At 34.4% G+C, this 72,089-nt stretch overlaps 2 protein-coding genes across 2 annotated transcripts; both read right to left on the bottom strand.

Moving 5' to 3' along the window:
- Nucleotides 1-27,328: 27,328 nt before the first annotated feature.
- Nucleotides 27,329-28,482, bottom strand: LOC129759146 (calcium and integrin-binding family member 2-like). Its single transcript, XM_055756558.1, has 2 exons — nucleotides 28,131-28,482; nucleotides 27,329-27,546 (listed from the first exon to the last, which is right to left on the bottom strand). Exons 1-2 carry the CDS (start codon nucleotides 28,480-28,482, stop codon nucleotides 27,329-27,331), a joined length of 570 nt encoding a protein of 189 aa, XP_055612533.1.
- Nucleotides 28,483-40,319: 11,837 nt separating this feature from the next.
- Nucleotides 40,320-72,083, bottom strand: LOC129759147 (inositol-pentakisphosphate 2-kinase-like). Its single transcript, XM_055756559.1, has 9 exons — nucleotides 71,976-72,083; nucleotides 54,877-55,004; nucleotides 53,461-53,634; nucleotides 53,341-53,399; nucleotides 42,938-43,105; nucleotides 42,721-42,832; nucleotides 42,518-42,625; nucleotides 42,133-42,461; nucleotides 40,320-41,165 (listed from the first exon to the last, which is right to left on the bottom strand). The coding sequence occupies exons 1-9, from the start codon at nucleotides 72,079-72,081 to the stop codon at nucleotides 40,991-40,993; spliced, it is 1,359 nt and encodes a 452-aa protein (XP_055612534.1). The 5' UTR covers nucleotides 72,082-72,083; the 3' UTR covers nucleotides 40,320-40,990.
- Nucleotides 72,084-72,089: the final 6 nt, after the last annotated feature.

The following is a 72,089-nucleotide window of genomic DNA, read 5'->3' as shown; positions in this document are numbered from 1 at the left end:
TCAAATAAAGAGCGTAAAATTTTCTTTCTCCAAGAAAATTGCTCTTTGGGCTCCCAAGATACAGTAGGCGTGTTTGGTTTTGCTAGTTTGAATTTAGTCAAAGCAAAGATGGCGTCGAAACAGCACGTGCTTCGCGAACGCATTGTACGGTTCTACGAAACGCATTTCCAGCAAGGAAAAAAGTTCACGGTAGCACATTTTAAGGAAGAAAATGTACCTGTCAGTACGGTATATCGTATCCTGGGTTCCTTGAACGTAGAGCGGAAGGTCGGAAGTGGTCGTCCGGTGACGATAATGACGAAGCAGAGGAAGACATCGTTAAAGAAGCTGTTTGGCAACAAGGACGCAACCAGCCTGCGTGACGCCGGTCGGAAATATGGCTGCTCCCACGTATTGATCCATCGTACCCTCAAGATGGAAGGAATCGTCTGCAGGAAGAAGACGAGGTCGCCGGAGTACACGGAGGAGCAGATTGAGACGATTAAATCACAGTGTCGTTGGATGACCAAAAAAAGTTCATTTGTCATTCGTTCTGGCTGGCTGGCGTACCTTGAGGAGAAAAAGATACCGTTCATGCCGAAAGATCGTAACCCAACAAACTTGCCCCAGTGCCGCCCAATAGAGGATTTCTTTGGCTCACTCAGTGCCCTAGTGTATAAAAACAATTGTAGGGCCAAGGACACGAAGCAACTGACTACAAGAATCCGGAATTGTATCCGGAAAATGCACGTAAGTGCCGTACAACGTTCTTGTGAGAGCATCGCGACAAAGTTGCGTCGAACATCAGATCACGGCCCTTACTCAAACATTCACTGACATTTTTTTGAAGAAAATACGAATGACGTCCCGCGGTATTTTTTGGTCATCCACCGACACTGTGATATAACCGTCTCAATCTGCTCCTCCGTGTACTCCGGCGACCTCGTCTTCTTCCTGCAGACGATTCCTTCCATCTTGAGGGTAGGACGATGGATCAATACGTGGGAGCAGCCATATTTCCGACCGGCGTCACGCAGGCTGGTTGCGTCCTTGTTGCCAAACAGCTTCTTTAACGATGTCTTCCTCTGCTTCGTCATTATCGTCACCGGACGACCACTTCCGACCTTCCGCTCTACGTTCAAGGAACCCAGGATACGATATACCGTACTGACAGGTACATTTTCTTCCTTAAAATGTGCTACCGTGAACTTTTTTCCTTGCTGGAAATGCGTTTCGTAGAACCGTACAATGCGTTCGCGAAGCACGTGCTGTTTCGACGCCATCTTTGCTTTGACTAAATTCAAACTAGCAAAACCAAACACGCCTACTGTTTCTTGGGAGCCCAAAGAGCAATTTTCTTGGAGAAAGAAAATTTTACGCTCTTTATTTGAGTTACTGAAAGGTATTGAAAACATTCTCATTTTTTATTTAACACCCGTTATAATGTAAATAAATAGTCACATATTCTGTTAAAAAGTTTCTTTAACTAAAACGATTACTTCTATTCATAACTTTTTTTTTCGCCCGCGGTAGTCTTTTTTGTCCCATAACGATTTTTTTCATATATTTGACGTTTCGAACCGTATATTGCATATACGTGTTCACCAGAAAATCCATACATTATTTACCCATTCTCCTTTTCAAAAGTTGTCTCGACCATAATTGTAAAAATGGGTTGGATTCGGTAAGAAAAAAAAGATTGTTCTATCTTGATATATGGTTAAAATTTCAAATTTGTTTTCCCAAAAGAAATGTTAATACATTGATTTAAAAAAAAGCTTTGTTCGTTCAAAAACGTAGTATTAAAACCTAGTGAAAATCGAAAAATGATTCTAATAAAAACAATAAGAGGCGCATTGGAAGGGTCCGTTTTGCAATACTCATCGATATTCTATTTCCTCAGGAAATAAAGGTAATGTTCAGGGTAGAACTGTACAAAAAGCAGTTGTTTAAACTGTTTACAGCGCTACCAATAATGTTATAATCAAAAAGAACGTTTGATACGATTCAATAAACTTAATTTTGATAATATTTTTGGAAAAAAAAATTTAAACTGTTAGAAAACACACTATGGTGTTAATTGTCAAAATCATTGGACTGTACTGAAAAGGTTGTCAGAAATGGAACAATGATTGAAAAGAATATGATTGAAACATCAAATGGTTAATAACATTTTCATCGTATTTTTATAAACTTACCGTGCTTTAGCAAACATTAAATTTTAAATGTTTTGTATTTACCGAAATCGTTCTAAGTAAAATGCCTGAAGTTAAGCAATGTTTTTCATTTCATTGGCTGATTTCGCGGTAAATATGATGGAAGATGGTGATTTCGAATCGAATTTTGTTGTACCTTTTTGATTTGAACCAGGATGTAATTTGTTATAATTTTGCATTCTTATCATTATTAGGAAGCCAGCAGTTAAAAAGAATAATCTTTTGTTTTGATATTCGGGTTTTCTCAAAACTTAACTTTATTCAAAGTTTAAAAACACATGGTCTCGCTCGAATCCATCCGCAATTAGATAGGGGAGAATGAGGATACTTGATCCTTGGGGATACTTGATTCCTTAGCTATATCTCCAAACTGGAATGTCGTACAAAGATCAAATTTTCTAGAAAAATGTGCTATATGGAACAAAACAGCAATGGTTGAAGCTTAAAAAATTTTAGCAAAATAAGATTTTGGGTAATTGAACTTTGTTTGAAAAATTTCACAAAATGTGACTTGAAGATCTTTTTTCATCATGTTAAAATGTTCCTAACGTGGAAATATTATAACAAAAGTATTTATTCCAATACATCAATATTTCGAGTGTAAAATGAACTTCAAAATACAATATTTTCAAAGCGATGAAAAACTTCCAACTTTTTTCGAAAAGGTTTTCTAAAATGTTGATTTTGGATTTAATTGATCCCTAATATATGGGTACAAATGATCCCGGTTTATTCTTCTTCTCAATGGATCGTGGTCATTGCTGGTTACGAGATTACTAATATTTATCCAATAGCTAATATTCATCCGTCAATTATCTGAAGAAAAGGGCTAAAATAATTGATTTTCTCTTGTTTATAAAAAATTGCGCCCGTAAATATGCAATGTCATAAGGGTTTGGAATAAGCTATAGATTTTTTTTCTGACAATGATAGATTGTGAAATGAGAACAAACATGACCAAAATAGTCAACTAACATTCTATCTTGGGGTTTTGTTTGATTTCTTTCATGGGTTAGGGCTTCCTGAATAAAGGATCAAGTCTCCCCTAACTTCAAAAATATTGCAATTTTTTTACTCCCACGAAAATGCTTCTAGTTCATCTACGGGTTGAAGTATCGTTCTTATTTTAGGAGCGTAGAAACTTGAAGTTACACGCTGTCAGAAAATGTAAAAGAGTGCGAGTTGCTAAATTTTTCCAAAAAGATATGGTGAAAATAAGAAAAGGGGATCAAGTATCCCCACTCTCCCCTATTGATTGTTTTTAGGGCTTTATAGAAAATCATGAAATATGAATAATATTTTATAGCCATTGGAAAGTGCATACGTAGTAAGAAAACGAGAAGCTGCAGTTTCATCAGACTACGTTGAATGGTTTAGCATAAAACCTTATGTTTCGATGTTGTTAAGATACTTTGATTTACATAATTTGTGGATATTTCATAATTTAACAGGTTAAGTAAAAAGTTTAAAACTTTGTTAAATCTATGATAGTTTTGCAAACTTGTAATTTGTGCCACAAATTCTGTGAATAAAATTTACTAAAAATTTAGTGTGATCGAAAATATCCTTAAGATATTAAATACAGATACCTAAAAGTGTATCTTTTTTTCTTTTGTTAATTTGTTATAAGTTGAATAAAACGGTGGAACTTGAAAAACTACGACACGCAGTAAGAAAAAAAAAGTACAATCGTGCTGCCAACGATGAGTTTGGTGATTTAACGTTTCTATTCAAATTTGAGATTCGACTGAAGATGAATTGCGGTCCAAATAGTTGTGTTATTGATCAGTACTCAAAAACATGAAAGGACAGTTATGAGCAGAATCTCTTTTTCTTTTATCAGTACAGTTTGAAACGACTCCATAGAAACAGTGAATAAATCAGTCAATGTTTTTTGTTTTTTTTTTTCATGATATTTCGATAAGTTATTTTATTTATTTATTTGAACATTATGATAAACAATATTCATCCAATTCACTCTGCTTATGGCAACCTTTCTCCAATTTCTCGGGCACCCCACGTTCGCCAGATCACGCTCCACTTGGTCTAACCACATCGCTCCTTGCGCCACCGCTCGTCTTGTTCCTACCGGATTCATAGCGAACACCTGTTTACCAGGACAGTCGTCCGGCATTCTCGCAACATGTCCCGCCCAGCGTATCCGGCCAGCCTTCACCACCTTCTGGATACTGGGTTCGCCGTAGAGTCGCGCGAGCTCGTGGTTCATCCTTCGCCTCCACACTCCGTTCTAGTGTACGCCGCCAAAGATGTTTCTTATCACTCGTCGCTCGAATACTCCGAGTGTACGCAGGTCCTCCTCGAGCAATATCCATGTCTCGTGCCCGTAGAGAACAACCGGTCTAATGAGCGTCATATACAGGTTACACTTCGTGCGAGGGCTAAGTCTTCTCGACCGCAGTTGCTTGTGGAGTCCATATTAGGCACGACTTCCGTTGATAATTCGCCTCCAGATCTCACGACTGGTGTCATTGTCTGCGGTAACCAGTGAGCCGAGATAGACAAAGTCTTCGACTATCTCTAGCTCGTCAGCGTCAGCGTTCTCCCTCTTCAAAAGTGCCATTAAATGATATAATTTACCAATTTTAAAGTCAGTCAAATAAGTGTGACGGAACAATAATTGTTACAGTCACAGCTTTATAATATATAAAGTGGATATAAAGCTAACTAGGTCACTTTCATACCCAAGAACATAAATCTTCCTAACGCACCGGAATCAAGACCTATGGAAAAATACAGCAGTGTTTTGAAGCAGGTACCCAAGGTGTATCATAAAGATATCAATTCTGAGAAGAAAAAAAATGAATATAAAGTTGATTTTAGTACAAAAAGCTGCAGCCAGATGTGGTACAAAGTCGAGTGGAGTTGGACGCAACGTACGGTGGTAAGAATATGGCATTGAATTGTAAATGTGAATGCATCATAAGATCACTTATGGTTTAAAGTTTGTTGTCTGACAGTTTCAAAAAGGATCGGACATTTTTCCGGTGATGCAATTTGAAGATGAACACTTAAAAAGTTGTTCCACTGGAATTTTCATTATTTTACATTTGTACAAATAAATGTAATTCACAAAGGAAAGAGTAGCATTTTTTAGAATGTATCCCTTAAATAATATTCATGATAAATTGCTCGACCTTCATTGATTAAAAATATTCTGAAGGCTCCTGTTATGATCATTATTGTATGACGGCCGATTCAGTTTGATTCCATCCCCTGTACCAAAACTACAGAAAGCAACGGTTACCTGGCGTTTAAGTGTGGAATCTACATGGATTGCAATCGAAAGCCACACAGCAGTGAACGATTTGCTGTTTCGTCCCTTTAAAAATACAACCGGCATGTGGACCCAACGGACCTCTTCTCTCAATAATATCTCTTTCCCGGTACTGATCCTAAAGAACGAAGGTATGAAGAAGCCACATGGCACATTGCCATTCATTCCAACTTCAACCACCAACCCATAATTCCGAATGGATAGGAACAGATGGTTAAGGATCGGTTTTTGTTACAAAGAAAGCAACAGCACTAAAAAAAGAAAGAAAGGAGATAGAAGAAAACATTGGCTTTGGAACTGGCGCAGAAAAACGTAACCATACCTAGCTGTGTGCATAGCATTATTATCATTGGGACTCGGAATCCGAAGAATTCGAACTTTGTTTTCTTTTTTACCACATAGGTACTATCAGCATAAACCATAAGATAGTCTCTTTAATGTTTATGATACAACCGGTGCGTGTTCCAAATGGATCATCACTTATCGCCAGTCGCAGGGCATTTCAGCTAATATAATCTCATCGAGCTCGTCCAAATAGCTTGTCAGAAATACTAAATAGCATAAGGTTTAAGTAAAATTATTAAAACTATTCAAGTTGTTATCAAGGAAGAAATTTAAATTGTGAATTTAAAATGTAATATTTATTTACTAGAAAAGTGCTTCCACTTCACAAAACAGTGTATTCAATTTTCATTTCAATGGCGACCGTCATAAAACGTTTAACTCTCAGCCGCTCCTGACTCAGGAGTCCTGAGTGTCAATATGACTAAGTCCCTGAAAGGCCAGACAAAAAACTTCCTACTCAAGCCTTTGAGTGTTAATTTGACACTCCTCCCTTAAAATCACTATATCCCTCTGTTTTTCAACCGATTCGTATAGATTTTATAGTTTTGGAAATTTAGTAAAGTAACTCTTATATGTGTCTCGAACAATATACAGCTGAAACTATCCTTTTCTAAGTTATTCAACGACTTAGATAAAAAAAAATCGAAAAAAACTATGGAAAAATGACTGTAGCTCAGCAAATTTTCACTTTTTGTCTGACAAAGCTGAAAGTAGAAACTATAAATATATTGATCACAAGGATATACAGTTGCGTTCAAAAAAGAATGAAATCGTGTGAAGCTGCGCACCCACTTCTAACTTTGACAAGCTGTCATTTCTCTCTCGGTTTATATTTTTTCACGAAAATTTCACACAATCTAGTTCAACTATTCAACTAACAATTCACAAAATTTGAAGTCTTTTCAATGACGAGAAACAAAGATACAGCTTTTCCCGTAAAAAAGGGAAATTTGGAATTGCTTTACTAAATTTGCTGTATCTTTGACTATTTTCATCGAAAAATCTTGAAATTTGGTCCAAAGATGTAAAAATGTTTGATCTACTACCAGGCCAAGTTTCGTCAAAATCGATGGACGTGATCAAAAATGGTGCCGGATTTAAAATGACGTTCATTATCGCCCAGTAGACGATTTCATTCTTTTTTGGACGGATGTTTGTATGGAAAACATCGTAATCTATGAATTCTTGTTTTTTCTTCCACAAAACCAAAAGTTATCACGAAGAATGTTGTAAATTGCTAAAAAACTTCATTCATACTTTGTTTCGAAAGAGAAAATTTTTCAACAGGGTTCAAAATAAGAAAAACAGAGTTTTAGAAATAACCTGCTAATTATACCGATAAACAAATTGAAGCAATATTCTATTCGCTTTTTTGTTTCAATACCAGCTCTGTTGGAACAATTTCTATTTCTAAATAGAGCTAGGATGAAGTTCCTATCAATGTACAACATTCTTTGTAATAAATGTTTGTTTCGTGGAAGAAAAAACCAAGAATACATGGATTACGATGTTTTCCATACAAACATCCGTCCAAATAAGAATGAAATCGTCTTCTGGGCGATAATGAACGTTATTTTAAATCCGGCACCATTTTTGATCACGTCCATCGATTTTGACGAAACTTGGCCTAGTATTAGATCAAACATTTTTACATCTTTGGACCAAATTTCAAGATTTTTCGATGAAAATTGTCAAAGATACAGCAAATTTAGTAAAGCAATTCCAAATTTCCCTTTTTTACGGGAAAAGCTGTATCTTTGTTTCTCGTCATTGAAAAGACTTCAAATGTTGTGAATTGTTAGTTGGATAGTTGAACTAGATTGTGTGAAATTTTCGTGAAAAAATATAAACCGAGAGAGAAATGGCAGCTTGTCAAAGTTAGAAGTGGGTGCGCAGCTTCACGCGATTTCATTCTTTTTTGAACGCAACTGTACAGTTGCGTTCAAAAAAGAATGAAATCGCATGAAGCTGCGCACCCACTGCCAACTTTGACAAGCTGCCATTTCTCTCTCGGTTTATATTTTTCATGAAAATTTCACTCAATCTAGTTCAACTATCCAACTAACATTCCACAAAATTTGAAGTCTTTTCAATGATGGGTAACAAAGATACAGCTTTTCCCGTTAAAAGGGGAAATTTGGAATTGCTTCACTAAATTTTCTGTATCTTTGACAATTTTCATCTAAAAATCTTTAAATTTGGCCTAAAGATGTAAAAATATTTGATCTAATATCAGGCCAAGTTTCGTCAAGATCGATGAAGGTGATCAAAAATGGAGCCGGGTTGAAGATGAGGTTCATTATCGCCTAGTAGACGATATCATTCTTTTTTGGACGGATGTTTGTACGGAAAACATTGTCATCTATGTATTCTTGTTTTTTTTTCCACAAAACCAACATTTATTAAATAGAATGTTGTAAATTGAAAGGAACTTCATCCTTGCTTTGTTTAGAAATAGAAATTGTTCCAACAGAGCTGGTTTTGAAACTAAGGAGCGAATAGAATATTCGCTTTAATTGTGGATCAAATATTTATATCGGTATAATTAGCAGGTCATTTCTGAAACTCTGTTTTCTTATTTTGAACCCTGTTGAAACATTTTTTCTTTTAAAACAAAGTACGAATGAAGTTTTTATCAATTTACAATATTCTTTGTGATAACTTTTGGTTTTATGAAAGAAAAAACCAAGAATACATGGATTACAATGTTTTCCATACAAACATCCGTCCAAAAAAGAATGAAATCGTCTGTTGGGCGATAATGAACCTCATTTTCAATCCGGCACCATTTTTGATCACCTTCATCGATCTTGACGAAACTTGGCCTGATATTAGATCAAACATTTTTACATCTTTAGGCCAAATTTCAAGATTTTTCGATGAAAATTTTCAAAGATACAGCAAATTTAGTGAAGCAGTTCCAAATTTCCCATTTTTACGGGAAAAGCTGTATCTTTGTTATCCGTCATTGAAAAGACTTCAAATTTTGTGGAGTGTTCGTTGGATAGTTGAACTAAGTTGTGTGAAATTTTGATAGAAAAATACAAACCGAGAGAGAAATGGCAGCTTGTCAAAGTTGGAAGTGGGTGCGCAGTTTCATGCGATTTCATTCTTTTTTGAACGCAACTGTATTTTTGGAACTTTTTAAGATCATGACCACAAGAAATAAAAAAAGGGTTTAAAACCGTACTTTTCAATTCTTGAAAAGTCGAAATTGTTTCAGTCTCAGCAGAAAAATTTAGAAAAGTAGATTGAAAAGTTGTCATAATTGGAAACATTCCCGCATCGTTAAATTATCAGAGTACGAAACACAAATCTTATGAAGAATGTTGGTTTTACGAGATGTCGACTGTATGTTTGTTACGTATATTTATTTCCGGCAAATCAGTCCAATTCTGTTTAACAAACGAAATTTATTTTTAAACCGACGTTTCGATGTCGTATGACATCATCTTCAGGGGTTCTACAATTATTTATGTGTAATTATAAAATTTGTGTGTGATGTTCGCTTATTTTTAACTCTACTTACAAAAATTGTCGTTGTTATTGCTTTTGGAAAAAGCGTACTGTTTGAATCTGTCCGTCACTAGTTTCACTGTGAAAATTGATAAGACTAAGTAAAGGCGTCTAGAATTTGAATTTGAATTTGAAATCTCACCGGTTATTTATATAAAAAAGTTGGGTGAAATTATGCGGTAGAGTTTTGTATAACTGTTGTTTCAACTGTGTTCTTTCTATCTTTTTTGTGGTTGGTTTTCTTGTAGTTTGACTTGTGTAAAATGTCCAAGATTGAAGCAAATATTGTGTTCAAGTTTTTTACATCGGTTCTTTGGTTCACAGTGTGTGGTGTATTAAATATGTGGCACATTTCCAAAAAATTTAGAGTGTGTTTGTTAAAACTGGAATCTAGTATGCATGTCTTATCGAGATTGAATGTGTGGCCTGTAGCTATGATATGTTCTATTAGAGCTGTGTTATCTTTCTCTCTATTTTTTGTGTTACCTAAGTCGACGTTAGATGTTGTTTCTATTGTTTTTGTTTTGGTCGCTCCTTCTCCTCGTTTTTGGTTTAGCATTTTGATGTTACTCCGATGTCCCGATCAGACGGCGGCAACGCTATTCAAACCGTATGGAGCACATCTCTCAGATTTCCCCTCAGATTTCCCCTGTTTTGACAGATTTAAGCTATTTTCTTCAGATTTAGGCTTTCGTCTCCTATCTTCTCAAGGTAAAAAACGCTTAAATCTGAGGAAAAAAAGCTTAAAAACGAGAATCACGACCACTTATTTAAAAGATGTTGGTCACACGATACATAGACAAAACGTGTAACGTTGCCTCCCTCTGGTCCCGATATTCGTTGCTCTAGTGTGTTTCTCGTTAAACCGATGTAGACACTGGGGCAAGGTTCTTCGCAAGGGATCTTGTAAATGACGTTGGATTTTTCTCCGATACATTTACTATCTTTGACCTTGCTAAACAAATCGCCCACTGTCATATTCCTCCTGCTGGCAATTCGTATGGTCGGGTAGTCGGTAGATAAGCATCGTATCAGTCGTTCAGTGAGCATCGGCACGTAAGGTACTGATCGATACACAACCTCATGATCAGTTGGATGGATGGAGTTTTTAGGCGGCGATTGTAGCTGATCTGGATGGATGATTGTTATTGATGATCTCGACTGTGCTGTGTGGATTTGGCTGCGATGACATTCTGGCTGGTGTGGATATGAGATGCTGGTGGGTGGATTTTCCTGTTGATGCGGCTGTAATGTTGATAACCACAAAAAAGATAGAAAGAACACAGTTGAAACAACAGTTATACAAAGCTCTACCGCATAATTTCACCCAACTTTTTTATATAAATAACCGGTGAGATTTCGAATTCAAATTCAAATTCTAGACGCCTTTACTTAGTCTTATCAATTTTCACAGTGAAACTAGTGACGGACAGATTCAAACAGTACGCTTTTTCCAAAAGCAATAACAACGACAATTTTTGTAAGTAGAGTTAAAAATAAGCGAACATCACACACAAATTTTATAATTACACATAAATAATTGTAGATCCCCTGAAGATGATGTCATACGACATCGAAACGTCGGTTTAAAAATAAATTTCGTTTGTTAAACAGAATTGGACTGATTTGCCGGAAATAAATATACTTATGAAGAATTTTTTTAACGTAGCTGTTTTCCGAACTTTTTATCAATTTGCAATTTCTCAGAATATCCTACACCGATATTCAACTTTGCACTATATTTTGAGTAAATTTCAGTTTTGTTGAATATAATCTTTGAAGTCTTTTTACATAGATACTGGGCAACTATTGGATAAATACAGTGAGCGAAACAAGAATAGTACCACTATGTTTTTTGCTTGTTATAGTATGAATGATTGAAAATCATAAAAATTTCCTTCTACAATTTGTTTTAAATTGTTCAACGGATATGTCAAGTATAAGTTTACTTTTTTCGGATGAAGGATTTGAGAACTAAGCCTAAGAAAAAAATATGGAAAAAATCAGCTTACTTTAAAAAACTGCTTAATTTCTAGTCAATTCTGAACAAGGTTGGAATCCAAAAACTTTGATTTTTTTGTTTGTAAACTACACATTTTCCACGTTCAAGTCGTAGATGGTATTTAAAACCAAATTTGGTCTAAATATTGATTTTTCGGGATTCGTTTTCCAACACAGTTCTGTTGGAGTTCACGCTGAAGGAAGCTATTCTGGATTTGTAAGAACTCACCAGCACAAGTACAATACCACCGTCTAAGTTTCTGGTCATCTCAACTTCGTAGTCAATTGCAAATCATACCAATAATACTACCAGACTAGATGGCTTACAAGTTCCATCGGAAAGTTCAACACTAATCTGATTATCGGATAGGGTGGTCGGATTTACCGGTTTTTTTTCAAATCCGGTATTCCGGTATTTAAAAACGAACATACACATATAGGATCTCAGTGAAACTTCATGTTTAGTTTCTTTGAAGAGATATAGGGCCTTATTACATAAGACGAGTCACGAGTCATTTTACTCGAGTGAGCCATTTTGGTATTACAGTAGTCGAGTCGAGTCGAATTTCAGTCGAGTAGCTCGACTGAGTCGACTGCTTGAAGGTTCGTGACTCAGCTGTTTCACTCGATTACCGTAATACGCAGGGAGGTGGCAATCTACACGCTAACTTTTGGCTACCCCTTAAAGGCGTAATATTGACCCGTTATTGAGAACCTCCACGATCTGTCAAATAACGGGTCTTTTTATCGGATCAATATTACCCCTTATTTCTAAAAGCACGATTCCTTCCAAAAGGGGTAGTTTAAGATGCATTACATCTAAGTGATTGCTTTGGCAAAAGAGGTTGAGGCAAGTGTTTTGTTGATTATTTAAACTGTATTTTTTCCGAATTGATATAAATTCATATTATTTCAGTAATACAGCAAAGTTCCAGACGAGCCTGATAAAAACAAAGAGGATTGAACTCAGGGCCGTAGGAAGAACCGACTCATGGGGGGGGTTTTGGTGACTGATTTTTATCTATGATTTTTTGCCCAACAATGCACGAAAACAGAGAAAAAAAATGTTTTTATATATATGGTTATTCATTTTTAAGTACTTAAAAGTTTTCGTATTAAATTGTAACTTTAGAAAATAAGTCCTTAACGTAAAAGGTGAGCTAAATTCGCGTTCATCGATCGATTTTTTAGGAGAGCCTTTCATTCTTTAAAAAGACTTATTCTCTACTCAAATCAAACAAGCCCAATCTTCCAAACTATTTTTCAAATTCAAAGATTTTAACCTTTGATGAAAATAAATCAAATTTTCAAAAGAAATTATCAGATTTTCAGATCAAATTTTCTTGATGCAAAATTGAACCAAATCAATGATTTTTGAATTTTGGCTTTCAAAAACTGCTATACATTGCGGACCAAATACGAGAATTTTCGTTTTTTTTTCGCTTCCGCTTGTATGCTTATATAATTCAAATGTTATAAATCCAATAACGAAACCTCATTCTAAAAAAATGTAACACAACACAGTATTTTGTTCATTGGTTTCTGAAACATAAATATACAAATTTTGGTGTCCTTAATGTTGAATGTTGAATAATGTTGAACAATAAAATGGAAAATATAGAATTTTTTGAAGATTTTTTAGGTGACGATTTTTTTTACCAGTTAATATTTTTCATAAAGAATAATTTCCATAATGAAAATCCTGCAGATGATTTTTTTTAAATTTGGGTTTTTAGGATAACACAAAAATTTCAAATTGTACCTTTTTTGTGATTTTCAGCTGAATTGTGTTTACAAACTAGTTTTGTATAAATAATTGAAATCTGATAGTTGAAATGACAAGCAATCTTAACACATTAAGAACCGCAAAGAAATCTTTGAGGAGAAACACCAATATCCGAAATTCAATATCTCAGAAACCCCTGAACTAAGTTTTGCAATTTAAGCATTTTTTGTAACGGCAAACGTTGTGCTTAATTTTGTAAAATAAAGTTTAACACTTGAATTCAGTAAATTCGAGTTATACTTCGAAGTGAAGCACACTGTTGGCAAGTGAAAAAACGATATTTTTCTTTTAGTCCGCAATATGTTATGTTCATGATCTCTTGCATTGCTCAACAATTTATGTAGATTGTAAAATTCATTTACAAGCTAAACCTTTTTTTTGTATTTTGAATCTGCACTCTGCATCTGAATTCAACCTGAATTCAAAAATTGCACTTTGAATTTGTATCCGAATTTCCATACGATTTCTGAAATGTACAAAAAATACGATTTCCGAATCTTTTCCTAGATAAGAATTTAATGATCCAAGTTATTCATGAATCTATTATTTAAATTCTTTTGTTCAGGTTTAATCTAAATTCACTATTTATTTTTAATTTGGATTGTAAATCAGAATTTAAATATGATTTTACAAAGATCTGAATATTACTTTTAAATTTTCGATTGCCATTTTGAAGCTTTAGATTTTTTAATTCTGTGTAAAAACTATCTTCATAAATTTCGAGTTTGAATGTAAAAAAAAATCCCTTTTTTCATATTCGGAAAACAATTATCAAAATATTGAAAATGCATAACATCTCGAAAAACATGATTCAAATTTGATATGAAATGTAAAACCAAATTTGAACTAGGATTTTAAAGCAGCTTTTCATTTCTAATTTCTTATGATAATTCGAACTGAAAATCAACAATTCTGAACTGGATACAGATTCCAAAATTTGAAAAACTTAACGGTAAAAACACTTTTGGTTATGGGAATTATGGAATCAGAACCTCCGAAATGGGTTTGATTTAATTTGAAATTCAATATTCAGACCAGAATTTCGATGAAAAAATTGAGAAATTTTTTAAAAAGTGTAGCAGAATTTTGGACTTGGGTTGAGGTTTTGAGGTTTTGGCATTAGTTTTTAGTCTAGATTGTTACTGTTTATTAACCTTGCTCTATTATCATAATTTGATTCGTTCTAAATCTAAAATTTTAACTGTAGAGTAGAATCACTCGCTTGCTGTTTTTGATCCTCATGGGGGGGGTTTAACCCCCAAAACCCCCCCCCCCCCCCCCCCCCCGTTCCTACGGCCATGATTGAACTTGAAAACACCAACCGTGGTGGACTAACATTGGTGGTAAGTTTAGTGGTTTTGTTTTCTTCATTTTAAATCTAATCTTTTATTTTGTTTCAGGATTCACCTATTCAAACGGGGAAACAGAGGAGAAGAAAAAAATTAGTGAAAATATTAATTTTACAAAAGTGTATCCATACTTTGAAATAGTTGGAATTTAAATAAACAAAATAAACCACATCATTTTGTTTTCATTTATTTTCCAGGAAACATATTTTCTATAAGAAAAACCTTAAATTTAGAAATAAGGGGTAATTTTGATCCGCTGCATTTGAAATAAGGGGTAATTTTCATCCGCTCCAAGCGTTATCAAGCTGAGTACCCCTTAAAGGGTAAAGCGGCTTTATCCTTTAAAAGGAGTTCTCCCAGTCTTATTGAATAACGGGTCAAAAGTATTCGTTAAGGGGTAGCCAAAAGTTGGCGTGTAGTTCTTCTTTCGAACAAGAATCTTTTTCTTTTTTTCTATCCATCGGGAGAGACGTTTATGGTGTTTTCCTCTCAAAACAGTACGAAGTTTCAAAAGTCAAAATTTCAACCAATAAGATAGAATGATTGATGTGTTAGTGTGCTATCAACCATACTTCTCTAGCATTTGACATTTAGTTCGGGTCCTTGACAGCAAAATGTCAGGTTTGTTATGCGGGCCCACAAAATCGTGGGCCCGTAATTTGGATGGTTGTCAAATCCAATGACAAGGGATAGGGATGCCATCTCCCTGGTAATACGACATTTTGCTCGACTCGACAGTGACTGGAGTCACTACTCGGCTCGTTTTATGTAATAGGGCCCATAATTTACTTAATTCTAAGGCGTACACCTTTCAAGAATATGAAGGCTAGCATCTCACAAATGCTAAAATCACCAGACCTCAGATCACACTTCCATCTGTACCGTTGAGCCGTCAACACGTACGCCGGAGCATCGTATCGTTGCTGTGTACCTGCAGGAACATTTTACATTAGGGGGAAGTGTTCCTAAATGCGCATGTTGGGTAATATGCGCATACAGCCGATTGACGATATGGCTGGAGATTCAACGTATCTAATCAGTGCAATTTGAGGGTAATACGCTATTGAAACATGGCATGAAGAAATTTGATTGTTATATAAAGCCAAAAAAAATACAAACAAGATTTTTATCTGTTTTGTAAAAATATATTGAACTTTAATTATCGTGCGTACAGATTCTGTAAACATAAATTTTATTGGTTTTTCTTTCTTATTCATCTGGAAATCGGAATTTCAACAAATTGAAGCTTTTGGCAAGGTTGTATATGATAATATATTGGAATAAGAGACAGGTTCTGAATGCCCATATCAAGGCAGGTTAAATGCCTATATCAAGAAAAATAGATTAATCTTATATTTTTTTACTTTTTATCATTGAAACATCAAATCTACGCTCAAATCACGATCTTACAACGAAAAAAGAAGAACTTCATACTGATCCGATAAAAATACGATATGAACAAAATATTAGCATGAAATATGGCCATATGTCATACCTAACTATGTTTCATGCAAAAGAACTTGTTATGTAAAAAATTTCACCAAATTTTCAGCCTTGACGTATGCTTAACATCCGTTTCTACCATTTTCAATTCAAATAATATCAAAATATTACAAGTGCTAATCAGAGATGCCATTCTCTACCGAGAAAAACGGAGAACGGAGAAAAAAACACCCCCGTGCGATAGTTGCAAATCACCCGGGTGAGATTTTTCGATCCTCTCCACACATTATTCGCACCCCGGTTTCGAAAGCCACACACACCTAATTTCAATAGCTCCGGCGTGCGACGATTTGTCACTGTAGAGCACCCCGGTGAAAACACAGAACCGACTAGTTGAAGCCACCAAAAAGCAAAGACAAAAACAAACACGACGGTGTGCATAATAATAGCATCAACAAACGATGAATGTTTCGGGCGAAAGGTTCAGCTTCGTATGTGTTGGTAAACGCAACAAGCCAAGCCAGCTGCCGTCGCTGTCGCTCTTCTTGGTGAAAACATTTTTTCACTGTAGTGTGTGTTAGCTCTGTCGTGTTGATTTACAGATTCTCTACAGAGGTTCGGCTAAAAATCTCTGCGGTGCGTTTCAGAGAATCTCTACCGAGAATCGAAAACCGAGCACAACGGTGATTCTCGCTAGAGAAATTGCAAGCCTGGTGCTAATGAAATATAGCTAAAAACATAAATATGCGCATTTAACCCGCCAGTTTCGGAAATCGGCTATTTTGACTTCTTTTATTAAAAAATTATTTTCACAAAAACTGTAAAAGATTAATGAGTGTAAATGAGTGCTTTCCTTAATATGCGCATATAGCCCGCCTCTCCCCTATTTATTTTTTCCTTACCTGTATTTCAATCAGCACTTTTCAGTGCTAAAATTATTTTCATTTTCTTTTATTCATATTTTCTCTTTTCTTTCCAGCATGGGGAAGTCATCTGCCGGCTCAAGAGCTGGTAGGAAACGGATTGCCGAGCCTAATTCAGGTCCATCGCCCAAAAAAGTTGAAATTTCCAATTCATTCGATGTCCTTCATAACATCGGTGATGAGGAAATATTCATATTTAATTCTGATAAGAGTACTAAGAAACCTTCTTCTTCTTATACTCTTAAAAACGAAAAGATTCCACCAATAACGGTCACGATTCCTGACTTCAATGCCTTTCGAAAAGAAATCGTCACTTCCGTCAAGGATGTGAAGATTTCTTTTCAGATCGGTCGAAGGGGAACTGCTCGTATATTGGCGGAATCTTTTAATGATTTTCAAAAAATTTTAAATTATTTGAATAATAAAAAACACCAATTTTTTACGTACGACACTAGAAGTGATCGTCCATTTAAAGTTGTACTGCGTGGTCTCACCGGCGATCAGACACCGGATGAGATCACAGCTGAATTAAATTCTTTGTTAGGTTTTTCTCCAATCCAAGTTATTCAAATGAGGAAAAGAACCAACACGAATAATACCAGTAGTGTTGGTTTTGCTCCTGAACTTTATTTGATTCATTTTAAAAAGGATCAGGTTAATAATTTGCAAATTCTTGAAAAGGCTCGTCTTATGTTTCATTGTCGAGTCAAATTCGAACCTTTTCGAAAATCTTCAATCAATTTCCTTCAAAATATTACGCAATGTCGTCGTTGTCAAGCTTTTTGTCACGGCACTAAAAATTGTAGAATGAATGCCAGATGCATGCTTTGCGGCTCATTCGATCATGAAAAATCTAAATGCCTTTTTGGTGGTGATAAGCCAAAAACAGAATTTTTTAAGTGTGCGAATTGCGCAGGTAATCATTCCTCGAATTCTCTAGACTGTCCCGTTAGGGCAAAAATTGTTGCTTCTAGGAAAAACCCCAAAGTTTCCAGAAAAGTTTCTTCTCCTCCTTCCTCTTTTTCGTCTACACACGTCAGACCGGCAAACAACCTGCCTGTTCGCAGTCAGCCTCGGCCTACATTGGAATCACGGCTGGGTAATACCCGAAGTGATTTTAATGTTACCTGGGCTGATTCTGCGCCACAGACTCGTTGTTTATCGTTCTCAGAGGTGGTTGAAAATGGGTTGCCCTCTCCAGGCATAACTAATAAAAATGGGAAAAAACCAAGTCTCAACGTTCATGCGAAGGCTTGGGAAAATCCCCGAAATTCAAATACTTGTTCTTCTCCTTCATTTTCTGATCCTAACAATTTTGTTGCTTTGGGTGAGATTACTGAGGAAAAATTAAAATTTTTGCATCATAATTTAATGGAAATGATGCAACTTATGTTGAAAGCAAATTCAATGTTTGAAGCTTCCCAAACTTCTTTTAATTATGCTAACAAAATTATTATGACTTTGCGATTCCCTCATGGATCCAAATAGATGTTTAAATATTATGAATTGGAATGCTAGATCTTTGCTGGCTAACCAAGATGAATTCTTTTTATTTTTGAAAACTCAAAACATACATATTGCTGCCATCACTGAAACTTTTTTAAAGCCAGACAATAACTTGAAAAGCAATGCTTTCTTTAAAATTTTGCGTAATGATCGACTTGATCGACAAGGTGGGGGTGTAGCTATTGTCATCAATAGTCGTCTCAAATTTAGACTTCTTCCTTCTTTCAATACAAAAGTCTTAGAAACAATTGGAATTGAATTAGAAACTTCTATGGGGAAAATTATAATTGTTGCAGCATATTTGCCTTTTCAATGCAGCGGTGAACAGAAAAATTTTTTGAAGGGAGATTTACAAAAACTCTCCAGAAATAAATCGAAATTTTTTATTATTGGTGACTTTAATGCAAAACACCGATCTTGGAATAATATTTCATCAAATTCAAATGGGAATATTTCATTTAATGACTGCTCTGCAGGTTATTATACTGTTGAATATCCAAATGGGCATACTTGTTTTTCTTCAATTAGAAATCCCTCCACAATTGATTTGGTTCTAACGGATTTAGGCGAGCATTGTAGTCAATTAGTTACTCATGCGGACCTCGATTCAGACCACCTTCCAGTAACATTTTCTTTATCCCAAAGTCCCATTGAAAACCCTTTAAAATCAACTTTTAACTTTCAAAAAGCTGACTGGGAGCGATATAGGAATTTTATTGAACGTAATTTGAATGTAAACGTTCCACTGAATTCAATTGAAGATATTGATTTGGCTGTAGAAAATTTGACAACTTCAATAGTCAATGCTAAAGCCGCTTCAATACCTAAAGTTAAACATAAATTCAATCAACCTTTAATTGATGATGATCTTCAGTTTTTGATACGACTGAAAAACATTCGTCGACGCCAATATCAACGTACTAGGGATCCTTATTTAAAATTTATTTATTGCGACCTTCAAAAAGAGATCAAACGTCGTTTAAATTTCATTCGTAATGAAAATTTTGCTAAAGCAGTAGAGGACATAAAACCCTACTCAAAGCCATTTTGGAAATTAACTAAAATTCTGAAAAAGCCCCAGAAGCCAATTCCTACTTTGAAAGATGGGGATAAACTTCTTTTAACTAATGCAGAAAAAGCTCAAAAATTAGCCCGACAATTTGAGTCTGCTCATGATTTTAATTTAAACGTTGTAAGTCCAATTGATGCTCAAATTTCCCTAGAATTTGATGATATTCTTTCTAAGCAAATTGTGTTTGAAAGTTCTTGTGAGACAAATATTGATGAACTTAAATTGATTTTCAAAAAATTTAAAAATATGAAAGCCCCGGAGGAACATGGGATTTTCTATATTCTTATTAAAAAGTTGCCTGAAAGCATTTTAAATTTTTTAGTTAAAATCTTCAATAAATGTTTTCACTTGGCTTATTTTCCCAATAAATGGAAAAATGCCAAAGTAACTCCAATTTTGAGACCTGGAAAAAGTGCTTCAGAGCCTTCAAGTTATCGACCAATTAGTTTGCTTCCTTCTTTAAGTAAACTATTTGAGAGAGTTATTTTGAATAGAATGATGATTCACATTAATCAGAATTCTATTTTCCCTGATGAACAATTTGGTTTTCGTCATGGACATTCTACTACACATCAACTTTTGAGTGTAACTAATATGATTAACGCTAGCAAATCTGAGGGTTATTCAACTGGTGTTGCTCTTCTTGATATTGAAAAAGCTTTTGACAGTGTTTGGCACAAAGGTTTAGTAGCTAAATTAGCTCGATTTGATTTTCCTGTATATCTCACCAAAATTATTCAAAATTATTTGACTAGCCGAACCTTACAAGTAAGCTATCAAAATTCATGCTCTGAAAGGACACCCATTAGAGCTGGTGTCCCTCAGGGTAGTATACTTGGGCCAATTTTATACAATATTTTTACTTCTGATCTTCCTGATGTACCCGAAGGAAAAGGTAGAAGATTATTTGCTGATGACACTTTGCTTTCAGCCAAAGGTCGAAATTTACGGGTGGTACGCAGTAGATTGCAACAAAATTTAATTTCCTTTTTGAATTACTTGAAAATGTGGAAAATTTCTCCAAACGCTTCCAAAACTCAACTTATTTTATTTCCCCATAAGCCAAGAGCTCAATTTTTAAAACCTAATGAAAATCATTCCATAACTTTTAATGGGGTTTCATTAGAATGGTCTGATCACGTGAAGTACTTGGGACTTACACTTGATCGGAATCTTACTTTTAAAAATCACATTGAAGATATTCAATCTAAATGTAATAAATACACTAAATCTCTTTATTCTCTCATCAACAGGAAATCCCGACTGTGCCTGAAGAATAAGATACTTATCTACAAGCAAGTGTTTCGACCAGCGATAATGTATGCAGTTCCGATTTGGTCTAGCTGCTGCGCGACGAGGAAGAAGGCCATCCAGAGGATTCAGAACAAGGTTCTGAACATGATTTTGCGGCTTCCACCTTGGCACAGCACCGAAGATCTTCATCGGATTGCGGGCATTGAATCGATCGGAGAGATGGCCAACAAAATCATCTCCAACTTCAGAGGCAAATCGATGCAGTCTTCCATCGCAGAGATTCGCTCTCTCTACAATTAGTTTAATTTTAGGATAGCTTTAGTTTTTAGTTTAAAATATTTTTTTTTTTCACTACAGGATGTTCTCCTTTATAAAAATGCTTGATTGTGCTCAGCAAATTTAAGTCGAATAAATAAATTTTAGTGATTATTTAACTATAGGGCTCTGAAAGTTCATTATTGAACCGAACACCTAATTTAATATATTAATGTAAAAAAAAAAAAAAAAAAAAAACCAGACCTCAGAAAGAGTACTATGTGTGCCGTGACCGAGATTCGATCTCATAACCTCTGTCTTAGAAGACTTGAACGCTATCCTCTAAGCCAGGGTTGGTGGCCTAAACCTACCAGTCAAAATTCAGCAATAAATATAGCTGTTTCGATCTGATCCATACGTTTTTTGTTGCTATAATACTGTTGCAAATTTATAAAAACTTCGTTATTGCTTTGCCTGGAAAAAGAAAATGCTTCAACAGCGTTAAATATAAAACCAATAAAGTTTCATCAATTAACTTAAAAATATTGATAGAGAAATTTCATACAAACATTCTAACATGTGTTTAAATGCTGACTCTGTTGAAACATTTTATGCTATAAAAAAAAGTAGGAAATTTCTTATCAGTTTTCAACATTTTTGGTTTTAAATTTTTGAAAACCCGGCACCGCTTAGAACGATTTGATAAACTTGGCCTGTTTAAAGCTTAAACATTTTGTTTTGATCAAATTACAGTTTTTCAATTAAAAATACAGTGATTATTGTGAAGCAATCTTAAATTTTTTGTAGCTGGATCTTTTTTCAGCCATTGCACAGTCTTTAAATAATGATATCAAAACGATGATGACAATGTTTCTCATATCGTGGGATAGTTTTTCAAAGTTTTTGATTCGGATAGAAAATTTAAAAAAAATCCAGCAAAAAATGTACAAATTTGAACATTTTCCGATGCCGTAAAAAACTTTACCCAGTAAGACGGATTGGCTTAACCCTTCGATTCATAAAGTTACAAATTTGCAACAATTAATTAAAACTGTTCTAAATTTCACATCTAGCTAAAAAGGAATTTTTTTTTCGATGGGAATAATATTTCTAACTTCAAGATCACGTTCAATTGAAAAAAAATACTTTCAGTGTTTAAAGGTACGAGAAAAACCAACTTGAATCTGAAAAATATGGAATGTGGAAAAAGCCTTATTTTTCAAATTTTTGGCCTAGTGTAATTCATATTGAGAATTTTTTTTTCGACTCAAAAAAAAATATTTTCGTATTCACTCTAAAGTCATTTACATAATAAACAAAATTTGAGAATTTTTTTTGGGGATTTCTCTGATCTAATGGGTTTTCATTAATTGTTGCAAATTTCCAACATCATGCAACGGTAGCACCCTAGCTTGGTATATGGGTTCCATAGTGTATTTTCGAAACTTGGATCGTTTAATCAATGTATTTGTTTCCCGGTGAAATGTTTTCGTTTTCAATGATTTATTATCATATTAAGGCCGTATTAAGAGAGGGGGGAGGCATGGAGGAGATTGCACCGCTTTCCAACCCCCAACCCCCCCCCCCCCCCCTGGATAAAGAGGGCCCCCGAGATGAAAAAAATAAAAGTTTTGCTCTAAACCTTTATTAAAACTAGAAAAATATTATTAAAAGTTAAAAATTTATCAAATCCTAAACTAGGACAGGTCCGAATAATTTACTTAGTTAGGACTTGTAGTTCAGCGTATGTAAAACAAATTGTTTTGATTTTTGTCCACGGCCCATTTGTATAACAAATACATTTTTTGAATAAAAAATAATGTCAGATGCCTTCATAACTTGCTAAATAAGCATACACCAATTTTCAAAAGTTCTACAATATTGAACATGATTCAAACTCAAGTACGGGGCTTTATCCAGAGAGTTTAAAAATCGAATAACAAACAACGAATACATTTTTGTTTATTTTTCCACTTGAAAATTCAGTACTACCTGCCAACATTCGATAACCGAGGTTTGAAGTATTGTTTTGCTATTTTTTCTTAAAGATGAATGAATAATTTGATTGAAAATTACAATGCTCATTATTTTTTACCAAAGTATGAGCCGTTTCCTATAATGAATCGACGAAAAATGCTCTTTATTCATACTATTCAACCTTTTCCTGGAAGCTCTGTGAGTGGATTTTAATTTGTACTTTTTTGTTATTGAATTTAGTTTTATTTTTATTTCTATTTTATTCTTAAACTGATTTCAAGTTTGAATTCTAATTTTAGAATCATAATCCATATTCTAATGCTCATTCCGAAGAAATCTTTATTGTTCCTTTAATTTTGCCAACAAATGATATTTAATAGTTTAATGTTATTTGTAATTGGATCATTCCTTCAAAACTAATTTGAGACTTTGCTCTTCAATACTCAAGGCATATAGTTATGGTATGATTTAAGATTTAGAATCTTTATCAGAACCAATTTAAATACGTTTTCGGAATAGATTTGCGTTGATTTGTTCAAGGTTATGTTTAGAAAAGTTGTATAGGTAAGAAGCTTTCCATTTAGCACCTTCAAGCAAACGTAAGGAATAAGTTCCTCAGTAGGTGGTATATTATCGCATAACTACTCCTAGCTAATTTCTCGAGAGCCTTTGTTGTCTAGTGGATAAGTTGGTGCGAGTCTGGTTCCGATGGGCCAGGCTGGGTTCGATTCCCGATATCGGCGAGAAAACTTTTGGGTTCGAATCCCATAAGTGGCCGACAGGTAAGATGTGTTTCCTCTTATAACTGATTATATGAATGTTTAACCAGCTGCCAGCTGGCCAGGTATATACACGGATGCCAGAATACTTCTAAGTAACCTGATTGACTCGTTCTTCCAAAATATACCTACATCAACACAATACTTCACTCCATAACGGTTCATACGAAGCAATGGGGTCGGCCCAAGAATGCATGTGAACACATACTTAGGCAGAAACTGCGGTGAATCCGTGCACCCATGGTGGATAACCAACATACATAACTACTCCCAGCTAAATTCTCAACCTTCATGGTAACCAGAAATCTAGATTTTCGAAGTTCCTGTGCGAAAACTATGATTTGTGCAAAAGAAAATAGGAATAAGCATTTATTTTCAGTTGTCTAGTGTGAAGAACAAAAAGGTGTAACCGTTTCATGTTGTTGCAAATTTGCAACAATTAATATTTTTGCTCAATAACCGAAATATGTGAAAATAATATTTTTTCATTATTTTTCCCTTCATATATTCATCATTGCGCACTATTGAGAATTTTTTCGAGAAAAATAAAAAATCATGAAATGAAGGGTTAATGATATAACCTACAAACTTAATACTGATTTTATTATTCTATACCAACACTGTTGGTGTAAAAATATATTTCGGACAGTCGAAGATTCACCTTTTAAATCTCGTTTCCATGTGCTGGAATATGATTGTTTTGCATCACGCTTTTGTTAATTTCAAAATTTCATCTATCCAAACATTAATTTTCATGATTTCAGCTAGTACAATTGTTGTAGTATTTTTTTTACCCCTAAATGTATGCAGCACCCCAATGCTTTTTCTTAAAAAAAACTATTTCGACAGAAAAAATTTAAAATTCAATTCGATAAAACCAAAAATTACTGCAATTGGGGCTTTATGCGTTATTTCTAAGATCAAAAACTATAAATTTTCAAACGTTTTACATTTGATTTTTCATTTAAAACAAAGTTTCTAGAAACTTACTCCCATTTTTTAGTAGGGTGCAAATCGCATGTTTTTGTAAATTCTAAAACAACTGGTGAAACCAATAATTTTTCTGACTACGTCAATTTAATATCCCATCAACCTTAAAACATTTGATGTTTGGACATTAAGTTTTTAAAAACCGTTGCATTGATCTTGAACAGTGTTTCATGATGCCCCAGTAGACGCTATTCTGTTTTGATCCATTGAATTTAACTGAACAGTTTATCTCCAGTTTTTCGTGATAGTTTTGTGATTATAAAAAACCACCGAGGTATCGCATTGCCGACCTAGGACAAAATTTCTTGGAAATTTCAACAGCTTCTTGTGAACGCAACTAAACACTTAAATTATGTGCAGCTTGTTTAAATCCCTCACCAGCATAAGTTTAATGGAATTAAATCCCAACTGTAGCTCTTCTGTGTGATCGAGTTTCGTTGTAACAGTTCGCAGAAACACTTAAAAACAAAAAAAAAACGACAAACATCATTTCTACGTTTAACATGCATTAAATTTTATTGTCCTCAACTTTGCTTAATAGGAAAAAGTTTGACGTCCCTTTTGCATTCTAGGTACTTACCTATTCGAGGGAAAATAAATGTTTGCCATTGTTTCCCAGATTGAAAAATTCCATAAAATACATACGTTCTGCAACAGTTTGATGAATATGCGAGTTTAAATGTAAATACTTAATAATCTATCTTGCATAATATTCATCACCAATTTAACATTTCAAAATACGAAAATATGGGTGACGGTAGTTTGCCTTTGATCAAACAAAACTTTGATAGAGTTTTTGAATTTATTTGGAATTGAAGTGAATAATAATAATAATCATCATCTTAAATAATGAAAAATCTTAAAATGAGAAAAAGATATGTTGATGCATTTTTAACAAATTTGTATAAGTTTGTTAATACTTACTAACACCATTACGATCAATATGAAAACTTTAGAGGAGAATGAGGATACTTAATCCCTGGAGATACCTGATTCCTTCGATATATCTCGAATCCGGAATGTCTTACAAATACCAAATGTTCTAGAAAGTGTACCAAATAAAACTAAACAATAATGCTGTTGTCTCAAAAAATTTAAAAAAAAATATTTTTCGAGTTATTGAACTTTCTTTGAAAATTTTAACAAAATGTGATTTGAAGATTTTTTTTCTATCATTTTAAAATGTTTCCCACACGAAAAAGTTTTAATAAAAATATTAATTCCAATGTTTCAATCATAATAGTATAACATGAACTTCATAATACGATATTTCGAAAGCAATACTAAACTCTCTTTTAAAAAAAAAAAAAAAAAAAAAGTTTTCCAAAATGTATGTTATGGGTTCAGTTGATCCCTAGAGTCTAACAAGATATATTTTTCTTTTGAATAAATTACTAATATTTATCCAATAACTTATGTTTATCCAGTAATTAAGGACTCAAAATACTGAATTTATCAAAAAACTGGAAAATTGTGCCTTAAAGTATGCCAGGAAATTAGGACAGTAGACAAACTTTTTGAATTCTCTTTGTCTGATACTTACAAAACTGTGAAATGGGAACTAATACGACAGAAAATAGTCAACGGATCTTTTATCTTCAGATTTCGACAGATTTTTGGCTAGGGTAAGGGGCTCAGGGTCCTGACTCAGGGCCCCCTGTATTAAGTTTGAAGTCTCCTTTAACTTAAAAAACATCACAATTTTTTTCGACTCACGAAAATGCTTCTAGTTCATCAACGGGTTCTTGTGTCGTTTTAACTTTTGTAGGATATAAACTTGAAATAACATGCTGTCTATCAGAAAATACAAATGACGGCGAGTTGCTAAATTTTCCCTAAAAGATGTGATGAAAATAAAAAAAGGGGATCGAGTTCTCTCCATTATATTGAAAATTAGATATTAAATTAAAAGAACTTATTTCTAGTTATTGAACTACCTAACTACCTAAATATTCCTAAAATTTCTTAAACTAAGGTGAATTCTTATTAGAACTTACGGAAATATGAAACCCTTCCTTGATTATTTTCTTGCACAAACTTGTTGTGTTTGTTATTGGGAAATCATGAAATTGTTAACGTGATTCCAATAGTTGTCTATTGGAATCTTTCAAAAACTATCCCAATCGTTAAAACATTCACAGATATTAAGAGTAATTAAGAATGTTATGGACATATTATTCATATCAAAGAAAGAAATTCCAATAATTTTCATTTCTGCTATCGAGTCATTGAAAAAATTGTGATGATTTTGGTCCTTTTGATAGGAAATTCGGACATTATAAAAAATATATTTTCCCTGTGCATTTAGATACTCTCCACTGAAACCATATTTGATTGTCCTCAGTTTTTCATTGCAGACATTCTTTCCAAAATTGTTTGATTTTCTTTTTTCATTTATTCATCAATTCTGTATGTAGTAATTTTCGAGCATCTCTGGCGTATGGAAAAGTATAACAGTAAAATAGAAGTTCAATTTATTTAAGCTAGGTAGCGGTACACAATTTTGTTATACTATCCTAGACATCAACCTCGACTAAACGTTCGCCCCTATCTCAGACACTTTACACCGTGTTAGGGGGAGCTAAAATTACTTCCAACACTTGCCGCTAGAGCGCTTATAGCGAAGACTCATTTCGCCCGTTCTAAATTCGAATGTGAAAAGTCGATATAAAGTCCGGTGCCCGCGTAATCACGTGCTCGAACTCCAGATAGGACAGTTTCCCGTCTCCATCGACATCCGCCTCTTCGATAACCTTCTCGGCAATCTGTTGATGTTCTTCGATGGTTAGTTCGTTTCGTGTTAAGGCGATGATGACGTTGAGCAAATCGGCATGCCCGATAAAGCCGTCCTTGTCAAAATCTGAAAATATTTCGAAAATTTGAAACTATCTACTTATAGTTCTAGAAGATAAAATTCGGCATTCAATATTGAAAGTTCAACATTTACACTTACATTAAAATTTTCAAATCAATTACAAATTTTGCATTATTTGCTTTTTTTATTAAATGATTCTGTAGGGGATAATGAAGAGACTTGATCCTTGGAAAGACTTGATTAACTTATTTGTAGGAGCAGAAATCAAACATAAAATGTTTTGTTCGTTGAGTGTCATCGAAAAACATGACTCAAATCTAACGCCAGAGTTCAATTCAGGACGTTGGATTAATTGAAAATTAATTTTTATTATAAAGCACATAATTTCAGACGTTTCACCTGATTCCTGACTGACAAAAAAGTAAAAAATTGAAATCCAAGAATTTTGGATGATGTATTAAATGAAAATCAAATAGAATCAAAATATAGATTTACAATAATTAAGGGGATTATTTTCCAGGTGAAGCATGCTGAGTGTGCTACTAGATTTCGAAAAAAAATGCACACCCAAAAACAAATATCAAGTTTAACCAGTCGTTTAAATCAGAAAGTTAAGATAAAATAATCACCATATATTTTAAAGGCATAGAACACTTTAATATCCCTTGGGGCCATCTCGCTGAACACCGACAGCAGGTCCAAAAATTCCTCGAACGTCAAATCCCCATCGCCGTCCCGGGAAAATGCTTCGCACATCCGGCGCTTGAAGGGATTTTCCACCAGTTCCGGCATCCGTTCGATGCACTCCCGGGAAACCTTCAGGGTGCTGGCCTGACCCTCGATCATCACCTTCGGCACCAAATCCGGGTTCATGCTCCGAAACCGCTTGTACACCCGCAGAATGTCCTTCCGGGTGAAGAAGGTGCAATCCTGATAATCCTCCAGCTGCTCATCGGTAAACGTGACCACTTTGTTGCCCATTTTCAGGCAGACTTCCTATAGTTAGGAAACTAACACTGAACGTCTCGAATTAAGATTGAAGACTGAAGTTGATGGAAATATTTAGTCGGAAACGAGAAACGCCCAGAAGTATGTGAAACGCTTTTTATTACGGATCGTAAAGGATTGCTACGTATCCGCCTTTAATCGACTGCTCCCCATGGGAGAGGCAATTAATGCCTTTTGGAAGGACGTCCATAACTAAAGCTTATCAAACTTCTCCAATTAACGAGACGGAAACTATGTCGTTGTTCCCGGTCCCTCCCATTCGCAGTTTTCCATGGAATGTAACGGAATATCAAGCACGAATCACTCGACGATGGCATGAGCTACAGATTCCGCTCCTTCCGTGTGGCGTGAAAGTGCTTCTACTATTCACACCCTGTTGAATGATAGTTGTTTTTAAATGTCTTCTCACACACCCACGCTCAGCCACCCATCAGTCAATGGACTGACCTAGCCCATCCTCGTGGCTTGCAACGGAAATAGTTTGGTGCTTTTATCAGACATTTGAAGAATATTGGTTTTGTTCAATTCGCATCTTTTGAAGAACTTGGAATAAGAATTGAAAGCAGTTCAGTCGGTTCAAATTTTTTTTGGTAACCTTTATGTTTTTATAATTGTAGGTATCTACTCTTTATTTTTCTTTACATATTGATTTTGTTTCTGAAAATCATAAATAAAATAATTAAAAAAAAAATTGAGACTTCATGTGACGACAGTATAAACACACAAAAAATGATGTGTTCCATGTAAACAGGGCTGGATTAAGCCAAGGGGAGCCACTTTTTTTCGGGGAGCCCCTACGAAACATTTTTTTATATGCCAACTAATCGAAAATAAAAGAGCTAGCAGCAACTATAATTTTCTAGTTTTGAAAAAAATCAAAGATTGATATTAAAATATTTTTATTCAATCGTTGATAGGTATCTGTTCCATAGAAAGCAGGATAAATATTTCCCTCATAACAATTGGGAAGAAACATTAGGATTTTAGACTTGGAATCAAAAATTTGAAAAAAAAAAACAAAATAAAAAATCAATTTCTATGGAGATACGGATATAAGAGTTCAAGAGTATAATTCCAACCCCAGATATTTTTTTCAGAACTACACAGTGTCCTAAATTAAAAAAAATATCTTCAAATCAATATTTGAGATATTAAGTTTAAATTCAATTCATATACAAAATTGAGAAACAAAGTAACAATCAGAATCAAAGAAGGAATTAAAAAATTTCAATTCAAAATAAAAAAAAATTTCATTTTCATACTCATAAACACAAAAAAATCGTTTTTAAGTAATGTGTTCAAACTTTAAAGATGTGATGCGGATTTTTAATTTATTTTCAAATATAGGAAAAAGAATTTTTTTTTTCAAATAGTAATATAATGTGACAAAAAGTAAATTTTAAAACATAAAAATAGAATGTAGATTATTTATATGTTAAAAACACAAAATCAGTAATTTTTATAAAAATCAGAAGAGTTTAGAACCAGACTTGTTAATAAATTTAATCTCTATCTGTATTGAAAACATAAACAGAATTATCAATTGGAAAATGATTGAATTCAGAATATTTATCTCAGGGTGAAAATTTTAAAATAAAAGTATATCAAAATAAATCGTAGAAAACTTTAGTAAGAAAAGTTTAAATTTGGATTTCTAATCTATATAGAAATTGGAATGAAAATTCAATAAAGAATCTCACTAGAAGGACATTCTTAACATTTTTTTTGATTGTTGAGAAAATATTTCATATTCAAAACATATGCTTTTTTCGTTGATAACTACCTACCTACCTAAGGGTCCGGCGCCGATTGACCGAAGCATAGGGCTGAGATAAAAGATCTCCACTGCTGGCGATCCGGAGCCAGCGTCTTCACTTGCTGCCAGCCAAGGTTCTCGTCAACTGTGCGGATTTCAGCGGCTAGACTTCGCCGCCACGAGCTTTTGGGCCTGCCTCTTCTTCGATGCCCATCTGGATTCCAGTCAAGCGCCTCTCTGCAAATCTCGTTTTCATCTCTTCGCAGCGTGTGCCCAATCCATCTCCACTTACGTTCCCGAATCTCGATTTCTAGCGTCTTTTGATGACACCGGCGATGAAGTTCAACGTTTGAGATCCAGTTGCCAGGCCACCAAGCGCGGATGATGTTCCGCAGGCAGCGATTCACAAAAACTTGCAGTTTTCGCGTCGTCACCGCATATGTGCACCAAGTTTCACACCCGTACAGCAATACGGATTTGACGTTTGAGTTGAAGATTCGGATCTTAGTTCGTAGAGAGATCTAGCGTGACCGCCAGATGTTTCGGAGACTCGCAAACGCAAATCGGGCTTTTCTGATACGGGTTTCGATGTCCTTCTTGGTACCACCATCAGGCGTAATCTGGCTACCAAAATACTGGAAGCACTCCACGGTCTCAACCTGTTGTCCAGCTACCACGAAATTGGAACGATTTTCTGTGTTGATTTCCATCGACTTGCTCTTTCCGACATTGATTTTGAGACCTGCTGCCTTGGAGCAAAAATAATATATACAAAGATACCGAGCTCTTGAAATTTTGCATATAAATGCCAACGGACAATCTTTTAACAAACCTTAACACCATCTACTGACAGAAAAGGTCAACATTTCTCAATAATTGAATTTTTCACTTGTGCCCCTCGTTCCGGGGGGCTTAAAATGCACTCTAATATGCTTTTGTTCAATTTTGGAATACATTTGCAAAATGCACTCTGACACACGTTCACCAATTTTTGAAGAAGAGCTATGCCACTGACTCAATTTAATTGAGAACCTCACTCGTTTTTGCGCATTCAGATTCCTCAATAATAAAAATAATCATCAATTAAAACAGATAACTAATTTGTATTGCATATCTCGTTGAGCCGAATCATTGATTCCAAATTCCACGGAACAGTGCTGAGGAGGGTTTTGATGACATGACCAAGTATTTATTTTGATTGGGATCCTGATTTATGATATATGTATAACAGATTTTGCAAAGTTCTCCAGTTTAAGTTTAAACAACTAGTAGCCACTTGAAAACATGTGATAAATATGATAATTAAGAAATTTAAAACTTTTAAAATTATTTTATATCAGGAAGTGCTAATTCGTTTTTTTTTTCAAATCAGCCATTTCAATAACAAAAAATATAGTATTTTCTAACTCTTAAATAAGATTTGAAAAAATAAAATCAAATCTATTCACGTGCACATCCGGGGACGGAGGTAGGGGTTTGCGAAATTTCCACGCTTGTTCACGGAGGGGGAGGAGGGGGTCTAAAATCTCATTTTTTTGTCCAAGTGGTATCTGAACAGCCTCCAAGGAAAAAAGCTTTGAATAGCGATTGAAGACTCTGATACCGAAAAATCGTGCTAATTCTGGAGAGCTAAGACCACGTAGAGAAAGACCTCAGTGTGTTTGTCGTGCAAATGAACCCTCAAACTGCTAGTTATTTCCGACCGTGTAATATAAATTGTTTTTTTTCCTTAGCGTGTTTTACTAAATAGTTGCATTTCTGCCGCAGCATTTGAAGGTGGCGCTTTTTGATTTTGTGCGTCGATTTTCGCTAGAGTTCCGAATCTTGTAATGGATAATTTTCGCTTGGAGCTTTCGGTGAGGTCGTCGAGTTTGCTCTGCATGTCTTGTTGTGTTTGGGCGAGCAAAACAATATCGTCTGCCAGGTCAACGTCGTTCAGTTGCTCCATGGTTGAAGGATTCCACGGTAATCCTCGGTTTGGTCTACAGTCTATCGATCCAGTCAAGATCTCATCTATTACGATGAGAAAAAGCAGCGGTGACAAAATACATCCTTGTTTCACTCCAGCAGTTACCGGGATTGGTTCGGACAAGACACCATCGTGCAAGACCTTGCACGAAAATGCCTCGTACTGTGATTCGATGAAATGGACTAGTTTCTCTGGGACCCCTCGTCGTCTAAGAGCAGCCCAGATGTTTTCGTGGTTCAGTCGGTCAAATGCTTTTTCGAAATCAACGAACACCAGTAGAAGAGAGTCCTGGTATTCGTTGATTTGTTCCAGTATGATTCGTAGCGTTGTGATGTGGTCGACACATGATCGTCCGGATCGGAATCCAGCTTGTTGCCGTCGGAGGATCACTTTGCAGAGTACTTTGAGGGTTGTACAGATCAACGTTATGCCTCGCCAGTTACCGCACTCTGTCAGGTCTCCTTTCTTCGGGACCTTTACGAGGATACCTTGCATCCAATCGGCCGGGAATGTTGCAGTATCCCAGATGTCAGCGAAAAGACGGTGCAACATTTGTGCTGACAAGGCAGGGTCGGCTTTGAGCATTTCAGCAGGAATGCAATCGATTCCAGGCGCTTTGTTGGGTTTCATGTCCTTGATTGCCGCTTCTATTTCAGCCAGCGAGGGCGCTTCCGAGTTGACGCCATTTATGCAACTTACTGTGGGCGCCTCGAGCTGCGGGTTCTGTTGGCCATTGTTATTTGTAACTCGGAAGTTTTTCAAAATGCTCAGTCCAACGCTTGAGCTGATCTGTTCGATCTGTCAGCAGCTGACCTGCTTAGTCTTTCAGCGGCATTATTGCATTAGTCCTTGCACCACTAAGGTGGCGAGATATATCATATAATAATCGGATATCTCCAATGGCGGCGGCTCTTTCTCCTTCTTCGGCTAGGGAGTTTGTCCAGGCTCTCTTGTCTCGTCTACAAGCTCGTTTAACTGCCTTTTCCAGCTCCGCATATCGTAAGCGGGCGGCTGCTTTGGCTGACCCGGTACATGCCTGCTCAATTCCGACTTTCGCCTTTCTCCGATCATCGATCATCCTCCAGGTTTCATCCGACATCCATTCACTTCGTCTTCCACAAACTTTACCGAGAGTACCATGGCTCGTCGTGATAAAGGCATTCTTGATTCCACACCACTGTTCTTCGACTGTTCCGTCTGTCGGCAACTCCGAGGCTCGGGATTCTAGCTGTTCAACGTATGCCCTTTTCACCTCTGGATTCTCCAACCGGCGGACGTCGTATCGACACCCGACTTTCTCCTCTCGCCGTTGGACACGCGCAACTCTCAGTCGTATCTCGCCAATGACGAGGTGATGGTCAGATGCAATGTCTGCGCTTCGTTTGTTGCGGACATCAAGAAGGCTCCTTCTCCATTTTCGGCTGATGCAGATGTGGTCAATTTGATTTTCTGTTCGGCCATCTCGGGATACCCAAGTGACCTTATGTGCTGGTCGATGGGGAAAGAGCGATCCACCGATCACCATGTTGTTGTTGCCACAAAATTCTACAAACAGCTCTTCGTTTTCGCTCATCTGTCCTAGGCCATGGCGCCCCATGATGCGCTCAAGGTCCTGATTATCGGAGCAAATCTTTGCGTTGAAGTCGCCCAAATGGATTTGAATGTCACCCTTCGGAATTCTCTCTACCACGCTGTTCAGTTGACTGTAAAACTGCTCTTTCTCCTGCAAGTCGGCAACGTCAGTTGGCGCATAACACTGGACCATTGTAAGGTTTCTAACCCGTGTTCTGAATCTGGCTACGATTATTCGTTCGTTTATCGGTTCCCATCTTATGAGGGCCGCATGGGCCTGCGGGCTTAATAGGAAACCAACTCCTCGTTCCCGAATAGCGTGTTCTCCTCGTATGCCAGAGTAAAGCAGTACTTGCCCAGACTGTGTCTTGTGTTCTCCAGTGTTAGGCCAACGGACTTCGCTCAGTCCCAATATCTCTAGCTTGAGGCGGCCAGCTTCTCTAGCAAGTTGAGCCGTTGGTACCTCCTAAAATATAGTCTATATTCTTATTCAATAAATAAAAGAACGTGATTAATCAGCTAATCGGAGTGAAATTGGAGTGAAGGCTATTGCTTTCTCTGTTTAACACATGAGAAATCGTATACCGGGATTGCGAGCGCGCCCATCGCCAATAATCAAACGAAATAAAAAAAAATTGAATGAGTTGTTTATACAAGTTTTAAAATTTAATTTCAAACATAAAAACTACAGCTTTAAAACCAATTTTTGTAGCCTTGCCTTTTTTCTATTCTTATTTTGTGGGTCAGTTTGTATTACTTTGCGTTCACCTTAGTTTGTAAGTGGTGATAAACTTTTATTCATTTCTTCAATTTTGCACTACTGAAGCAGACGAAATAACCACCTAACAGTTTTACAATAAGTGTTTGCACTTCTTAAATGGTTATCGTCAGAGGACGAATAGGCTATATCCAGTCAATTAGGAACATTCTTGGCGAACAGTCTTACCCGTCAGAATTAACTGTTTCTAGACATTGATTCAAGTATCACTTTTGCATCCCATTGTCCAAAGTTTAGCACTTCATGCTTGAATGAAATAGCGATTAACAAGCATTATGCAATCAGACGAAAGTATTACGATACTTGAAGAGCAATATGCTTGAAACATGCCAAAAAGTTCATACGACCGGTTCAAAATTGACCAAAATTTTGTTTTTTTTTTCTCAGTTTGGTTTTGACAGTTCTCTTTAATGTGTTTGAAGACATCTGGTGGCCCAGCCAAAAAACAAAAATTAGTTCATAACGTTCGTTGGAAATTAACACAAGTTTCGTGGGCTAGTTGTACGTCTGTTCGTTATTTTCGATCATTTTTTTACCTTTTAAAAAAATTTGCAATTGCTATGAAAATATGGCATTCCGAAGTTCATATAATACTGTAATGATTGGCATATTGGAATAAAAAATTTTATTATAGGTTTAACGAAAGTAGATTTTCTGCGAAATAGTTTCCCAATGTATTTAGATCAGTTTTCATACTGTTCTGGATTTTCACCAACATATAACATGGAGATTGGGAAAATGCTAAACAACAAGAAAGTAACACTGTTGAAATCAATCAGAGTGATCTATCTTGATTAACCACATTAAACAGGGGACAAACCACAAAAGATCTAACATCTGGTCGCAGTGGTAGGAACGCAACAAGGAAAAAAAACATGGAGGTATCATCCGCAAAAAGACGAGATTTCCCACAAAGTCCAAGCTTGGGCAGGTTATTGATGTAAATTGAAAATTACAGTGGTCCCAAGTTGCTACCTTGTGGAACACCGACTGATATCTAATTATCTTTACTGCGCAGCTCTTTGATGGCGCTTTGGATTCGGTTCACCAGATCATTCCAAAGACATATTCAATGAACGTTGTTCTGCAACTTTTGCAACTGATTTGTTGTAGAAATTACAATCGGCTCTGAACTTTCCATGTGCTTCATTAGTATTTTTCCATCTCGGCCGGGCCACACGTATTTCATCTCCAACTTGGTTTGGAAATCCTTTGCTTCCTGTAGAATTCCCTCCCGTAAGATATAACCTCGTCTCGAATCGTTATTTTCCTAGTTTCCATGGTGTTATCCTTGAATATGGCTGAAACTAAAAGCGGTCCGTGAAGCTTTTTTTGTCTAACAGCTCTTCATTATTTTCTTTTGTGTCAAATGTTAGTAATCTATCAGCAGAAGAAGTGTATTCGTTATCGAGACGTTTGGCGTATAAAACCGAATTATTACCATTCTGATGGGACTCCAATACTTTGAATAATTTATTGATAGTGTTTTTCACATCTCCATTTTCAACTTTCGGAATCCCCAAAATAACGACATTTTTATTCAGCGTTGATCGTCACAGCTTATCAATCATAATCAAGTTCCATGCGATCAACCTTCTGAGCTAATTAATCGTGTTTAATCTTCCATTCATCCATGTCCTACCTAATTTGATCGATGTCCTCCTTCATGAAGTTTAGTTCGGCTTTGAATTGGTCGAATTGATCCGAGATGAATTGCTGCAAAACTTCGATTTGCTTGGTGATGTTAACTATCGTTGCCACTTGCTGCTGGGTTTCTTGATGTCTTACAGACCGGCGACGAATTTTCTTAAGAACATCTGAAAACCTAGCATTCCCGATCAGGAGAGCATATCAAAATAATAACTCAAACGTATCTCACCAAGATATTTACATCTGATTCAGTTATAATTAAGTACTGAAAAATTTAGATTTTAAGTTTCTCCAATCTGAATTATATCTTATTCTGATTGACAGACTTGAATGGGGTTGAGATAATTTTCAATGATAAAGAATTTTTTCAGGTTGTCCCAAAATAAAATGATTATATCTTATTTTGATATATGTGCAACTTTTTCTGAAACACGGACATCGAAGTCAACGGCCCAAACCGTACATTAATGAGTTTCACTCAACAGATCCTTAAAATTGGATCCAATTTTTAGGAAACCAAAAATGGAACATGGTTTTAGCAAATAATATGGTTTATTGACATTCCACTAGTAATTTTCTGGAAGCACTCATATCTTGATAAGTTATAATTTTGATAGGTTTTGTTCTGCCCAATATCAAATTATGCTATCTCAACGAGATATAATCTTGAAAGGAGCATATCTAAAATTAATATAATTTAGCTATGATCGTATAGATTTTTTGATATAATTTGAGATATTTTAACATCCTACGAGTACTAAATTATAACTCATCCAGATAGGAAAAAATTGAATATCAAAATATCTCATCTTGATATAATTTAGTTTTTCTCTTCTGATCGGGTTATCACTACAATAACTCTGCGCATTAGACTGAGTCGATTTGGGGTCATTTTTGAATTTCTCAAACCATGGGGTCTAAAAAGCTTTGTTTTGATTCAAAACTTATCCATGATTTTTTGCAGAATTTTTAAGAAACGTTTACATGAGTAAATTCGAACTTCCATTTTTGTATGGAAAAATGGATATTTTGTACTGAAAAATCAACTTTTTTCTCTTCTGTGGAACCGAGTATGCTGATGATTTTTGCGCCAATGATAAATTCTCTTAAGGATATTTTCAGTTGAACAACTTTGTTGAAGACCGTAACTACGTATCTTATTAGACAAAAAAGTCATTAGTGTATGATCAAATATCCAAAGGATAAATTGTCCCTCCCACTTCAAAAGATGCGTATGGGGTGGAGGGAGGACCCAAATGGGGCTCATGGGACCATCACAAAAAAAAAAAAAAAATCTGTTTAACAGGGTAGGTCTTTTCACATTGATAAACAATAAATTCAATTGACATCAATGCTTGAGCCTCGCGAAGTATTGCATGTAAAGTAGTCATGCAATACCATGCTAGGCATCCAGCAGTGGTGTCAATTGAATTTATTATTGTTTAATGCCAACAGACATACCCACATTCAACACCTAATACTTTTTTTAGTAAGATACGAAGTTATGGTCTTGGACAAAGTTGTGTCGTGATTTTACGAATCTCAATTCAGAGCAAGGCCGTGCGAATGGGGGGGGGGGGTTAGGGGTTAAACCCCCCCCCCCCCATGAAGATTTTTTCCAAGAAAATATTTCCACCGTAGTATCGGAAGATTACTTGATCTTGCAATGTATTTGAAAATAAGTGTCAACAAGCAAGTCAGAATTTTTTTTTGCCTCCTGCGGAATTTCGACATAAATCACCTTTGGCTTGAGGCATTTCGATCTAGAGCACTATTTTCCGTTCACGAACTGAAACTAACTTTGATTGTAGATTTCAATTTTCAGTTCAATCAACCTTTTGTATTAAAACTCAAAATTTGATATAAACAAACCCTACCTTGTCTTTTGAATGGGTTTTTATTAAGAAGTGCAACTAAATAAGAACAGAGTTTGAAACGAACCATTTTTTCATTTAAAAAAATGTTTATGTCATTAGTTGTGTTGATATAAAATATTCTTAAAAAACCAATTCCAGGCTCAATTTTATTTCGTGGTTTTTGTTCTTCCAAAAAGGGTTTTAATAATTTACAAAAAGCCACAAAATTTACATTTGGTGCAATGAATTTAAACAGTTATTTTAACTAATTAGGGTGGCCCGAATCTAAATATGTAATTATTTCTATCAACTTTTGTTATTGAAATGACTTTTCAAAATAAGTTAAAATCATTAGACAAATTTTTGCACTTTTTTTTTACAAAAGCTCAAATAAAAACATATTATTTAAAAATAAAAGCTTTATATGAATTATCAACTTTAAACAAAATCAATTTTTTTTTAAACTTTCTGCTGTAATGTCAAAGATACTTGTAATGTTATGGTTTTAATTTTTTTACTGATGTATTTTACTTATTAGATTATGCATCATTATCATCAAAATATTTTTCCTTAATTGGATGAAGAATCAGAATCAGATTTTTCATAAATGTAGGTTTGTTAGTTAATCAGTTATCAGTTATGTTTGATTTCACTTAAAACTGATACATTTTTAAACTCTTTATCATTTCAGATTTTGTTTTCATTTTCGAATAAATTTACAGAATTTTATAGTACAGCTTTTTACAATTTTATTATTAACTTGCCGAATTTTATTGTCAGAATTCTTAAATTTTTAGAAATATTTTTAACAAATTTGTCCTTGATTTTTAATTCTTAATTTTCGTTTTCTTGAAACATTAGTCTTTAACTTCAAATTTTTAATTAGAAAACATAGTTTCCACCTTCTGTTCTTCCTAGAAGCCAATACTTCAATCAAAAGTGACAAAATAGTCAGAGCTTATAATTTAAAGCTAAAAACCTGCGATTGAAAATTTAAAAACTTTTTAATAATATTTTTTATATGAAATCTTGTTTTTTGGATCGATAATTTTTTTTAAATTATTCTTAAAAGTTTGAAAAATTGTTCGAAGAAGTAACTTTAAAGCTAATTAAAAATACGCAGTGTTAACTAACTTTGATTGGTGCTTTCAATATAAATAACAAAACTTTGAACTCCTTATTTTGAATTTTTTATCAGTTTTTTCGTCATTCACGTTATTACTACTATTACAACTATTATCATTTTCCTAACAACTGATAATGGTAAGTTTTGCCCCAGATTTCAGATTTGTTTTTAACTCTGTATTTTGGAAATGTTTATTTTAAATTTGCTAAGACATTCTTTTGGAACAAATTTCTTTCTTACTTTCATGACTTATCGAAAATTTGAAACTTTCATTGTAATATGTTTCGAAAATTTTGTTTTTTTCATCCGTCCTTTATTTAGTTTGTGTGTTAATCATGAGTGAGAAACGGTGTAAGAAATCCCTTTCCTTTTTTATTGTTTATTTTTTTTATTGTTATTATTTTTATCTAAATTTGAATTTTGAACCCCCCCCCCCCTCCCCCCCGCATGGACGGGTCCTTCGCACGGGCCTGATTCAGAGGTTCACTTTGACACGTCTGTCGCTCACAAGAATAGATCAATTTTGTCTGTGGATCGATTGACTTTGTTTTGTTTGTTTGCCTAGTGTGACTAAAATAACAAACGTTGCCACTGAAATTTATTTTTCTTTATTTATCTTTAGTGTTGCCAAATACAACTATTACTTTTTTTTTAATTAAATATGATTTGTTTTCTGCATATCCTTCATCTCATCCCTACAAGTTGTTAAGCGGAAAATTTCTTTTATGGAACTGATAAAGTGGCACAAAAACCATAAGCAGGATCGGTTCCACAGAAGAAACAAAAATGATGTTGATTTTTCATTGAAGGCCCTTATTCTTCGTTGCAAGTCAAAAAATATACAGGAAAAACATAAAAAACTAGCGGTACAAAGACACTTTTAGGGTGAGGAAATGATTAGATGGTGCATTAAAACGTAAAAGCAATTACTAGACGAGGTGAATAGTTTTGCTTAGGTTAAGTTGAGCAACGTTATGTCGGTTAGCTGACACCACAATAAGACGAGTGATACAATTAAAAAACAATTTTCAATACAAACATAGATAACTTTATTTCCAATTATTCACTTCTATGTATTGAATAGAGTCAGTAACAATTTATTTTAATTTTTCAATAAAATTAAGGACCTTCTTGCTCTTGTTTTAAATTTTTGTTTTCTAAACTTTATTATTTAATCTCTTTATCTAAAATTCCTTTAGTTGGTGTAAGCTATTTTAACCTCGTCAAGTATGATTTTGTTTTATCCAGAATTTTTCCTAACATAACACTCAGTTCTTTTGAAGCTTATAATTACACACGTTAATAAATATCATAAATACTCCTTACACCTTTGCTATAGGTTTTGTTGCTAAAATGGTTCGCATTTCCCGGATTATTTGACATAAAAACGATTAAAATATTTAACGGTATCGAGAACAATTTAATTTAAAGCATATAGACTTAAACTATTACGTTTATTACTGATAAAATTTATGAAAAAAAAACAAAAAACCAGCGAAAAAATTGGCCCTAATTGTGCAACTTATACAAAATCTAGTATTTTTGATCGATGCGTGACGTCAGATTAGTACATGAAAAACAAAAAAAAATAGTTTCAAAAAAACTTAAGGCAAAACTTAAGATCGATTTTTTTAAAAATTACATTTATTCCTCCCGATACCGATAAAAGCTCCTATTAAATCACTAGAATAAATATTATTAATACCTATAAATTACTCTATCTATTAAAATACATGTTTTTCCGGTTCCATGGTGTTCCTGTGTCTATAGATATTCATCGTCTAAGACGAATCATAAAGTCCCGGTACGCACCGACGGAATCCCGCAGCTGGTCTACGTACTTCTTGTGATGATTTGGCGATTTGGCATCGAGATCGGTGATGGTCACGTTCACCAGGAATCTCATCGATTCGAGACTGACTATGTGCGATCGAGCACTTGCTGGCAATCTAAAAGAATAGAATTGAATCAGTTTAGTTTTGGCTTTGGAAAAACTTTGAATATGAATAAAAGAAACCGCAATGACAAAGAAGTGGATTTCTGTCTTGAAGAAGCTGCTTTCATATGTTGTACAAATTCTTTTAGGTATATCTGGGCCTGATGCAAGGTTGCCGAAATCACAGAAAAATCTGTAAATTCACAGAATTTTTAACGAATTTTCATCACAGAATCTGTGTCACAGAACACAGAATCTTGGAATTTCCACAGATTTCACAAAATTTTTAAATTTAGAATGAATTTCCGAAATTATAATTTTTTTTGACAGTATCGAAATTTAGATTTCTTACTGTGAATTAGAAAAGTATGATAAGAATAGTAAAGGTAATTGATTTTGCCCAATAAAAATGTGAAAAAGACCCAATTTACCATGAATTTTCTATGAAATTCAAAGGAATAGCATCACAGAAATCCATCACAGAATTTTTGGATAAAATTTTTCTCAAAAACACAGAATTTTTTTTGGCAACCTTGGCCTGATGAACGATTGTACGAATATGGCATTGAATTAGAATTAAGTAAATGTAACAAAACATTGCAAATAGTTTGAAGTTCATTGTTTGAAACTTTAAAAAGAATCGGTTCCCAAGCTTATGTGTACAGCGTTTTACTGTGATGCAATTTGATATGGGGCACTCATTATATCTACTGAAGAGAATCATCTGGAAGTGTTATTAGTTTTCATGAGGATTTCATAACTTGCGAAAAGATAGGATTTATTTTTATTTTTATGTTGCACTTTGTGATCAAACTTCCCCTAAGAAATAATATAGTGAGAGCTCGAGAGGAAACCTATCAAAGCTCTTTCAATTGAATGAATCATAGTCAGGTATTTAAATCTCTGAAACGTGATACCACCTGCTCGGGACCACAAACAACCTGGCCTTTAAATTTTTATTTCATCCCATATGTACTGACCTTTCTTCCTCCCGTTCGGACAACCTTCGGAAGGTTAGCATAATCGAACAGTCCATTGCTGTGGCCCCTAGCTGATATTTTTCACCTGAGCTCAGGTAGAAGTCGGTAAAATTACTGGAACACCTTCCTGCTTCTTCGCCGGGATTTGAATTCATGCAGCTTCTTCCATCGTCGTCGTCATCATCGTCTTCCATACTTGAGCATCGAATTTGATCGATATAGTCCAAATACTTCTCATGCAGCTCATCCACATAGCTTAGCGACTCAGCCTGGATCGGAAAACACATGTCTTGTTGGTTTCGACATTTGTTGGAATCGGCAAGGCTTGACTAAAATTAAAAAAAAATTAACTTGTTTTCAAAATAATGATTTGTTTTGAAAATACCTTCACAAATAGTTGAACGTCTAGTATTTGTTTAAGAACACAATTTTTCGGAAGAAAACAATCGTTTATGGGAGTACACGTGCGGTTATGGATTAGATTTTTGTCCTTCTAAAAAAGAGGAAAAAGAAAACAAAACCATATTATCACCAACAACAATGTATTCAAAACATCCCAAAAAGGTTGGGTTTGGATTTCAATCCTACCTTTTTCCGATTCTTTCGTATTGCTAGCAGCTTTCGATCGTCCGGCTCACTTTGGGTGGAGAAATCCTTCAGCAGAATTTCCTTTATCAGATTCATGAAAATAGTTTTCCGTCTAAACCCGAAAGAATGGAAAGGGACAGAAACAAAAAAAAAGATTAATTCAAAACACATATCCAACAATCCGAATCCGAATAGCTCAAAACAGCAGCTTACTTACTCTTCTTTGCTGCGTCCATCCCGTTGAAAAATCTCCTTCAGAATCCGATTAAAGACCGATTTCTCCCGGGATTCGTCGTACACGATGCGCCCATTTTTGGACAGCCTGAAATTGTTCTGCGGCGCACCGATGAGGCCCTTGATGGCGTGCAGCATGCGGATGGGTTTGCTGAAATAATTAAAAATATAAAAAAAAAAATAATTTCTATTACTAAATCATGTCATTTTAGAACTTGTGTATCAAAAAATGGTAAGAATATTTTTCATAAAAATGTGAACAATTTAAAAAAAAATGTGAAAATAAATTAAACATCAAAATAATTATCGATTTGACATCTGTCTAAATATAAAAAAGTGTCAAACGGGTTTGGACATTAAAAACCATGTGTTTAAAATGCCTCATAAACCTGAAAATGGACAGGACAAGTAAGTTCAAGGTCGTAATATTCAATGAGACTTAAAGAAATGTATGGCTATTTTAATATGTATTTATATTGAACGTTTCCAAGTTCTTCTCAATTACGGGATGAATAAGCAAACAAGTTTAAAATCCCTTATAAAATAAAAAAAAAAGTTCCTCTCAGTCTTAACATTCAGAAATTTTGTTTGAAAATTGTAATCGCCGAATTTTTATATGATTCAAATTTTCATGGCATGCTCGGCGTGATGAAATTTTTAGAAAAATATTTTACAGATATGAAAGAAAGGTAGACAGACAGACATTAGTACGCCAATGGGCGATGGAATCGGAAAGTTATTCTTTCTTTCCTTAAAAAAACCCTTAAGATCTGTCAAAAGTTGGGTGAAATTTTAGCTGCATCCCACTTGCACTAATGCAAAACCATCACTCAAATTCGGCAGCGCTTCCATCGCCTATAGAGGAAAGCTTGATAGTGATTGAAATTTTATTTATCTACTGATGTGAATTTTAAGATGTGAGGATGAAATATTAATTTGAAACTTCTGGCCTCGTCTTTTAAAGTAATACTGTTTACCGAAACAAGCTGGGACGCTAGCGTACACAGCGAAGAAGTTTTTGGTGCAAATTTTAATGTTTTCCGCAAAGGTAGAAATTTAACATTGTCCAAAAAAAGTCTCGTTGCCATAGAATCTTTTTTCCCCGCAGAACAAATTGCAACGCAAACATACACAGAATTTGATTATGTTTTCGTTAAAACATCATTGGCAAAGGAAGTGCACATTTTCGCTTCCGTGTACTTCCCACCTGAATATGCCACTTCTCACTATTTTGATTTATTTTTCCAAATTCTTAAAAAAATACAGTAGCTGAAAAACCGGAAGCAAAACTACACATTTATGGCAATTTCAATCCCAGTTATAGGGGAGAACGAAACTTTACAACTAATTTTTGACAACGCTTCTATTCTAGGCTCAAACCAAGTAAATCATGTAAAGAACAGTAACGTATCTTGATCTTTTATTTACAAACTGTACAGAAGACTATTGTGTAAATGAATAGGCAGACTCACTATGGAAAAATGAAGTATTTCACACTGCGATCGAATATTCGCTCTTTATTCATTACTGTGTCAAACCTCGCGACTGGAAGTACGAGAAAATGTCATACTATCAAAATTCGAACTACGAACTTTTAAAACAAGAACTCAATAATATAGACTGGTCAAGTATATTGAAGAATGAAGGAAATGTCGATACAGCAGTGGAATCTTTTTATAACATAACTAGCTGTTCCCATACGAACTCCGTTTCGCTTTCAATTTAGTATATGTTAGAACAGTTTGAATGAATAACAATTTACAGGCATTTGGCAGATGCAATTCCGAATGCATTTTTAAGCAATAATTGCAAAAATGTTGAACACGTTATAGGTACACTCACTTTTTGTCGTTTGCTACTAAATTTGAAATCAGGAATCAATTGAGCAAACCGTGCAAAAACACCCCCGTTTGTGAATTTTCGTTTCGATGCGATACAAACTCACGTAATTATTGCAAAGCAAATTTGACAGTTAAGAAGAACCCCTTTTTTGTCGTTTGAAACAAATATTGAAATCAGAAATCAATTGACCGTTCAAACCCCAATAAACAGTGTATAAATTTCGACTCGATCGTTGCAGATCGGTGGTCTTTTTTCCGAACTTTGATCTCTGAAATCGATTACCCTTCCTTGAAAACTCCCGTGTGCAAATTTTCAAACCAATCCATTGCATAATAACGTCAATATCGCAAAAAAAAAAACTCTTTGGCCGACCTCTGACCAAAAATTTGATAATTGGAACCAATTGTTCGTCCTTGATAATTTATATGTGCAAATTTCCATCTCAATCCGATGTATAAAAACGTCAATATCACAAAAAAATTGAAAAGGTAGTATGGATGACCCCTTTTGCCGATCCATTCACAAAATTTGATACCTGCAATCGTTTGCACATTATTCAAAACTCTCGTGTTCCAATTTTCATCTGAATCCAATGTATTAAAATGTCAATATCGCAAAAATAGCGAACATTGAATATGGACGACCCCTTTGACTTGCCCCTATACAAAATATGATACCGGCAATCGATTGCGTGTCCCTAAAAATGTCCGAGCGCAAATATGATTCTTAATCCGATGAAAAATAACCTCAATATCACAAAAATATTGAAAAGTTGATATGGTCGACCCCCTTTTGCCGACCCCTTACACGAAGATCGATACATGGAATCGAGTGCTTGTCATTTGAAACTCTCGTTTACCAATTTTCATCTGAAGGTCAGATAACGTCAGTATCACAAAAATACTGAACAGTGAATATGGTCGACCCCTTTGGCTGGCCCCTTACACAAAATTTGATACCGGCAATCGACCTCCCGTTCCCAAAACCATCCGAGCGCAAATTTTTAGCTTATTCCGATGTACACGTCAATATCACAAAATTATTGAAATAGTCATATGGACGACCCCTTTTGCCGACCCCTGACCCAAAATTCAATACCTGGAATCGTATTCCCATCTCTCAAGACCCCCATTTGCAAATTTTCATCACGATCCGACGAAAAATAACGTGAAAAACGCAAAAACAATATTTGTCTTGTATGGACGACCCCTTTCAGAAGGGGTCAACCGAAATTCTCAAAACATTTTTCATCATTCCTGGTCCTAATAAGCATCCATGCCATATTTCAGCTCTCTAGCTCTTAAAACGGCTGAGCCTATAGTGGACAAACAAACAAACAAACAAACAAACATACAGAAATTGCTTTTTATATATAAAGATGATTAATCTGATATCTAGTTACGTACCTTCAAAGACGGTCTTACAACTCCAAACATCCTGTCTGGTATAACAAAGATTTGAAAAACTTACAATATAGGAAGCAAAAGGCTCATAAAGCCTACAGAGGCGATAGAAGTTCAACCAACCATCAACATTATATACATTTATGCAACCAGCTCAACTCATGTATTAAAAACACTTTGGAAAAATACAATCAGAAAATTGAAAATGACATTGCGAAAAACCCAAAAGCATTCTTTGGCTATGCTAAAATGCGGATGAAAAATTCAAGCTTTCCGACTTGTTTGACACTAGGCGGGAACATTGGAAATAATCCGTTGAAAATTTGTAACTTATTTGCATCCTTTTTTCAAGAAGTTATCACATCTTTCTCTGAGAATAACCGTGATAGAGAATACTTTTCATACACATTCCAGAGTTAGCGTGTGACATTCAAGTCAATGGAATTGATTACAATAATGTTTACGAAGGACTTGAAAAACTTGATGCTTCTAAAGGAGCCGAGCCGGATGGTCTCCCCCCATGTTTCCTTAAAAACTTAGCCATTGAGTTAACCGACCCTCTTCTGCTTCTTTTGAACATGTCGTTAAGTAATAAAAAAGTGCCAAATTTTTAGAAAAAATCATTCCAATTTTCAAGTCCGGAAAAAAATCAGATGTACGAAATTACCGAGGAATAGCCATTCTATCTTGCATTCCTAAACTCTTTGAATCAATCATCAATGACAAAATCTATCAGCAAGTAAAAAATATTGTAACCAGCGAACAACATGGATTCATCAAAGGGCGCTTTACTGCATCAAATCTTCTCGAATTCGTTACATACGTAATCAATTCTATATGCCAAGGCTTTCACGTTGAGGCTCTTTATACTGATTTCAGCAAAGCTTCTGACCGCATCGACATACCCCTTTTGATTCTAAAATTTAAAAAAATTGGCTTTCATCCAAATCTTTTTTCTTGGCTTCAATTATACTTAACGGTTGTACTCCATTTACCCGAAAACCTTTGCCCAGAATGAAAAATCCCCAGAATTTCAATCGCCAGAAAGAACCATTCCCCAGACGAACCATTCCCCAGAAAATTTTTCGCCAGAATGTACCATTTCCCAGAAAATTTTTCATCAGAATGAACCATTTACCAGAAACTTTTTTGCTAGAAGAACCATTTCCCAGAAAAATGAAAATGAAAAAATAAACAAACTAAAATTTAAAAAAAGAAGGAATTGATGCAAAAAATTCGGTTTTCATAACTTTATTATTTTGCGGCAAAGCCGCAACCAACGAGGATGAAGGGGCCGAGGCGGCACAAACCCGCGAAGCTCCCAAATCCGAGGTGCCTGCCGACCCGCCGTCGGAAGCGGCGGCCCTAAGACATTGGTCTAGGTCTGCCGGGGCTTCCAAGGTCTGCGTGAAATCTAGGGATGATCCCTTAACTCCGTCCGCCACGCGACAGCGTGAAGGACAAAACGTCTTTCAAGTTCGAACGCGCAGCGTGAGGAGTCGGATATCAAAACGGTTTTTTAAAGGACCATGGTAAGCATTGAATTAATTGAAGTACCCAAACCATAAACAAAGCACAATATTGGTTCTAAAATAAATTTATTTGGAAAATTTCAAAGTTCTAGTTTCATTTAAAAAATCATTTTGAAAAAATAAATTTCGAATCATATGAAATTTACAAAAATTCATTAGAAAAAAGACAAACAAAAATACTAGAGGAAAAAATCTGGGACTTATGCCATTCTGGGAAATGTTCCATACTGGGGAAAAAAAATCTGGGAAATTGTCCATTATGGGAAAAAAAATTCTGGTAAATGGTGCATTCTGGGGAATTTTTTTCTGGGAAATGTTTCATTCTGGGGTTTGATTTCGGGTATCTGTCATTCTGGGAAAAATTCATTCTGGGCAATGGTTTTCGGGTAAATGGGATACAATCATACTTAACCGATCGAACACAAATTGTTCGCTTCAAAAACGAATTATACAAACCCGTAGCTGTAACCTCCGGTGTGCCTCAGGGGTCTCATCTAGGACTTCTTCTTTTCATACTGTTCGTGAATGACATTTCTTTAATTCTAAAACGGATTGAATTCCTTATATATGCTGACGATATGAAACTTTTTCTGAAAATTAAAACAACCGAGGATGTTGAAGCGTATTCCAGAAGTTTAAGATTCTTTTCAATTTAAGTGATTTAAGTTTCCATTGAGATTCCTTCCCTTCTTCCTATGTTAAGAGTTAAGTTCCAAAGTTTAGTGTAAATAGTGTAAATATATGTAAATAGAGAACATTCTAGTGATTCGTTATTTAAGTTAAATCCCTCCAAATACATTCGGTAGATTGTGTCCACGGCTCTTTCAGCATCTGAATCCCTGGTTTTCCCGTGCGATTTTCAATTCCCGGTTTTCCCGGTTCTGTGGCCACCCTGAGAATGGTCGTTAGGATGAATGGACATACTTCGACACTAGGCTGAAAAAGCGCAAGATCAAATGAAATCCGAATGGTCGCTAGGCCAATTGGACAATGGACATACTTTGACATTAGCCCTCATGTATGCATGTTTGACCGAAAAGTCGTTAGGACGAAAGGATGCTAAGCCGAATGGACGGTAGCATCCGGCTGGATATCCTTAAGCCTAGTGGCCTGTTCGGCTTGAAAACCAATTCTATCACGATTACGAGTGGGTCATACGAGGATTGCACATAAATATTACAATGACAATAATTTATCGAGATCTTAAACTTCTACAAGTAAGCTTTTGTGATGACTAGTTATATGTACAATGTATGTACTTATCATTAATACTAGGTTAGTGGGAAGGGAGCTTCAGTAGTGTCCTTTTCTCAAAAGTAAGCTTAAATGTTTGTCTTTTCAACGGTGAATGATAAAGTAGGGTGATATTTAAAATGATCACTTTAAAAGAGTTTGAAAAAGAATTGAAATTCAGAATTCTCTTTTTAGATCTTATTAGGTTTGCGTCGTTTAATTCAAAACTCTTTGCGAAAACCAGATTATAACTGAATTAAGTAGATTTCTGATTGTCTGGATTACAAAAAAGACACCAAGATAAATTCAAATTCTCATGCCATATGCAGTTCATTTTTTTAAGTCAGCCCACTTATGGAAACGAGTTTTAGTTCATAAATACAGGTAAAAATTCAAGAAATTTAATTTCGATATTCAAGTGTTACATCTCGACAATCACTGAAACTAATATTACTTTTCATACTTATTTCAACTAGATGTGTCGTGTTTTACATTGCAGAATATTGTAAAATTGTTTTTTTTTTATAGTTTTTGAGTTATTTATATCAAAGTGGTACATCAGTCGTGAAGTTTAAGACGATTTTTTTCGTAATTAGTCTTAAATGTGCTAAGGGTTTGAAAATCAGATTAAAAATTTATATCGATAACACAAGGCCGAAAAATTCACGCAATATTAGCTCTTGTTTTCGATATAAATAAATACCGTGACCGGCCCTAATTCTGCGCAGTTCCAAACTCTGCGCATTTTCATATTCAAACAGAAATATTTCAAGATGTGATGAACAGAATATCCATGAAACAAGCTGAAACTCTTCAGTTACTGTTTATCTTCAAAATGCTTCCAATTATTTTGAAATCTGATGAATTGTTCGCGAGAAATGGAAAAAAATCAAAAGAAATGTAGGAAGCAAACGTTGAAAAATGGCCGCCGTTAGCAGTCCAGCTTAAGTGTTAGGAAAACAAAAAGATCAAATGAAACAGTGTTAAACAGAATTTTCTCATTGGAAATGCCTCTACGGGGAAGATAAAATCATTCTGAACATGACTGCTAAAAAATTTGAGAAAAAAAATGGTTTTTCAAATCAAAACAATGATTTTACCAATGCGCAGAATTTGACACCATTTGTTTACTTATGCTCCTAATGCGCAATGATGTGAATGCTGCAAGGAATTGAATGCAGGGAGTTAGGAGACTTTCAATTACAGTTTTCTAATAAGTTTTATGAAGATTGTGTATCCGTAAAGTTGTTGGGAGTTTCTTAGGAATCTCTTCAAAACTATATCTTTTGTTGACAAAAAAAAAGAAAATCTTGATGTGCGTTCTCTATCGTGTTCGCGTGTTAATCGTTCAGTCCCAACTGTACAGACTGTTCCGACGTATAGAAGCAGTTCCGGCAAGCCACAAAATCGCCCCAGCTGGGGGAACTACGCGAAGCTTCTCTTGGTTCACCCGCTCACTCGCACTCGTTGACTAACTGATACTGAATGACATTAAACCAAATGAAGCAGCGCGTAGTTCCCCCAGCTGGGGCGATTTTGTGGCCCGCCGGAACTTCTTCTGTACGAAACAAGTTAATTTGACCAGATCCGGCGAAGAAGGTGATCGGTCAACAAATATTGGGTAAGCGAGCTGCAGGAAAAAGCATCTGCAAGTAACATATATCTAAGCAAGTGTAAGAAATAGTGAAAGAAAGTGTCACATAAGGTTCAAAGATCCAAGGCTTGAATTGGCCCTTTTTCATAATTTGCAATACTTTACTAAGCGTAAAACATGTTTTTAAGACTTTTTAATTAAATTCAATGTTTGTCTTACAAGTACGGAATGGTATATTGGTTTTATTTGCGTGCGCAGAATATGGGACATATGCGCAGAATTAGGAACAAATAGAAAATAGTGCGCAGAATAAGGGCCACTTGCATTTTTTCCAAATGTTGTAAATAATCCACATTTTTGCTCCGAAATTGAGCTCTCATTATTTTTGCCGTTAAATTTGTTAGTGACCCCAACTGTACACGAAGTTTTGAGGAAATTCATTGAAAGGTAAATTTTTTAAAACTTAAAACATTTGAAAAATCCTTAACTGCGCAGAATTAGGGCCGTTCACGGTACCTAGGTTTTAAAATTCAGTCAGTAAATCTGTGTGAAACGAAAGAGCAGGACAAAGTCATTTTTATTTCGTTTCCGAAAAACGGAAATTTTGCATTCAATCCTCGATATTTCTTGAAGCATGAGTCAAAACTTCTTGCAGTCTTGGGCAAAGTTGTTGAATGAGTTTAAATCTTCATTATCAAATACTCAAAAAAAAATTTGAATGATATCATAAATAGATATTTTGTCATTTTTTAAAGCAAGATAATGAAGAAGATGTAAATTTTCTTAGCAAGATATATGAATACTTGATTGCATGAAAAATAACAATAAGGTTTAAAATCTGTTGAATGTATTCATGTAGGCTTTCTAGATTACCAGTTATAAAAAAAATGAAAATTTCTTAAAAAATTGATGGATTTGAATGCAGGAACTTAAAATCTTCCAGAATCAATTATTAAATCATAAGAACCCCATGTGTAATCCGAAATCGAAATTTAAGTTTCGTATTTATTACCGATAATAATCCAGGTTAGGGTAAGATTTTTTATACAAAAACCTAAATTCAAGGTTATTGAATCAGATTTAAATTTCTCAATAATAGTTGTGTAATTTACATTCATTTATTTTCATTAATAACTTGAGTTTTCAGTTTCGAAATTTAATACCCATTTTCAAATTTTAACAATTTGGAAATAAGGTTGAGAAAATTGAATAAAAAGAAATGAGATTCAGAATTCACAATAACAATCAAAATTATTGTGGAAATATAACTTAAAATCATTTAGCCCAATCGCTCGCATTTTGTTTCCCGATTTAGACTATCACAAAAACATCTTAAGAGTTTTTTAATTGAAATAAAACGATGCTCAACAAAATGCTGCTAAAAAGTGACAAACTTTCAAAATTTGATCCTTAGGGTTGTAATGTTCGATTTAAAGTAATTAAAATTGAACATATGTTAGTTTAGTATAGATTGAAAGTTTTGACTCAACATTCAGTAATCAGGTCCGTTCAAAACAAGTTAAAATCAGAATTTGGAAATGATCTGCTGATTTTCAGTTTCATTTATATTCGAAATCATGATTTCATATTTCATAGAATATAAATCAGAAGAGCTTCTGGTTTTGAATTCTTCTAGTCAATTTCAGGTAAAAAGGTCAAAATTTCATTTATCTTTAAATCAAGATCGAAAGATCAAAAGGCTTCAAATATTTTATTACGGATAAATTGATTGAAACGGTTGGTATTGCAATAGTTCTCCTAAAGTTGATAAAAAACAGTCGGATTATTGAACTTAAGCTTAAACTTAACTTAAAATGACCATTTTTTTTGTTATTTGATAAACTTTTACAGATATATGTGTATTTAAAAAAAATACATTTACAAACACATATAATTTGGAAGATTAATGATTTCTTGCGGCAAACAAAATTGATTTTTTTTATCTGGTGTGAGTGAATTAGCCTTCAGTACTAATTTTGATATCTAACATACTTACAACTAACATTTTATCCCTCTACTTTACGTTCAATTAATGGAATTATTTGTCAAAAAACTAACAAAAAAAACTAAAGTTTCAGGTGTTATTTTATTTACATAGTATTCCGTCTTACGACATAACTTGACGAACATAATTCCTAAGTTTCAGGTGGTTTTAGTTCAATGTGGTACAAAGAAGGTGATGAAGAAACACGCACACTATTACAGAATTCGTTATTCAAAAAGTAAAAAGGTAAACAAAGCCTACGTCACTTGCCAGGATGTTTATGTATCCTAGGCGAGAATCGTAAACAGCAGTGGCAATGGTTTTTTTTCTCTAGTTTTCGCTGGTACAGCGATGATGGTTGTTTGTTCGAAAATGCAACTGACGTCACGAACTGGCATGGTTACAATGTTTACAAAAAAAACTTTAACTAACACTTAGCACGGGATTTGCATCCCCACCTGAGATGTGTATACAGGTTGGTTTTAGTTCAAACTACCTACATTAGGGTAGCAGCCCAAATAAGCTATAAAAAATTTAAGCTCACTAGGATTTGATTTAGAAGTGCCTCAACGCGCATAAAGATTCGGGTTTTGATGCTCAAAAATCACCGACGTCGATATCTGGCGATATCTCGAAAAAAAATGGTAAAAAAACGACTTTCTGGGACTTAGTCTGTTTTCCAAGACTGGTTTTCCGAAAAGAATTGGTTTCCTATAACTAATTCTAAGTTATCGATTGCGGATTAGATTAAATTCTGCAGTTTTAAAAATATTCTAATTTAAACAATTTAAAACTCACCCGGAAAACAAATCCAATGGACAATACTTGCTCACTTTGGGAATGGACTTTTTTCTGAGCTAAAAGTAAGGATAAAAGTATTAGTAATTCAATTATTAAATTGTTTTGAGCTTAACTCACCTTTAAATACTGATACAAACAGAACCGACACTTCCCAGGTGCCGTTCCGAAATCTGCGGGAAGAAGTGACTCCAGCTGGATGAAGTTGTCCTCGAAGCATTGCTCGCTGAAAGACCATCCCTGCTTCGGCTTGATTTCCACACAGTATGTTGGAAACGTATGTGTTCGATCATGCTGTTTAAAAAGAAATTAAAAACAATCAGAAAGTTTTTTTTTTAATTTATTAATAACATATTTTGTCAATGTAAACTTGAAACAATTAGATTTTTTTTATGGGACCATCTTACTTTTGACAAAGAGACAAATTCCTCAAAACGAGATTCTTTAATGAAAATTTCAATAACCTGATTAAAATTACAGAGCGTTACGTTAAACGAACCACAACCAATTTTCAAGTTTCCGGCTACCAAAAAAAAGCCTGAAAACACAGAGAATAAAAACAAACTACAAAGTCTCGCGAAAGAATCCTGGCAGTCAGACCATGAAAGGAATTTCCCCAACCAACAAAAAAACGAAAAGAAAAAGCTATGTTTTCGGAGACAGAAACACGAAAAACATCTGCCATTCATCGATTAAAAGTGGACGGGTGAGTTTTGTGTAAAGCAAAAACTAAAGTTTCAAAAAAAAAGAACAGAAAAGAAAACCTTCCTACTGCTGGGGGTCTCTCGCCAGTCAGCAGACAAGGAAATTATTCCAAGGCACCTTCCACAACATATTATCAACTTTATGTTACCAGTTCCCTTTTATGCTGGGCCGCATCAAACACACCTTGACATTCTTGGCAGGTTTAAGTGTTGGTAATTTTGTTTACAAAAAAGTGGCTTCCAAAGGCTACAAACACTGTACGTGGGCAGAAAGTAAAATTCGAAAAAAATAATTCCGACAGAAAACTTTGGAACTACTTGTTTCTAAGGCCTGGTTCACAAAATAAAATAACTCTCCAAATGAGATTTAGCTTAAAAATTGCATTTTTGATTTCTGCAGACTGAGACTGTAAGCTGGTAAACATCCAAAAACTAAATATTAAAAGAATATTTTTGTTTTGTTTCGATTATAGTCATTTTACCATCTTTATGGCATTTCGCGTTACATCACAAGCCACAGAAAATAAAGTGTTATTAAAAATTATCTCTAAAATATTGATTTTGTCTGTACCCTACCTACAATTTATCGACAATACACATCTATATTCAATATTAAAATTAAAACTTTGGATTCTAAACTAAACTTTGAGGTTAGAATACAGTTTTAGCTCGCCCTGTTTTTACCTTTGAAGTACGAGTTTGAGATTTTTTTTTTCTAAATTTATCATATCTTTACTATTGTTACTAAACTTTAAAAATAACTGTTTTTAAATTTCTGACTCAGATGATTCTGTTCCTCAAGTAGCTTGGTAATGCAAGTCTATATACAAACCTGTTCATAATATTGCAGCGACGACGGGTATTGCATCCTGCCCTCCTGGTTCAGTTCAGCAGGTAAAAAAGCCACATCCGGATACAGGATGCCCTCGTGTTGTTTGATTTCTTTCTTTAGCCGGCTCGCTGTGGGAAGTGGAAAGTGGCAACCGACAATGCATTCAGTTGTGCAGCCCATGCAGTGAATGAAACGGATATTGGAAAGAGATGAAAAAAATAAGTATGAAATACAGTTAAACGATCAGCGAAAAGTTTATTAAGATGTTGTTTTGGATAAGCATTACACTTGATATTGCAAATGCCTTTTTATATTTTCTGTCTTTTTTCATAGACAAATTTTGGTTATACTAAAAACATTAATAATTTTCTTCGAAAATACCTTTCTTTCAAGCTTTATAATTTTTTGTCATCTTAGCTCGAATCATCTTGCGGTTTTCAACCGTCTCAATTAAAAAAATGTCGATTTTCGGTCAAGCATACTTGTGGAATTATTTACGTATACAAACAGTAATCAGAACAAAAAATATCAACCGATAGATTTTAATAAAATGAATGAGTATTTTGTCATTTTTCAATGACTTTTAAGTTTGGAGATATTGCATTCTGAAAATGATGACTTATTGAAAATCACGAAAAAAGCAGGGACGGTCCTGAGCAGTGCTGCAAATAATCAGTGTCAGCTTTCAATATTCAATTGAATTTACTGCAGTGTACGCTCAGTTCATTTCCATCGGCATTCATCTGATACTGAACAGAAAGCTCAATCCCGAAAGCACTCTGCATACTCATTCACGAATCGGCAACATCGGTGTCAGTATACATTCAGGCTCTTTGCAGGTTCATGAGATTATCCAATATTCATTTTCAGTATCAACCAAACATTGCTGAAAATGAAAAAAGCTCAATTCGATTATCATTAAGTTTAGTTGAATGGTGACAAAGCTTGTTCGATGCGCTAGACTTGCGGGAATTGAATCATTACTGCTGAGATTTCTAGTTTTCAAGGATTTTGATTAAAAAAAACGTGTTTTCCATATAGTGTGTAGTGGTGGAAAGATTGCGAAATAAGTGTTCGGGTTGGCGAGAAGAACGCTGGCGAGGGAGCGTGTTGGACGAATGTGGGGGACAATACTATGACAAAATTACGACAAAAAGTAACAAAATTATGACTCAAATATGACAAAAATTTGGCAATAATATGACAAAACATGACAAATGTGGTAAAAGTATGATAAAAAAATACAAAAATCAGAAAAATAAGACTTAAATTTTACAATACATTAAAAAATCATCACAACTCTGTCGAAAATATGACAAATGTGATAAAAATATGAAATTTTTTTTTACAAAATTGACAAAATTTTGCAAAAATATAAAAACTGTGGTAATAAACATACAAAAATGTGAAAACTATAACAAAAATATGACGAAATATTTGCTAATATCTATTATATAAAATTCTCTTGTAACGGTGTTTGTAGTACTACTCCTCCGAAATGACCCAAACGATTGGAATGAAATTATTTTTAGAATATTCTGTAGCCATGCGAATCGGTTTATATCGAATAAAAACAACACAAAGTGGCATCAATTGTCCGTAATTATTAAATTTGTAGTTTTTTGAATGAAATGAAAGTCATGGCATCCATTTTTTCGAGATTTTTTTTTCCTTTGGGCGGTTTGTTTTTCGTCTCCAAGGTCGAGGCGTCACGTCCTGACGTCGTTAGAAGATAGTAACCATGGCATAGCATTCTGATCAGTGAGAATATTTTGGCGCGTATTTCTCAACCAAGCATATTTTCGACAAGAGGTTGGATCGTTAGACGAGGTAGGCGATGTTTCTTGCCAACCGCACGCGTTTTTCTCTTCGTCCGCGAAAATTTTATTAAATTTTAAATCTTTTAACTTTTTATCGATATGCAATTGTCAAAAGTGTTTAAAAGTGATGGATGGGATAAAGTTCAAAATTGTGCACTGGAAGCTCCGTGAATTCTTCGTGAAAAAAGTGAAATTTTATAAAGTTGCTAAACGGGTGGCTACGTAAGTGACGTGATGGAATAGTTTTTTTTGCCTGACTATCTATTTGGGTTCTTAATGAAAGTGTATATGGAGAGGAGTGTCCGAAAAAGTTGCATGAAGGTCTTCAGAAGAAAATTGATTTAGAGCGATAAAGAAGCTTAAGGAAAATGTGTGCGACCTCTCGTCAAACTTGTAAACAGCTAGGTGGCGTATTTTGGGTTTCACTTGTAGCCATAAGTAAACGAAGAAAGAGTTCGCGAGGGCCGAACTTGTGGTATTACATTTCCAGGTTGCTGAGATTTTGTCCAATTAACAAGAATTCTGCGTACGGCTCGACAAATCGAAGAAAAAATGAAAATTAAATACATCCGAAGTCTTGTTAAATGGAGCGGTTCAGCTCTAACGTGAAAAGGGGGCGCTCAAAAAAAAGCAAGGGTTTTATGGGATCATGTGCTTGCCATGCAAATGTGGTTTTGTAATTCGTGTACGCTTTGAGAATTACCGAGGAATTCTGCAGGAAGAGAAACGGGCACACGATAAGTATTTTTGTAGAAAAAATAATATAAATGTATTGATAATTTCATTCTCCATAAATCCTACTTGCGAAATAGAATTGCCTATCATGAACTTTATTATCGAACATTGTCAAAACACATATTTTTCATTTAAATTATTACATGATTTTTGAAACATTATATTAAAATATAAGAAGTATGTGTGTGAATAACTAAGTATTTGAAGGTTCGAACAGGTAAAGAACTGGAAGCTTATGTGCTTTATATGTTAATGAAATCCTTTGAGGTTGTCTTATGAGTAAATTTTTATTTTAAGGGTAAATTTAAAAAAAACCTTTCGAGCTCGAACAGACCTCGAAGGGTTTTATTTTCTACTAATATTTTCCGTTTCTCTTTTTTTATTTTCAAGAGCGAGTGAAGGCGCTTTATCCTTGGTCGATGACCAGATATGATTGTACACTGAAATCCAAAACAGAAAAAAATAAGATTGGAATTTTAAAATCATCATTTTTTTATAGCATCAAATTCTTCACAATGTTTCTTTTCTCAGGTTTTGTGATTTCTGTGTACTAAATAAATCATTTCCAGCCCCTCTATGATGGTCTTGATGATTGACGAAGTTTCCTCAAATTACGCATGGTTTCTGCATCAAGGAGCATTTTCTTAGCAGGCTTCCAACGATACTGCCCATTTGAAACGTATGGTACTGGTGGTCCACGTTTCTTCCTGTTCCTGTGTTCCAGATGTCTCTGCGTTCTCTGCTCCATGGTAGGCCCAACCACTTTATGTTTTTGATCATTTTAATGTTTTTATGTTAAAATAATGAAAAACATAATCAAAGACAAGAAGAATAAATACACACTTGTATTATTCTTTGGGACTCAGACATAAGTTCTGGCTGTGGAAGTACGATTAGTGATTAGTGATTAGTATTTCTCAACCAAGCATATTTTCAATGCAAGTGGTGGCGATATGAAGCCTTGATGTGATTTTTTTGTTCTTGATTCCTAGCTCATTTCTACAGCACATGGTTATGAATGACGCTTAGATGTGACTCAGGTTGACATTTTGCTGATCGGATAAAACATATAATATTTGTTTTGCCAAAATCTGAAATTGAAAAGTCAGGCATCCATTTTTAGAGATTTTCTTTTCTTCAAGGGGTTTGTTTTTCGTCTCCATGGGCGAGGCGTCGCTAGCAAAGTCGTTGCAAGATAATAGTAACCAAAGCATACTGTTCATTGATCGCTGAAAAAATTTAAAAATTAGGCGCCTATTTCTCAACCAAGTACCTATATTTCTTATGCACGTGGGGCGATATGCAACCTAGATGTGTTTTTTTTCTTGCTTATTTGTACACAGCACATGGTAATATATAACGCCTAGATGTGACACGGATTGATATTTTATCGATCGAATCAAAACCATATAAATGATTTCAAATATCAAAACCATTTTTAATTCGTGTTAATTTAAGTAGTAAATTGTTGTCCAAAAAATATGAATTTGGTAAAGATAAATATGAAATAATGTTATGACACTTTGCGGACGTTTGAAAATAAGAAATTGGGAAGCTTTACATTCAATTTTATGTAATCCAATACGCCTAGAACGCTAGACACATTAACTGAACAAGAATCTATTCTATTCTATTTTGTGTATTTATAGAGAATTTTAACCAACTTGGTAATTCGTCCTCGTCTGTTCTTTGAAACAGATTAGATAGGATTGAAGTTTTAAAAGGCCGAACGAACTCTTTAATTTTTTGCAAACGTAAATTGAAGTTATCAATAAAATAATCTACTTTTTAATGACAAAAAGTGAGGATATGCATTTTCTGAGAGAATTTTCAAATAAGAAAGTAGACTAGAGCAAGTGCAAACTATCAAAATCATTGTTGGACCCAAAAAAAATTTTATTAAATAAACTTAACTCTTTTTTTTAAATCATTCACCTAAAAACTGTTTACACGTTTACTGTTTGTTTACACACAATTCAAGTACAAACTTAACATTAAAAGTGAGTTTTTGTTTTACATATTTTGGCTATATGGAAGAAACTTTTGATTCACTTTTTTGTTGAAAAGTCTTTTTGTGATTAATATTCCAGGGGCAGCAGATTTTTATGATTAACTTTTATTATGACCTGAAAGTGTTAAAAATAATATTAATTCCTGTAATTTCTCAGGTGGAATAAGTGAAAACGCGCCATTTAGCTATGAAACATCTAAAATTTCAGAATTTTATCTCCAGAATGGCCAGAAAGGATATCCCGAGTGTTGAATCTGAAGCGGATATTCAAAATTTTTATAAAGGTTTTTTTGTAAATCAAGGTCTTTTGTTTGAACAGCATTCAGTGAAATTGAAGTACAAAGCATTATTTTATTCCGGAGAAAAACTTAGGATAGGTAGCAATGAAAGTTGATAAAACAGACAAACAAGAACAAGTAATAATTTTTTTTTAAAGTCTTTTTACTGACGCATCTAGAAAGACCTATGTGTTTTCACTTGCCCCAATAAATGGGACAAATATATACTTCGATATTTCTTTTTGTCAACATAACTAATTTTTTTTTTTAACAAATACTTTTTTTCAGAGAATATGAAAGTTGAACTGTGGTGATATTCTTTAGGATTTAAACGGTGTTTCATTTTTGAAAATAAAGATTTACAGTAAAAAAAGACACATAATTTTTATTAAGGTTTTGTTTATATGATAATTTTCAGGAATCAAAATGAACTCATGAAAACATCGGAGCCTGAACAGATTATTTCTTTTCGATCTATTAAATTTAAAAAAATCTGCTTTTCAATTGAATGTAATTAAATCTTAAAAATATAACGTCATCCTAAATGAAATCGCAGATCACCACCAACAATGTTCAGGAAATTTTGAAATCAGAACTGCTTCAATTAAAATCTTTAAAATAATGGGTGTATATATTTAAACATTTGTTTTCCTCTTTTCAAAACCAATCGTTTCTTTGTTCAAAGTTCAAAGGAATTAAAATGAATTAATTTGCATTTTTTGCTTGAATAAAAAAAAAGAATTTGCAATACGCAAAATCGCCAGATTTAATGCCATGACAAGTGCTGTTTAGGAACACTTTAAGTTGAAATGTGTAAAGTCTATAACTTAAGTATCACGCGAATCTATTTGGAAATGATTTTGGTGAAAATATGGATTTTAATTCAAACTGCTTCGAAGAATGAGGATGGTGAATAAAAAGCTGTTTGAAAATGTTAGTAAAAAATTTTTTCTTAAGTTTTTTTTTATTTCTTCAGCTCTAAAAAAAATACACCATCCAAAGCTCATTGGGAGCTGAAAGCACTGCGTTAGGCAAAATATTTGGCAAATACTCCTAAAATTATCCCGATATTAAAAAAAATATAACAAAACGGAATAAATTTACTGAATGGAATACAGCAAATGAAACGCACATATTATCAACAAACAGTTATTTATTGAACAAGTTACAAAAATTGGATTTTAGAAGACCCGTTGAGTTTAAATTCTTTGGTTTAATTTTGATAGAATTGAGCGGGACGATTCGAGTAAAGGGAAAGAAGGGAAATGTAAAGAAAACTAGGAAAAATAGAAAATGGACGCCAAATTGAACATGGTAAGACGAAGTTTACCGGGTCTGCTAGTATAACAATAAAATGACAATATCGTGACAAAAAATTGTGATAAAAATAAAACAAATTTATGGCAAAGATATGACAAATATGACCAATTTATAATTTTTGGTTATAGCTTTGTCATATTTATCACAGTTATGTCATAATTTTGTCTAATTTTTAACACATTTGTCATATTTTTGACTAAGGTTTATCGAATTTTGGTAATTTTTTTTATAAATCAATGTCATATTTCTGTTTTCATTTTGACATATTTTTGTCATATTTGTCAGATTTTTGTTTTTTTTTGTCATGTTTTGTTATTGTATTGTCAAAACTGTGCTATATTTTTGTAATATTTCTGTCATGTGTTTTCCATGTTTATTGTCATGTTTTTGTTATATTTTGTCATTTTATAGTTAATTTTTTGTCATATTTAGGCCATAATTTTGCTATATTTGTTAGACTGCTGTAATTTTATTGTCAAATTTTTGTCATATCTGCCAGATTTTGTTCATACTAAATATTTACATAATTTTGTCATGTTTTCACCATATTTATTACATTGTGTCATAATTCTGCCAGTTTTTGACCACAATTGCAATTTTTTTTTCATATTTGTCAGATATTCGCCTTGTCGCCAACAAGAAATTTATATTCATCTCTCTTTCCGTCCTCTCTGAATAATCGTATAGGTCTTAGCGAATTTCAAATCGTGTTTTTTTTTCGAATCCCATTTCACAATTTTCGAAAATGGCTAAAACAAATGCCAACTGAAATTATCAGCAACTTTAGCTGACACTGACTGAATGCTAAAGCTGCATTCACTGATCGAAAGCAGTGAGTGAAAGAAACGCCTAAGCGAAAGACGCTTTCGTAGCAGTCGAGTGAAACAAGTTAGTTCGGGTTTACGAGTGAGCTTTATACTGACTGATAGACATACTCGCAAAGCTTGCCGTGAGCACGAAGATGACCGAGCCGATCAGAAGCTTTTATATTTGTTGACTTTTCTGTTCAGTTCATTTCAGTTCAAGCTTATTACACTGATAGAAAATCACAGTCAATATCATTTGTGCTTTCAGACAATTTGCAGCACTGGTCCTGAGATGAGAGATGGGTGAATCATTATCATATCTTCAGGATCAGTTTTTCATACCATTCGGATATGATTTTTTTTCGCTATGCACACTTTCCACGGTAGACCCATATGGCTCCTTACATCGTATCGATACATTTCGTGACAAAGTGTAAAATATGAGACGAATTTGTTAATTTTGGAATTAGAGCAAATACTCATTAATGAATTATATGAAACTCCAATATATGGAGCCTACTGGGAAATTTTCTAGCTACAACTTTGCCCAAGACGGCAAAGCGTTAGGAGTAGCGAGAAATTAGTTATAACGCCCAAAACAGAGCATTATTTTTTATATTTAAAGAAAAAAGCAACACTGAAAGATTTTCCGTCCAATTTTAAGAAAAATAAGATATCAGAAATGTACAGTCACCAGATACAATGGTTTTGCAAGAATTAAACTTAAATCTGGTAGAACTGTCTGCTTTTCCAGTAAGCTTCATATATTGGAATTCATTTGCATATTTTTTTTTTTGTTTCGATTATAGTCGTTTTACCATTATTATGGCATTCGCGACTTTATCAACGTTACAGTTGGCGGATCGTTATTGAAAAACTTATCCGGTACAACTGTGTTCGATGTTTGCTCTTGGGCTCGAACTCGTGGACATCCGCTCAGGAGACAGCAGACTTGCCAACTGAGCTATATCACAAGCCCTCATTTGCATATCGTAAGAATGAAATATACAAGAAAAAAAGTGACGATCATATTTTCGCGTTTATCCATACCAAATTTCAAATCAAACCCCGTATTCTTGAATCTTATTTAAAAAATCTACAAAAAACTCTTTCGTTCGTTTTGACCAAAAAGGAAACTTTTGAGACTATAGGGTTTTTGAAATTCGAGAAAAGTTACAATTCGACAAACTCTTATGAAGTTGATGTATAGATTAAATAGGTACAATACAATTCAACTTCTAAAATCAAAATATTCTAAAACCCAGAATGAGAATTTAACGGTAGAATTTATTCTGTTTTATCAAATTCGATGTGCAGCTTGAAACGAGTGGAACATCCAATGCTTTGTACTTTTATAAATAGGTTAGGTTAGAGGATCTAACAGTGAGCTTAAATTTGAACAAAAGTGAAGATGAATGATTTCATGAGGTAAAAAATGTAAGAGGGGCAATCCGAAAAAAGTTAATGGGGAAGTGATTAAAAACAGATTGTTCTGACTGGTTTTTCTAGGGCAGGGGTGAGCAACCTTTTCAACTAACGGACCACTTTAAATTTTAAATCTTTTCGGCGTGCTACGTTTAAAATAACACTTGTTAATATTTAGCAGAACTTAATTGATTTTAATCACTTGAATTAAGAGGTATAAAAATAAAACGTCTATGTTTCATAATTTTTGACGACATAAAATAAAAACGAAAAAAAAATGTACGTGCTTTTCTTAGTCTTTAAAGTTTTACCGTTTTCAAATGCAAGTCGGTCAATACCTGGTCAATGCTTAAACCGGCGTGGGACAATTTTTTGTCATTCCTTTTTAAAAGTCTTCTGAAGCTGTACCACAGTAATAACTAAAAATGAGAAAAAAAATGTTTTCGACAGTGCTGTCTTTTTAAAATTGGATGGTAAATCGATATTCAAATTTACGGATCAAGTTTTTTTGTTGTTTTTTTATTTATGCGTGTTTTCCGCAATTTAAATTTGCTTTCGAATCCCTGATTTTCCCCTACAGAAAAAATTGTTCTAAAAAACTACAACCTATAATTATGCAGATATTTAGAGAAATTTTACCAACAAATTTAGGTTACAGTATACATTTAGACCGCTGCAAGCTTTGAAAGGAAATTTAAAATTTTTACATTTTTACACCTCCCACAACTTTTTTGGGTTGTTTTTGCTGTCAGAAAAAGTAATACGAATTTTAGAAGCGATCCATCCAGACCTGAATTAGCGCAACGATTTTTAATTTTGTATGGATTTATTTTATATGGGAAAACAAAATTTTTCATTCCAAAATCGCCAGAGATGAACTGAAAGTTCCATAAAACATAACTTTGAATGATCAGCATTCCTTGATTCTTGCAGTGCAACTCATGTGAACAAAGGGCAAACCTAACTTGTACCCTAGAAAAGATATTGGATTTTATAACAAAAAAATCAAAATTATATAATATTAATTTTAGCGGGTTTGACTGCTTATTTGAAAGCTGTGTAACCGTAGGATGAGAATAAAAAATCTCAAAAAACCATTTGGCATAGCCAGGGAATTCATTGATTTATATAAATTTTGCAAAAACTATTCATGAAATTATTGAAAGCTCTAGTTATTCTCTAGTTTATTCTGAAATGGTTATAACTTTTTTCATGCAATGCTTAGCTGCTTCTCATGCTGGCAAAAAATGAAGCTTAAGAATAGTCAAAACTAAAAACAAAGACCAACTTCATTTCAAGCTTATTAGAATTTTCTGGTTGACACAGGAATCAATCAAATCATCTCAAGTTTTACACGGATGCTTGTTAACCCAAAGGCATCAAAAAACATATGCCCAGCAAACATAAAATCGCATTAAAAATGATAACTCAAGTCATTAAAAACGTTACTGCGAATCGTAATTCCAACTAAAGCAAGTTAAATGTCGTAAAAATAGTAACTCGAAGTCGGATTAAATGGTTTAAATCGGATATGATTAAAAGTCCGCCATGTTTGCAGATTTTGAAACCGATTTCGTTCCTTTTTCTTCTCCCGCGTGGGTCAAAAGAGAGAACAGCTTTGTTGTTCTCTTTGCGACCAGCAGTGCAACCAGATTGCTAAAAATCAGATAGTGTATTTGCAAGAATTGCCCAATGACAGAGGCAGCAAATATTGTCGCTGGCAACGGTTCGCATGCGTTGAGAGGAAAAAAATTGTGCTCTCTTGCATTCTTTCAGTATGTATGAATATGGTGTCGAAATCGTATACTCTTATCGCTTTAGCCAGAAGTTGAAAATTTGTATGTCTATTGCCTCCACTTTGGTAGGTAAATGCTGTTTTTTCGAGTTTCATACGATCGTTCTATAATGTATATGAATCGTATAACAAATTTGTTGAGAAATATACCTACAAAAATGTTAGCTGGGTGGGAGCTGAAAGTCATTTTTTGCAGTGGTCTAGTCTACATTCTTGAGTCTTTAAAATGTGTATAGATTTTAAAGAATTCCTACCTGAGATAGGATTTTAACGCTGATTGATTAAAATTTATGATATTCATATTGTAAATTGTTATTTTTTAAGTAAAATGACTCAATTTGTCCATGTTTGGTATGATTTTCCGATTAAATTTATGAAAACAATATCACGAAGAAGTGTGACAAATTTTTGGAATCAAATAACAGAATTACAAATATAGTTTTTGTCAAGAAACCAGAAATATTTTTTCGGCTATTTTGAAGCTGAGTTATATTGATGAGAAATTTTAAATTGCTCACCAAAATCGCTTGCCAAAACTGTGGAAAGTCATATCGTACATATTCAAGAAAAATATACCAAATGTGGGAATGGTCTCATTTTTTACATTACTTATTTGGGAGCCAACGAATCTTACTTCATCATACAACTTTATCTTTAACAGAAGTAAAAAATAAAGTAACCACTTTTCCACGATACATAATAATCCGTGTGTTCATCCGTGGTCTTCTGATTATAAGATTGCTTCTGCCGAAAGATTTTGAATTCAAAAGTAGTTAACAAAAATTCGGATAATGTATTCTAAAGAAACACCAATACAACGATTTGACAATCAACTGCACTGATGCCTGTAAAAGAACATAATAAATGCTGAAATGGCCAAGGAAGGTGATCAATCCGATTTTTTTTTATTTAATTAATGACACTTTACCATCCTTGAGGCTTTCGTGTCTTATCAATCCGAATTATGATGGGATAAATGCAAATGAAGTGAACAAGTCATTTATTGCTTTCGGTTAGTATGGACTATTGTTTCATGATAATTAGCAATCTGTCGTAGGAAAAGTTGAGAAATATATTCGATTTAAGAAAAGCTTCGCGGGCCGTACAAACATGCACATGTGGCCCACGATCTACGGGTAGCTCATCCCTGGTCTAGAAGAAGAAATAAACATTGATTTGTCTTTGGTTAAATTTTATGCCGAAGGAGTACAATCGGCTAAATTTGTCATAATTTCGACCAAATTAAAAAATTTGAATAATTTTTGAAAGTCAAGCATCAGGTAACAGAACACGTTATTAAAAATAGCTTTGATGTAAGAGAAAGGTGGTTCATAGTATACATTATAAATGGCGCACGTGGGCCCCAAAAATTAAAGTTCGAAAACTTCTCCATTGGACGCAATCTCAATAATCACTTAATAGAACGCCACAAAAATTTGTAGATTGGCCCAAAAAATTTACCTGTGCAAAATTTCAAGGTTCAAAGGAAATTCGACAAATCGAAATTTTAACTTTCATGCCAAATGCATGAAACGTCGAGATCTGGTGATATCTAGAAAAACATTTTTTGGCCAAAAATCGAGTTTCTGGAAATTTTTACGAAAAACCCAAAAAGTCCCAGAAAGTCGTTTTTTGGCCAAAATTTTTTTTTTTCTAAATATTATCAAGTCTTGACGTTTCATGCATTTCTAAGTCATTTAGCATGAAAATTAAAATTTCGATTTTCCGAATTTTCTTTGGTCCTTGAAATTTTGCACAGGTGAGTATATAACCACCGTAGTATACATGCACAAATGTGGCGTTCTGGCATCAAAATGAAAATTTCATTTATATAAGTTTGGTTTTCAAAATTCCATGATGAAATTTCTCTTATGCATCCATTGCAACTGTAATGTATACAATACACTTCTAGGCAGCTTCAATGAGCATTTCGTCCATGTTCCGGCCATGAATTCGAAAGTTATTCACAAAACGAAGTGTTGCTTTTTATGCTCCTTACGTTGGTTGAAAGTACAAAACAGTTTTGGAAGAAAAATTCCTAACACTTTTTTTTTAAATACTTTAAAGATGATGTTTTGATTGCAAAAAAAAACAAAATTTGTTTTGGAAGACTTTGTGATTGTTTTATGAAGCTCGCATGCGACTTTAATTATTTGATTTTAATTCTTAAATTTGTTTTGTTTTTTATCAAAAATTTTTTGTCCGTTTGTGTAACACTTTAATTCATGATTTTTCGTAAATTTGTTTAGCAATTACAGATGGAGTAAAAAAAATAATTTAAAAATAACACAACATACACAGGTTTGAACTGTTATTTTGATATTTTTTAAAACTATAACCCATCAAAGTAAAAAAAATATTTTTTAAATTATTATGTTTACCTCAATTCAAATTTATAAATAGCTACCAAATATTTTCCATGAAACTTTCTTCTGATTCTGGGTTAAAAAAGCGCAACTAGCCGATGAGGGTCGTTTAAACCCTAGCATTCCGGCTATATTATGGAAACTACTGAAACGAGTTACCTAAATTATACTATTTGGGAGTTGTCCACATGATCGCTCTCATATATCTATGAAGAAAAAAGTTTATCATAATGGCGTTTGTTATCAACAAAGCACTAACAAGCTTTCCAAAAATTTTCATTGAAAGATTCAGGAAATTTTATCATGTCAGCTTAATTTGAAAAATTAAAAATATGAAGGTTCCTAAAGGCTGTCCCGACTCAAATTGCATCATAGAAAAAACGCTGTAGAAAATAACCTAGTTCACCTATCCTTTACAAATTTTCATACAGTGCACAATGGGGAAAAAAGTGTACAAACCGCGAAGAAATTCAATATCTTCCGTGCTACATGACCCAAATCTATGAAAATATACTTTTCTTTTGTAAAAATTTCCGGAGAATCGATTGGACATAGTTTCAAACGCCGCACAAGCTTACGAACGGAGATATAGTGCCTTTTTAACCCCTAATTCCCCTATATTTTGTAAACATTCCAGAAAAACACTGATTCGAACCAGAGAATTTTGAACGAAAACAGACCTATCGTGTGTAATTTTTTCTGAGGAATCGAATGAAGGCTGTTCTGGTCTCCGCACGCTTCAAAAAATGGAGTTATGGCTGTTTTTACCCTCAATTCCCCTATATTTTTCAAGTATTTCAGAAAAAAGCTTATTCGAACTTGAAAATTTTGATTTAAATGGGTTGTATTTTGTGTGATTTTTTCCGAGAAATCGAATGAATGCTGTTTGAGCCCCCGCACGCTTTGGAAAATGGAGTTATGGCTGTTTTACCCTAAATTCCCCTTAATTTTTCTAATTGTTAAGAAAAAGCATGTTCGGACTTGAAAATTTTGAATCTTTTGGGACGTATCTTGTGTAATTTTTTCCGAGGAATCCAATAAAGGCTGTTTGAGCCACCGACCGCACGCTTCGGAAAATGAAGTTATGGCTGTTTTTACCCTCAATTCCTACATTTTTCAATAATTTAAGATAAAAGCATGTTCGGACTTGAAAAATTTGAACCAAATGGAATGAATCCTATGTGATTGTTTCCAAGAAATCCAACGAAGCCTATTTGAGCCACCGCACGGATTAGGAACAGGAGTTATGGCTGTTTTACCCTCAATTGCCCAACATTTTTTAAATAGCTCAGAAAAAGCATGTTGAGACCAGATAACTATGAACCAAAAGTAAAGTATTTTGTGGAGTTTTTTCCGAGGAATCGAATGAAGGCTGTTTGAGCCGCCGCACGCTTCGGAAAATGAAGTTATGGCTGTTTTACCTTCAATTCCCCTCAATTTTTCAAATTGTTAAGAAAACGCATGTTCGGACTCGAAAATTTTGAATCTATTGGGACGTATCTTGTGTGATTTTTTCCGAGGAATCCAATGGAGCTTTTTTGAGCCACCGCACGCTTTGGAAAATGGAGTTATGGCTGTTTTTACCCTCAACTCCCCTTCAGTTTTCAATGGTTTAAGAAAAAATCATGTTGGGACTTGAAAATTTTGAACCAAATGGGTTGTATCTTATGTAATTTTTTTCCAAGGAGTCCAACGAAGCCTATTTGAGCCACCGCACGGATTGGAAACAGAAGTTATGGCTGTTTTACCCTCCATTTCCCTACATTTTTAAAATAGCTCAGAAAAAGCATGTTCTGAACTTTTTGAAAAAATCGAAAGGGAAATGAGGGTAAAACAGCCATAACTCCTGTTTCCGATGTGTGCGGTGTGTCAAATAGGCTTCGTTGCATTCTCCGAAAAAAACACACATGATACGTTCCATTTGGTTCAAAATTATCTGGTCCCAACATGCTTTTTCTGAGCTATTTGAAAAATGTAGGGAGTAAAACAGCCATAACTTCTGTTTCCAATCCGTGCGGTGGTTCAAATAGGCTCCGTTGGGTTCCTTGCAAAAAATTACATAAGATACAACCCATTTGGTTCAAATTTTTCAAGTCCGAACATGCTTTTATCTTAAATTATTGAAAATTGTAGGGGAATTGAGGGTAAAAACAGCCATAACTTCATTTTCCGAAGCGTGCGGTGGCTCAAACAGCCTTTATTGGATTCCTCGGAAAAAATTACACAAGATACGTCCCAAAAGATTCAAAATTTTCAAGTCCGAACATGCTTTTTCTTAACAATTAGAAAAATTAAGGGGAATTTAGGGTAAAACAGCCATAACTCCATTTTCCAAAGCGTGCGGGGGCTCAAACAGCATTCATTCGATTTCTCGGAAAAAATCACACAAAATACAACCCATTTGGTTCAAAATTTTCAAGTTCGAATAAGCTTTTTTCTGAAATACTTGAAAAATATAGGGGAATTGAGGGTAAAACGCCATAACTCATTTTCTGAAGCGTGCGGAGACCAGAACAGCCTTCATTCGATTCCTCAGAAAAAATTACACACGATAGGTCTGTTTTCGTTCAAAATTCTCTGGTTCGAATCAGTGTTTTTCTGGAATGTTTACAAAATATAGGGGAATTAGGGGTTAAAAAGGCACTATATCTCCGGTCGTAAGCTTGTGCGGCGTTTGAAACTATGTCCAATCGATTCTCCGGAAATTTTTACAAAAGAAAAGTATATTTTCAAAGATTTGGGTCATGTAGCACGAAAGATATTGAATTTCTTCGCGGTTTGTACACTTTTTTCCCCATTGTGCAGTGGAATATAACGCAATTGTGAACTTTGGGTTTAGTTCAGTTTAGTTTAGTTTAGTTTAGTTTAGTTTAGTTTAGTTGATCATTTTAACTGACCCACAAATTCAGATCTAGAAACGGAAAGCTTCAGCAGCAAATTATAACGATCTTTCAGGTTTTTTTTTTCGAAACTAAGATTTGCGACCGCTCCAATGCGTAATTTTTTCAATTTCGCTAACTGCCTCAACGAAATGTTGGAAAAAGTATTCCATTTGTAACCGATATTTTTGCGTTTTTCCGGGAAAATGCTTCTCATTTTCACGAAAATTATGAAAAGTTGAGCTCACGATACACACATTTTTAAGTTGAACTGTGTACAAAAACACATAGCAAAATCAGCTGTTTAAACGTCATTCTGAATGAGCAGCGTTGTATCAAAATCGTGCTTGTATAGACATAATTGGAAACCCTATATAAGTCGGGACAGGCCTCATGTATTCGAAATCATATGGGATTGTGTATATTGAGAACAAAGAAAATAGAACTATACTTGAAAATCGTTTTTTTTTTTCATTGGATTATCACCTAAAGTTTATGAAAAAAGGCATTAGGAAACCTTTAAATTAATGAAAATTGACAAAACTACAATCTTTTGTATTTTTTTTTCATCATCATCATACCATACCTTACCAGCTGTGGTGTGTAAAACCAAGCTCTTTCATTTTTTTTTAATATGAACTTCTGTAGTATCCATATGCAAATCAATTAAAAGTTATTCAATATTACTTCTGCAAAATGAGTTATCTTCGTAGGAAAACACCCATTTTTTTTTCAAAGCATTTAATATCAGACATTTGAATGGTTCAAAAAAATGGCATAATTTATGAAAAACGGTTCAGTACTAGTAAATCCAAAGACCCGAATGACCTCTGAGGTTAAAAGGTCTTAAATAAATATCATCATCATCAGTAGAAAATCCAAAATAGTAATCCGTGTCTCTATGACCCATACCAGCAAATTGTACTCTTTTTGCTGAGTGAGTCTGGACACCCAGTGGTCCATGCAAAGTCTAAAAATCAGGAATTGCTGAGCACTTCTTTTTAGCAAAAGTCAGAAAATTCAAGTATCTAGCTTTCCTGAGACATATCGTCTAGATAACAGGTATAATTTGCGATCAAGTAAATATTGCAAAAGAATAGAGAAAAGCACTCTTTAATCAAATGGAACAAGTTCAAAGAGGTGAAAATATAAAATTTTTGATAAATTTTTGGAAAAAGATTTAAATGCCATTCTTACAGGAAAAACATCCTATGATCTTATAAATATGAACAATCTTGAAAGACAATCCCCATTCATCAATCGACGGGCCAATACAATCGAAACAGGGAATGGCTTATTAACAATATTTACTACCGGCTGGCGCGACACGTCAATGCTAGGTGGTTCTTATTAGGCACGGCAATAAAGATGAGAAAACTAAACGCGTCACCAAATGGCGCCACCAACCGGTGTGGAATTATTACCTCGCTCGCGTGCATATAACTTAATTCGCCATGCCATTAAGCAAACTGTAGTTACCGATTGTGATTGGGAAAAGGACAATATGCACCTGTCTGAATTTATTTTTCCTTATTTTTACAATTTATCTTATTAAGATTCCAAGCAGTCAACATAAAAACGTTAGTTTTTTAAAAGATTTTTTTAGAATGTGCATATCACCCAACGCTTCCCCAACGCTTGTCATAAACCTAACCTAAACTTACCGGGGCGGAATTTGACGAGCTGCCTGTTGAACTCTTCCAGATCGTACGTGTCCAACCGGGCCAGTTTCGGTTCCGGAACGAAACGTTGCGAGAAGAAGATCCTCATCAGCCGGT

Source organism: Uranotaenia lowii, unplaced genomic scaffold, assembly GCF_029784155.1.
Source record: "Uranotaenia lowii strain MFRU-FL unplaced genomic scaffold, ASM2978415v1 HiC_scaffold_114, whole genome shotgun sequence".
NCBI lineage: Eukaryota > Metazoa > Arthropoda > Insecta > Diptera > Culicidae > Uranotaenia > Uranotaenia lowii.
This window is presented reverse-complemented; position numbering and strand designations above follow the sequence as displayed.

Coding starts and splice junctions, on each gene's coding strand:
- LOC129759146 (XM_055756558.1), bottom strand. CDS start 28,482: ATGGGCAACAAAGTGGTCACGTTTACCGATGAGCAGCTGGAGGATTAT. Junction 27,547..28,130: donor CTATGCCTTTAAAATATATG/GTGATTATTTTA, acceptor AAATATTTTCAG/ATTTTGACAAGGACGGCTTT.
- LOC129759147 (XM_055756559.1), bottom strand. CDS start 72,081: ATGAGGATCTTCTTCTCGCAACGTTTCGTTCCGGAACCGAAACTGGCC. Junction 42,626..42,720: donor TACGAAAGAATCGGAAAAAG/GTAGGATTGAAA, acceptor CCTCTTTTTTAG/AAGGACAAAAATCTAATCCA. Junction 41,166..42,132: donor TCCGAACGGGAGGAAGAAAG/GTCAGTACATAT, acceptor CTATTCTTTTAG/ATTGCCAGCAAGTGCTCGAT.